This window comes from Platalea leucorodia, assembly GCF_965183815.1.
Source record: "Platalea leucorodia genome assembly, chromosome: 7".
Lineage (NCBI taxonomy): Eukaryota > Metazoa > Chordata > Aves > Pelecaniformes > Threskiornithidae > Platalea > Platalea leucorodia.
In genome coordinates this window covers 65,697,803-65,769,891 of record NC_138829.1, presented here as the reverse complement: position 1 = coordinate 65,769,891, position 72,089 = coordinate 65,697,803, and the positions used below count along the sequence as shown (strand labels likewise).

The 72,089-nt window shown below is 40.3% G+C and overlaps 2 protein-coding genes across 8 annotated transcripts; both read left to right on the top strand.

Annotated features, from left to right (window-relative positions):
* Positions 1-2,433: 2,433 nt before the first annotated feature.
* On the top strand, positions 2,434-3,446 carry FSHB (follicle stimulating hormone subunit beta; the record flags this gene model as incomplete). The annotated part of the gene is made up of 2 exons (XM_082317288.1): positions 2,434-2,592; positions 3,210-3,446. The coding sequence occupies 2 exons, from the start codon at positions 2,434-2,436 to the stop codon at positions 3,444-3,446; spliced, it is 396 nt and encodes a 131-aa protein (XP_082173414.1).
* Positions 3,447-36,880: 33,434 nt separating this feature from the next.
* Positions 36,881-45,651, top strand: ARL14EP (ARF like GTPase 14 effector protein). Of its 7 annotated transcripts, none has more exons than XM_082317713.1 (5): positions 36,881-37,055; positions 40,378-40,801; positions 41,052-41,558; positions 42,579-42,709; positions 44,154-45,651. In XM_082317713.1, exons 3-5 carry the CDS (start codon positions 41,136-41,138, stop codon positions 44,380-44,382), a joined length of 783 nt encoding a protein of 260 aa, XP_082173839.1. In that variant the 5' UTR covers positions 36,881-37,055; positions 40,378-40,801; positions 41,052-41,135; the 3' UTR covers positions 44,383-45,651. The 7 variants fall into 7 exon arrangements, with proteins under 7 accessions (XP_082173839.1, XP_082173838.1, XP_082173837.1 ...); XM_082317712.1 differs by having other exon boundaries at positions 40,378-40,816; XM_082317715.1 differs by lacking the exon at positions 36,881-37,055 and adding an exon at positions 37,114-39,835 and having other exon boundaries at positions 40,378-40,816.
* Positions 45,652-72,089: the final 26,438 nt, after the last annotated feature.

Below are 72,089 nucleotides of genomic sequence, written 5' to 3'. Positions count from 1 at the left end.
GCTGTTCATTTCATTGTGGAACAAATTGATATGGATTAACAACAATGCTGTAAAAGACAGCTGGGTTGGGTTTTTTCCTTTTAATCAGCATGATTTCCCTAATTTGTGTTGCCACAAGTGAGGAGACTGAGTGGGCCAGAAGAAGGAACTAGGGGAGGGAAGAAACAGCATGGTAGGGGCTAAACTTGTACTCTCTGCTTGTGAAATGATGGTTCTAGTGAATGTACATGACTTCCTCAAACCATGAAACAGGTCATTGCAACTGAGAGATTAGATATTTTCTGTATTCTCCTCCTGCAAATGAAGTTTATTTGGTTTTATTTAATTTGACTTAGAAAAGGCAAGATCCTCAGTAGGGGTATAACTAATTGTAATCAGCTTTTGTCTGGCATCTCTGGCATTAGTGATTTACAGCAAGTGAGAATCTTCTCTGAGAAGACAGATCGTGTTGACAGTAAAAGACACAAAAGACCATTATCAAAAAATCACAGAGTTTATATTAGTAAAGAGGAAGATGTCTGCTTTATTGACTTCTTTATACATTTAATTGAGCTGTATTCTCATTCAAACAAAATTATTATTACAGGATATGTCCAGGGAAAAGTTGCAGATCACTTTCTAATTTGGTGTGATAGGAAATTCATTAACAAATTAAGGTATTGCAGACTGGATGGAAACTGGAACAGATGGCCAGTCTGCAGGACCACAGGAAGGTCTGAGACACTTAAAGAGCTCATTTGTAAAAGCCATTTTGGAAAGAATCCTGTCTGCAGGACAGAGAGAATTTCTTTTCATGATAAAATGCTGTATGTCCTTGCCTAGTTTTCTTTTGTGGATGGATTTCTGTAAAAGTCAGACTGACCATAATAGAACAGTCATAACAAAGCAAGACTGGCTGTTCTGGGCAGATGATAGTAAATACAGTGCTACTGTGAGTCATCTTCCCCAGAAGTGATATGTGAAGCTCAACAAAGTTATTTCTCTGTCATTATTCTGGTGAAGAGGCACACCGCTAACTTGTGAACGCAGGAAAAGGGCAGTGAGCGGGGGAACACTATTCATAGAATCTTTTATTATCATGATGAACTAGGGAATGCATTCAAGCTGGGTTTGCATGGTTATCTGTTAAAAATATTAGCATTTTCCCTGTAACATGACAATACCTGATCTGAGATCACTAACAGAAAACACAGATCTGGACCCTCACTGTGACATCTTTATAGTTCCTTTCCACAATACAGACATCCCTTACATAAGTTAAAAAAAAATGTGACCCTGTGACAGAGAGGAACCAGGATTGCACATACTGGGATAGAAATCTGAATTTTGAAAAGCCACAGTGGTATTTTAAATGGTAAAGAAAAGTTGAGTTACGGTTTAACAAAACTCTCAATACTAGCTTTCTTGGACCATAGATCAATAAACAAGTATGTATGCAGCTCACTGGGTAAGACCTAATTCAGAGAAAAGCAATTAAGATTGATACCCTGAAAAACTCAGGAACATGTTCATTAGCCAAGAAGCGCTCTAGCAATATCTCTGCTATGAATTACCAAAGGGCCAGCTTGCACCCCAAGCCTATCAGTTTGAGGGCTGACATAAAACACAGTTAAAAGACTTGAACTTTTCTTTTCCAAAAATAGGCTTCTCAGCCTTCTTTCAAATTGTGGAATGGTTCAGCTATTTCTAAATGCCACTGAATCAAATCCAGGGAAACTTCTAAAAAGACACTGTGACAGTAACCTTCACCATCACTTCCTGAGCGTGTTTTGCTTTTCTTTTTTCGTCTTAACAAGGCTTGATCTCACTGTCTGGCTGAACATTAATCCACTTTCACCAAGTACCAAACGAATGCTTGCTGCATTAATACACTGCAAATCCTCAAGGTATAAATTACACACGATTTAGTATAAAAGGTGAGCACAGGGCTTTCTTTTCACTACAGCTACTACCAGGAAGGCAAGTAGAATACAGGTAAGTTTTCATCAGATCCTGATCTAGAAATCTTTTTTCAAATTGCAAACACTGTCTGTAATTAATTGCTTCTGAAAAATACATTATCCTTTGCTCTTTCTCTCCCTTGCTTCTTTTTCTTTCTCCTTAAAGACAGGACACATTCTCTGTATGGAAACTTAGATAAAAATATTTCATTGAAAGTGGTATGGTACTCTGCTATTATTATTCCGCAAAGATTGCTGACATGCCATTTCAGTCGCTTTGGAAAATCAAACTCCGTTAACAATAAACATACAGATAGATCTGTTTAATGGCTTTATCCTATGTTCTCACTGATGTTTCTGAAAGCTTGCTATTATAGAACCACTTGAGGATAATGTGAAGGCTCAACTTCTCCCTATTTCTATAAATACTTCCTGTTGAAAATAACTATACATGTTTCTCTGGTATAGATACATTTTTTGCTTTATACACAGGATGAAGACAGTTAATTGCTACATGCTGTTATTTTGCTGGAAAGCAATTTGTTGCAATAGCTGTCAGCTTACCAATATTACTATAGCAGTGGAAAGAGAAGAATGTGAATTCTGTATTACAGTGAATGCCACATGGTGCTCAGGATACTGCTTCACGAGGGTGAGAATCTTAAGTTTAATTTCAGGCACCAGAATTAAATATTCCAAGTGATGTATAAATAACTCATTTCTCCAGTCCGTAATGAACACATAGGCAGGATGAGCCTTGTGAAACAAAAGGTTGAGTAACTTCTGTGCTATTTGACAGGAAAGTAGATACTCAGCCAGTCTGAACTACAAAGCGAAGGGTGAAAAGATGCCAGTAAAATTCAGATCTTCTTTAACTGGCTGCACACGTTTATATTGTATAACTAGAGTTGAAAGTAATACAATCTGGATCTCTGCCTTGTGTTCAATTTGTGGTTGCAAATGGATACAATAAAGCAGCCATTACTATGTAGACTCCTCTACTTTTCCAAATAATTTGAAGAATCAAGTAATTGACCTGAAAGATTGTCTGGTGATGGTATGACACAAATCTGCCATATCAGTCCTCCTGAAAGGAGAAATCTAAGGATCTAGGTTAAATTATAAGAGTCTGATGCAAACCCTTTGATCTCAGTGGGATTTTCCCCATCGGGTTAATTAGTTTTCACATCAGGTCCTTTATTTTGAAAAATTTGGAATTCTACCTCATAACAAATTTCAAAACAAGTATTTCCTTCTTGTAATTTTCAGGATCCAGTATATAAATATCCACCAGTATCATCTGTTCAGCAAACGTGTACTTTCAAGGAGGTTGTGTATGAAACAGTGAAGATCCCAGGCTGTGGTGACCATCCTGAGTCTTTTTATTCGTACCCGGTAGCTACAGAGTGCCATTGTGAGACCTGCGACACTGACACCACTGACTGCACCGTGCGAGGGCTGGGGCCATCCTACTGTTCTTTCAGTCAGAATGGAAGCAACCAATGAAGGGTACTTGAGATGGCAGCTTGGCTTTACATGTTCACTTCTAAATAAAGGTACTGATCGGGCTTAAGTGGAAGATAATAGGCAAGGCTATTTAGAAACTGCCAAGATTGAAACAAAGATTTTTAAGGCCAAAATGGAGAGCTACTGACTAAACTTCTCTTCAGGCCTTCCCTACTTATCCCATCAGTTTCCTTAAAATCATTTTCATGTGTCTATAGAACACTGCCTCCGATTCCTTCTGCCCTTGCCTCCTCTTCTTCTCTATGACACCTTCATTCTTTATACTCCTGTATTTCCACTGCCTAGTTCACTTAGATTATTCTACGCTATCCTATGCTTTCAAAACATTCCCATCTTCCAAGTCTTTATTATCACCTGCTTTCCATCTCTCCTCAGAACGCACCTATTTTAAAAAGCCTTGCAGCACTGGTTTTCTTACAACCAACATCTATGCCCTCACTTTCTATTAGCTGGACTGTAAACCTCTCTCAGCTGAGATCCTGACTTTTTTTTTTGGCAAAATATTTCATATAGTCACTATGCTCTGTAAATAATAACAGCATGTTTATTTAAGAGCCAAAATCTATGTTCAAATGTTGAATGTCACCTGAACTCTTGTGCTTTCTCAGTAAGGCTTGTTAGCTCAGGCTCAGTGCCACAATAACGCAAATAACATGAACTCTAGTTCATGTCTGGCTAACTTGAAAAAAGAATCATCAGCTGTCTACTTTTGCCTGAGTAAACATACCCTAAGTTAGCTAAACAATTCTGAAAATTTTGCCGCATCTCAGAAACACTGGATTTCCTCTCATTATGCAACAGAATGTAAGAATGAGAATTTTTTAAACACTATTTAACATAGGAGTCTCACAAATTATTTAGGGATGAATCTAGAGGCACCTGATCCCAGTAGTGCAAACATGGTGTGATAACATGCCTTGAAAGTAGCTCACAGTAGTCCCTCTGAGAAGGGAAGTTTACATAGAGTTCTGCAGCAACCTAACTCTGCAATGGCCAATGTGAAGTTGGGATGGTCTGGAAGCAAGCTGGAGGACCGGCTGAATCAGAACGGAAAATTATCTCACGTTATTGGGAAAATTATCTGAAACCTACAGAATGAAACCCTATCAGGAAAATGAAAAGATACTGCTCTTCATCAGAAACAATCACCTACACAAACACAGAATGGAGAGCAACTGGTTCAGCAGCAGTTCGGCACCAAAGACTTGGCGGTTATATGAGCTAAGTATGAGTCACCAGTATCACACCACTGCAGAAAAGTGGGAATGTAAGGAGTAGAGACTACAAGACACAACCTACTTCCACCGCTCTGCTCAACATGATAAGAGTCTCAGCAGAGTTGTTATTTCCAGCTTTGGACACAGAACTCAAGGCATCGAAAAAACAGAGAAAATCCACAGAAGAGTAATAAAAATGGAGAGAGGCCTAAAAAATATCTTAGGAGAAAAAGATTTAAATAAATGTGGTTGTTTTGCTTACAGGAGGTAACCCTTAGAGGGGGGAAATTAGTGGAACCTTTTACATGCTTGAAGACTGTTACAAAGAGAAAAGGAACAGTCAGTTCTCCATGTTCATAGTGAACAGAACAACTAATGAAAGATTCAGAGTAGCCACTAGGAAATCTTTGGAAAGGTACAGACAGCCAGACGCTGAAATAAATTGTTAGGGGGTTGGGGAAGGAAGGGAGAGAGAGTGGGGTCTGTGGAGTAGTGACCACTACAGGTCTTCAAGAACACACTGAAACTGTTGGGAATGACAGAGATAAAGTTAATTTGCCATGAGGCAAGGGAATGAAGTAGACGACCTCTTGAGGGTGCCTGACATGTCTGCTTTTGAGACCCTTACAGACATATTTATTTAAAGGGAATTTGTCGGTTACTCTGGATGTCTCTTATAATAGATATTTTAACTTATTTCATTTTTAGCTTTTTTACTGAAAGATATTAGTTCTCTTACCTTTATTTATAAGATTTATCTGCATGGACATTTTCTTTGGTCTACTGAAGTATTAAAAGTGGTAAAGTAATAGGTAAATTAAATTGCCGCTCACTTATTTCAGTTTTAAACATGAGTTGACGTTGGTTAAAACTAAGCATATTATTAATTTCAGGAATTATTCCATTCTGGATGAGAGAATTTTAAATTAAAATTGCAAAACAGAGTAGCTTGTAGTAAAAAAGTATGGAAAAAGATACGTCTTCAAAATAGATCTGTAAACACCTGTATTGTCTGCTGTGCATTTTGGAACAATAAAAATAATTTTGTTGCACTTCTGTTATGTGTCTTAATAAGCCAATTAAAAACCTTATAAGTCCACCTGCCTACTTTACTATGCTTTAAATCACACTTCCACCCCCCCACATAATTTTTTTCATATAACTAATATGCTCATCTGAGCCATATTTGCATTATAGACCTGCAGTACTGTGTCCAGCTCTGGGGTCCTCAGCACTATAAAGACATGGACCTGTTGGAGCGGGTCCAGAGGAGGGCCACAAAAATGATCAGAGGGCTGGAACACCTCTGCTACGAGGAAAGGCTGAAAGAGCTGGGGTTGCTCAGCCTGGAGAAGAGAAGGCTGCGGGGAGACCTTATTGCGGCCTTTCAATACTTAAAGAGGGCTTATAAGAAAGATGGGGACAGACTTTTTAGCAGGGCCAATAGCGATAGGACGAGGGGTGATGGTTTTAAACTAAAAGAGGGTAGATTCAGACTGGATATAAGGAAGAAACTTTTTACAATGAGGGCAGTGAAACACTGGAACGGGTTGCCCAGAGAGGTGGTAGATGCCCCATCCTTGGAAACATTCAAGGCCAGGATGGATGGGGCTCTGAGCAACCTGATCTGGTTGTTGATGTCCCTGCCAATTGCAGGGGGGGTGGACTAGATGATCTTTAAAGGTCCCTTCCATCCCAAAGCATTCTATGATTCTATATGGCCAAATCCCATCAATTAAAAGACTGGTATATTTTAGCCTGACCCAGTAATGTGATGATGAAATATTATGTAGTTGTAACACAACAGAACTGTGGATGAGAATAAAGATTATCAGTAATATTGTATTTAAACTATAGGGACTAGAACCTCTCCAGAGCCGCGTCCACATCTCTGTCACAAATTAGCTTGCATGTAAAACCAAAAATTATACAGCTCTCATTTCATCCATCAGACAAATGAAACCACTCATTTTCATTGTGCAAATGAATCTATTCAGAACCTTGGAACTAAAACTGTAACTAATGCAGTCAAAAGAGTATTGAGGTTAATATCAGAATGCTGGCAAAAAAATCCTAATCACGCACCACTGCAAGCTTCCAGACTCTCACTTCGCATCTCTCACAAATCTTAAGTACCAATGCTGAGGTAAATAGCAACTCCTAGAGACTCAAAGATGCAATGAAAAAGGTGCCCTCCTTATAAGCACTAACCCCTGCCAAGCAAATTATAGCCTTCGGGAATACCTCTTTCAAACACTTTCTCACAACCTGTTCAGTACCTAGACACGAGTTCTACCCAAAACTCTTCCATAAAGCTGGCTTTTTGAAAAGATGGGTATGTCATGCATCAAAAGCTTTGTGTTTTTCAAAATATCAATAGGGGAACAGCAAACAAATAATTTACTGAATTTGTCTTCTTTGTCTAATCACAAGCAATCGCACAAAAGGCTCAGGAAACATGCAAGTCCTACATGAGGTCTTGCTGTTAACGTCAGCGAGCTTTGAATGTATGCCTCCATTTATATGAAACTAGCACTGGCATTTACTCTGAAGTGAAATCCATTCCAAACCATGTCAACAATTATTTGTTGTTCTACAGACTGCAAATATTTCACTGCCAGTAGTTTCACTGACAGAAATTCAGAAATTCTTACAAAAGACTGGCTTGACTTGAAGGTATCTTGGACTATCTTTGACAGTTTGTAAGACAGACTTTATCTTCTCAAAGTTCACTTTTCATTCAATGCCCCATAACCACTTCATTAAACGTACTTTTACATCAATATTTTTCCAACATTTTAGTGAAGGTACTTGCAAGTCACAAATATTAGTGTAGTTTGAGTTCCAAATCTGCTTCGAATTATTATTTAAGAAAAATATTTAAGAAGTAATTTGTATGCTGTTTACCTAGCTCTATCATAAAGAATAAATGGCAACTCTGTCAAAAGGTGAAAGTATTAGTATGATGTGCTACTCGAAATACTAAATTGGTGCATAAACTTTTAGAAACATTGCTAACAGATTCAGATGTAGATTTTAAAAAATTCCTACCATGGGCCTAACCCTTTCCATTGAGATCAATAGGTAAAATGCTTTTTAACTTTAACAGAACTATTCTGCCAACAGCAAACTTTTCAAAAGCTGCATATTAATTCTATTTTTAAAGGCAGGCTCTGCAAAAAGACCTTATATGTCAGACTTCAGCCACCAACCTACAGAAACTAACTTCAGAGGTAGCAAAAGCTAAAACGGACTGAACTATCTATTCATTTACTCCCATTTAAGTAAAATTATCCTTTTTTTGCATCACCCTGAAAGCAGGAAACCTGGAAAACTATAATTTATAACCCCCTGGTGAATGCATACAGCATAGAGGCAATACATAGTGTTGAACTGTCCCTTAAAGACCTTCAAGAGGGACACTTAATGCAGGATTCATTGTGTTGTAATTAATTAAGTCTTTCAAATACCCAGATGTATAGATAAACTGCATGAAGATTATTCATCTCTGCCGCCACATCTGTGGGTGAATTAATACTGTCTATCATTTATTATGCAGACAGTTTGACCTTGATCTTATGAGTGTCTGTGCCAGCTGTACTTGAAGCTCTCCAGACATCAAGATGGGAACATGAAGTGCAGCAGCAGTATTCATAGTCCTACTAACTGAAATGACCGTTTAATCCCAACTGCCTTTTTAGGTAGAAAGCACACCCTGATTTTACAGAGAAGCAAAGAAATACATGTTACTCACCTTGAAGCCATTAATAAAGCATCAACATATTAGCATCAACCCACTGTTGTCAATGCTCAGCTATTACTCCCTAAGTTCTGTAAATCATTCCCTCTAGCTTAAAACAGGTTGATACTTGCCTTATAATTTTGGCATTTAACTGAGCTCACAATATTTTTTACCATATTGATATATAGAAAAATAAATGTCCTCTACTTGTATTAATCCAACTGATGAATAAGAATTTATTAGCCATCCACAAATCCTCAGACAAATCTAGCCTGAGACAGAGGTAATTACAAATAATAGGTGGAAAACAGGAACATCAGGACTCTGGCTTGTACATGTCAAGTTGAGGCTGCACTTAACTTGGGCTATTTGAATGGGAAGGGGAAAGACAGCTGAGCATGGTGTTACTATGCTCTACTCTCCTTCACATTCCCACCTCAGCAAGTACATTTTGCTTTGTCAGTATGCAATATTTAGCTGCACACTTCATTCTCATTAAAAAAATACAACTAACACCTTGGTTGAAACTACAAATAAACTACAAAAAAAGAGCTAAGTAGCTAATCTGAAAAATTCATTTGGAGATGGCAGCCTTGAGACTAATGGCTCCCCTCTACTTGAGCAATGGGATCTATAAAATTTTTCTGTGCATCTCATGTTTCTCCTCAATTTATGTTATTAACATTAGCTATCAAAGCCTTGGTCTTTCAACGTGACTTACACTGATAGACATTACAGCAGCTCACAAGGCTGCAGTCTCTGGGAAATACAGAAAACAAGACAGGAGCAGGGTTAGAGAAAGGACATACTCGCAAGAAATCAAATGCCAGTGTTTCATTGTGTGTAGGTGGGGAAGCGAACGAATTAACTAGCTATGCTTTACAGTCATTAACCATTAGTTTTCTTTCACGTAGCAACTCTAAGAGGCAAGAGGTAAAGTCTCACTTCACACTGACGATCTCTTTATTCAATTACTGGGGGGGGGGGGGGGGGGGGTGTCAGATGTATTACTTGTATAGTATGACGTTATCCTGTATGAGGAAGGACGGTAAATTCTAGATCTAATATCTCTGGATTACATTTGGCTACACTTACATACATTGAATAATGCCGTAGACAGAGATATTATTCAGTCAGAATATGAATCTACTTATATGCACTGAATAATGCTATAGACAGAGATATTATTCAGTCAGAATATTAATCTAACCCCTATACAATATGTCATTCTTAAGATACCAACATTCAAGACATAGAAGGTAATGAAACATTACCCAATGGCTTTTAGAAAAACCTTTTAACAAATTAATGAATCCAATTTCCCTCTTACTTCATGTGTTTACATTCAAAGTTTCATTACAAAATTATCTTAGCTTTCATTATCTCCTCTCATTATACAGTATTGGCAAGTTTTGATGCTTTTGTGAATGCTTCCAATGAAATTGGAAATTCCTAGTCAAACTAATATGATAATGAAGAAAAATGTTAAGAAGTTAGAAAGAAATCTTTTGGTTCAGACACTGTCAAAATTTATGTCACAGTGAGGCAAAGGGTTATGGATCAGGTCTATGCCCTGGTAATACTTGCCTTTTCGAACAGGCATTTAGAATCACCAACAGCATGATTTTATGTAATACAAAAGTAGGGTATGCACTTCAGCTAGCCCAGTGACTGAGAAATAATAAAGACAGCTTAAAATTAATTCTGCCCCCACTTCCAAACAGTACCAAGGCCAGCTCTGCCAAGCAATGGATCTGGCCCAATCAGTTAAATTTCTTTCCTATATGACTTCTCCTTTTAGAATAAATATCTGAATCTTCAAGAGAATTCTAAATCACATGTGAGCTAATGCTTTAGATGAGAGACTAATTTACACCATCAGTGTGAACAGATATAAACTTTACCATATCGGCTTTGTTTACACAATCTAGCCTTAAGTCAAGTAGATCTTGATCTATGAGTATCTGGATGTGTTCATCTACTTGGATTATTATGTCTGGAAATTGAAACCACTTTACACCGTGATGTTTAGTTCAGGGACAATGTAAAAGCATAACTAAATCCATTCCTGTCTATGCACAATCTAGTTACTTAGTATTTGTTATTCAGCATGTACAACACATGGAGGGCTGCCATTTTATTAAGCATTTCTCTAAGCAGTGTAGAAACTACCTTGTCAAATTCCAATATCCAGCTAATAAATTCATTAGAGATAATGAAGGTGCAGCAGTTTGACAAAGATTCAGTTCACCCCAACACAAGCCCCAAACATTCCCTCTAAGAACAAGCACTGTAGTTAATGGAAAGTGTGTTGTCTGGAATGGTCTTACAGACTCATGATAACCACTCTAAGAATATTTATTTTCATCTATTCAACACTATAATATTTTAGAATATTTTAAGAATATTAGCATAGCTAGTGGTATTACAGAGTATTCTGATATAGGAATATCTGTTTAGTTTTCCTTCTACTGTTAAGACCAATATTGCTTTACTAATCAAAAATAAAATAGCATGAGAGCAAGCCTGGGAATGAACAACATTACATCAGAATAACTAAGCCTCCGTTATGAATTTCAATGCTGCAGGGGTTAAATACTCAAGGTTTGTGATGCCCTTAAATAATTCAGTCTACGTCCTTTCAGTAGATGTCTGATCCATTAAATATTCACTAACACTTTGAAGACTGGAATAGTGTCAGATCTCAAATTAGAAAATTTCCTTTTAATGTCACTCTTGTGTTAATTTCTGTCATATTATTTCAGGTTATTTGCCACATCTCAAACTGGGTAATATTAATAGCACAAAAAAGGATCTTCTCTTTCTTGATAACTGAGTGTGCCATATGAAGGAAACAAGCAGTTTTGCTTTTGACATACACAGCCCCATTGACTTCAAAATGGGAAAAGTGACGTGCCCAAGCACATGGCAATTGATAAGGGAGATTTCAGGACCTCCCAACTTCTTATTCTAGCAAAGCTGCATTAAAAAAACACAGTTTGAAGCATTATACAGTTGATAATATTACTATACTACACCAGTTTATTAAAAATGTATCCTCGCACTTGATCTGAAAATAAAATAAAAGCTTATTGCCCATGACAAAAGGAAGAACAAGGGATAAGTGTCAAATTGTAACTCTACTACTAGATGAAAAGAGCCTAATGTAGACCTGCCAGGTTTTGAAAACAGACAGCTGAACTGGGAAATCCCTTCAGTCTTGGTATGACATCACTAAATAAATCCTTATTATGTTATACGGCTCCAAAAGCATTATGCAAATAGCTGTTCAGAAAGCACTGAAACAAGATCTTTCACACATCAGGAACTTTGTGTCATAAATGGATTCTGCTGCTTGAAATATGTCGCATTCTCCCAGTGAACATGTCTGTGCCAGGCAAAGGATTTCCTGCTTAAGTCGGCTGATTCCTAGTAAGAAATCCATGCAATTTAGTCCCTCTTTCAATTTGTGAATTATTTACACGTAGATGTTGATAACTGTTTTGTTTGCAATGGATAATGCAACCCAATACCACTACACAGCAAGATGCCTTAGTCACATTTCTTCCTCATATCAATGAGGGGACACAGTAAGGGACCTATTTTCCCAATACATTCCAACTATTGTGTGAGTAATGACATGGCAATAAATATTGCTGGTCTGTTTGTGACCAGGACTTATTACTGTGAACCTGGACATCAGTGAAAACAATGAAACTAAAAGCACTGGAGATCTCACAGTTAAAACAAATCGAGTAGTATCACTGTGTCACAAAACAAAAGACCCTCAATCACTGCAAAACAATGTAGCAAGAAATCAATTACAGAATCAAAAACGTTACCAGAAGGAATTAACTGCATAATACTCTCAGTGTTCCCTCCCTTGCAACCTGGTTTGCCATGTTTCCTTCTACAGGGAAAGCCTAAGATGTCTGAAAGATGGGTATTCAAGGAAGAGATATTTCAAACCCATCTTAAATTTCACGTCAGTAGAGTTATACAGATGGATAGCCATGTACAGCACAAGCTTCTTCCCAAAAGAAAACGAGATAAAGGAAACTGTAAATTTGCTGAATTAAATAGAAATGGACCATGCCCTCACAAAGGGACTTTTCATTATTATCAACTGTTACGCAGTTTAATGACTGGTTCTGATGACAACTACTGCATCTCTGACTCAACAGGTATGGACATTGTTAAGGGAGAAATATATTGTGTTGGATCCAATAGCCCAAGAGAGATGAGGCTTCTGCAGCTCTGTACCCTGAGGTCTAACCAGCAGCGAGGTGAATACATATTCCCAAGTAGGCATATGTGCATAAAGCACATATATACACTACATATATACAATGCTGGCCGCACAGATCAGCCACCACAGTGGCTGACGCTTGATTTCGCTCACTCCAGTCTCTCCAGTCCCTGGCACCCAGGCCCTCTGTGGTGCCAGCCCAGCTGCTGGAACGCAGACCCTCACTCACTACAGGTGCTGGCAGCATGGACACGCAGGCCCCTATGAACCAAGGTCCCACTCCAGTCGTTGGCACTCACGTCCACTCCCTCTGATCTCCCCAGCTGCTGGCACACAGACACGCAGGCCCTCCGACCCGTGGTCCGACTCCAGTTGCTGGTACTCAGACCCACGTACACACATGCATGCAGAACAGAGTGTCCCTCACCCAGGAAAAGAATTAGAAAGGAATTTATAGGAAGATAGGGCAGACTGTGCCGATCAGGTGCAAGGCATGGCCAGACAGGCATACTAACCAGCAAGCTATTTACACCAGACCAGCCCTTTTCATTCCCTTACCTTTTCCCGCACTTGTTGCTCCCCAAATCGCCTAAATCCATCCCTTTCCTTACCTTTGATTCCTCCTCTAAACATTCCATAGTAAGTCCTGTGCAATCCCAAAATGCTCTTCCCCTACATCCCATAATGCATCCCATATCCTCAGGCAGCAACCTCTCCCAGTCTGAAAGGTGCTCCAGTGCCGACTAACCTTGATGGGGTTTCACACCTGGAAACTCAGGCTGAGGAGGCAGCCCTGGGGAGGGCCCAGAGAGGGGGGTTCCTTCCCCCGAGTCCTTAATTTGGGTTCCCACCATGCCTTTGTGCGTCTCTGCTCCCCGGGCCTTACAGAGACGAGCCTTTGATGGGCTGACAGCTCTCCTGCATGGGCCTGCCAGTAGCTGAGCAGAGCACTGCTTTAGCACCCCCACCCACCATTTTCTCTCAATGATCCTTTCTGGGTGCGCAGACAGGCTTTTATCACGTAACCTAACAGACATGAGCCAATAATACAGCTGAATATTTATGAAGCATCAGTTTCTGCTGTTCACACTTACTCAGAAGTCAAATTAAAAATGCTAGACATCATCTGTTTGTTAAACACAGGGATGTGTACAGTCTCTCTCATGAAGTCAACTGTCGATCCCATCTAGGTCTCATTAGGCTTGAACCCCACAATGCTTCATAAATTTCCCCTGCTGTTTAGCAAAACTCCGAGAGAAGAACAGTCTTTCTTTGGCATTCATCTAATGCATCAAGGCTTGCCAGCCAGACAAATCTTACTGCCCATTCACTCTCTTAATTGATGCTCAGGATTTTAGTTTGCGTAACTCTTTTAAAGGCTCTTAGGTAAAAAGGAAAAAACTACTTATTTGGGTATTTTACATTTGTATTTAGAAGTTTTAATAAAACAGCTGCTTTCTTCTTCCTTTCTTTACCACATTTTCTGGCTACTGACAGTAGCAGAGAGACAGAGGCATTCTCGCATATTTTCAATCATGACATTGCTAACAATTCACATCTACTCTATAGAAAGTCTTTTGAAGAGCAGTTCTAGTAACTTTATCATATCAGTAGCTCTGTTCTCATTCTTTTCACATAATAAGCACATAAAATCATGCCTACTTTTCCAAATTATCTGTATAGTGTCATGGTCGCCTCATTCAAGTTTGCAGATTAAATGTTTCAGTATGCAGATATCTAGTTATTCAGTAGTTCTGCTCTAATACTAACTGGACGCATTCTCACTTTTGGGTGTACACAATGCCACACACAAGGTTGAAAGTCAAATTTTCAATAACTGATAAATGGCAGTGACATTAGATACTGAAAACCACCATCAGTCATCTTCTGCTTAAGATGCTAAGTGGATGTTTTCAATACTGCCTTTTACTTAAATGCACAGTGTGTGTCTTTAAAAAGCCCTCAGCTGAAGGACATATGGCAAAAGCTAGTTAGAGCACTGCATAACTATGCAATGCTCATATTCTGTACTGAAGAAGATAGCATAAAAATCTTCTGAAGGACTTATAACTCTGGTTCTCTTTGGAAAAAAAATATGTTATATGGGTAACTCCCTCCAGATCAGACAAAGGTACGATAAAGTCTATAAATAAGCTATCACTGGTATTTTTAAATGTTTATTTAGCTAGCTTTCCACCTCTGCTGCTGAGCACAATGCTGAGTCTATTTTACTGCTGTTTGACAAGAATCACATAAAATAAGAGCATGAAATTGATATTGTGACAAGAAGAAATGCACATATGAGTCATGAAACTCTCAAAGTCTGCTTTCAATGTAGAACAAAAGATAATTTCCCCTTTCACCTCTTCAGCTCAGAGACCCTTTGGCATTTATTGAGCTCAATGTTTTGACTTCAAGTAATGTTTTGCTTTGCCTGAATGAGAATGACCTTTATGTGGCACCTGCACTAAAGTAAAATTCATTGGGAAACCAAGGCCAGACAAATTTTCCTGGTGAACACTTGAGTTTCCAAAACAAATCACATCATTGTAATTCATTGTAAGCAATACTTTCAGGAGCCTAGCTTTAGTTATCTAAATTAAAATCTCCACAAGTCAGGTTTCCTAAATCTAATTTACTCTTTAGTACACTAACGTGTCCTCAGGTAGCTCACCAGAATAAGCTATGAGTCTGTGTAACAGCTGCGTGAAGTTAGGCTCTGAAATTCCACCTAACTTGTAAGATTTCCTGCATTTGAACAGCCCTTCCTAAATGCATAATTCTTTTATGGAAATGAGACAAACTCTAAATCACAAACGGCTTTTCAGCATAAACACCCTTCTCATTTGCCTGTATAGCATTAACAGCAGCAATGAATTCATGCAAATCAAAGGTCTTGTGCTGAGGTTCAAAACTCACTTACGGGTGGCATCCCATTATCTTTATGATATAAGTATTCTGAAGTACGTGCAACTCTGGTGTAATTTAATAACATCCCTGGGCTATGTCCCTCCCAGGAAGTTGAGAAGAGATGAAATGGAGCCAGTTACTTATCATGGGGGAATGCCTTGATACCAAATATCTTCAAATGTTTGAAAACGAAGCACAAGACTTGGGAGCAACCAAGTGAGGATTTATTCCTGCAGCATCATCTGCAGGACTGTATATGTTTTTCCAGGTCATACAAGTGCTGTTGAATTTCTATCACAGACATCTGTTTAGATGTTTTAGTTGCCCTGGGACCTGAAAAGGATATCTAGCTTTCCACATAAGCGGTATCGAATGCCCTTTCCAGAAAACGCAAAACATAGATACACAAAACATACAATTGTTAAGTGTAACCCTTAAGAAAGATAAAGCAGATAAATTTAAGAAGGAGAAAAACTGACAAAGCAGCAGTACAGCAGAAAGGGAATCTCTGAGTTCTAGTGATTAACAAAGAAATTGTGACTCAACCATATATTCTTGCAGACATGTAAAATCGCATCCTAAGATCTATTAATAGGGGGCTGACACAAACTATAGAACAGAGGAAGAGGTTTTTTTCTCATTCCGTCAACACTGGTAAGGTTTCAGTTTGAATAGCATGCACGGTCTGAGGGTTTCACGCTTCAATTACAAGGTTTCTCAGAAACTAAAGCTACATAATTAAAAACTTAATAAAGATTGACTTTGCATTCAGCAGAGCAAAGTAAAGCATATATTCAGCAGCACATGCCTAAACACAATGCATGGACACCAGTTTTGACAATCCACTGCATACTCTTCACTTACTTAAAATCAAGAAAGGGCATACTCAAAAGTGGGGGTAAAGAAAGAACATAGAAGAAAGACCTTTTAAACAGTGCTTTTCTACATAGTTCTTATATTGGATTAAATCCAAATTGTATCTTGAGGCCATTTTTTTTTTAATCAAGTGTATCTCAAGCTTCAAAAATGGAAACATAAGTCCAGGCACAGGCCTAACATGAGGCATCAGATAGCAATCTCATCACATTTTAGTAGTGTTGAAATCTACATTTTGATCTAATTCTAAAGTTTTCATAGCTTGATTATTTATTAGTAATTATTTTAAAGTGAAATATAATATCTGTGAAAGACTCTTTGAAAGCAGAAGCAGTCCATTTTCCTGAATAGTAAGTCAGTAAAACAAGGACTGGAGCAAAGCCTAAAGTTGTTTTTAAAAATTTGGCCATAATCCTTTTTTCACTCCCACCAGAAAAAAAAAGCTTCAATAACTATAACATTCTGAAACAGCTGTAGTACTAGATATTCTGATTTCCAAAAAAACCAAATCCCGCCTATAAGCAAACTACCCTTCAGTTTCCAGGGAAATACTCTCTAAGTGGGGATGGCAAGATTCTCCTTTAATATGATACTACAATAGTATTCTCTGACTTCAAAATGCACCCCAGCACTAGTCATAAGGAGTTAGTTTCCTTTCATTTCAGTTGATAAGGATCTTACCCTAGGAATCTTCCACTGATCTTTCCCATCCTGTCAAAGACTGAGAAAGACTGAAAGTTCACATGAGTCTGGAGCGAAGGGAATTTTCGTTTCAATTCCTATACGTCTTTCTAGGAGTCTTACTACTCTCTGAATCAACCCTTACAGATACAGTATTCAGAAAATAACCCTATAGAAGTGTCTGGAACAGTACGAATAATTCGGCTATTAATAAACTGATATAACCTCTTTCTCAGCTCATAGAATGCTAACGAGCAAACTAGACTGATTTATCTGGTGATTTTACCCCACAAGCTGTTTCAGAATATTTTCAAGAAAAGTGGTAAAAACTCAATATTTGAAATCCTGTTCAGTCTTAGCAGTTGTGATGGGTCACATAAATTAAGTAGCATAATTCTTTTTCAGCTGAAGAAGGTCAACTCTTACAAAGAATTTTTTGGGTACCACTAAGCATGGGTATAAATATAAAGTTTCCCATGTATGATCATTCCCACATAAAAACTAGAAATTCAGACTCCTTAAATCGCCAGAAGTAATATTCAATTACTTAAACTTATTTTAAAAGATGCTAAAACTAGCTGAGCATAGCTGAAGCACACTGGGGGGAGGGAGGGGACACACCAAAAACCAAATCAAATATACACACAGACTTGATTCTTAAAAACTGTCCTCTTAGATAGCATCAAATAATGGCAGAGTAGCATACACAGAACAACAGAGATACCAGGCATACCATACCACCTCGGCTGAGAGGGCATTTCATATTCATAGAAACAATATTTACCTGTTTACCTACTTTCACTCGAGTGATAGTTATTGTGTACTAAGAATGCAACAGAAAGTCAATGGAGAATAAAGCATTGCTGTTTGATCTATAAATATCTTCTGCAAACATCTGTCATATAGGTGTCTCGTGTTTTAGCCGCAGCACTTCCCAAGAATATGCCTTACCCCACGTGTGCCACAGTGACACATTTGACAGAAGGAAAGAGTGAAGATAAAGAATATTTATTTGTCAGTGATTGTGTTAACATAAAATAGTAAAATGCAGGGGAAAGTAATAATCTTTTGGACTTTTTATAGATAATAGATTTATGAAGAATGCTGCTGCACAAATCATCAGACTTGCTTGCTCATCTAACTATATAATTGCTCTTTGCAGCCTTCTACTGACTGCCCCTTCTCTATTGCATTAACCATAAGCTATTTGCCATCACTTTCAAGGCTCTTTATGATTGATCCTTCCTACCCATCATCTCTCATCAAGTATTTAGAGGCCTCCAATCAAGCTATAGTGACAGCTTCCATCATCTAGCTGTTAATTTTTCAGACAAACACCTCTATACTTTCCGTCAAGTTAAGAGTTGGCACATCCAAAAAGGCACTTTCTGGTTCGTCTTCCTATCTTCCCTTAAAATTCTCCTTTGCTATGATGCCAATAAGGAAAATATTGTGGCGTATGAAAGCAGGTACTTAACATGTTGATCAAGAATATTGAATTGTCTCCTTGACAACCTGTCTATAAGTACCTTTGCGATATTTTAAAGCCATGAATTATTTAGTCTTGATAATGCTTTAGAGCTTGGTGGTTTATTCTGTCTCTTATGACAAGACAAGTGCGCAGGTCTCCCTCAGAGGTAAAGGGAAAGCACTCACCAAACCCACAGAATTTGTTACTCATTTTAATCTACAGTAATATAACAACAACTCCACAAGATGGCATTACACTACACCCAGGTGGAGGAATACGAGGCACCGGCATACACTCACTCTCTTGACTGCTTATTTTCAGGGAGGATTCAGTACTCACCAAATCATTTGTAAACAGCCAGCATGCAGAAAACTGACATCCCAATCTCTGCTCTTGAAAGTAACATGAGAAAACATATAAAGGGAACAAAAACGCAGAACAGAAAAAAACTACAATTTTTCCTTTTAGAAAACATGGAGTAGTCACTTCATAGATGATTTTACATAGAAACAAACGGCATGTGAGCAGTCTATGGGATATTATAAGCTCACTGTCACTGCAGAACCAGTTCAGTTACATCCTGAGCACTGATGCTCACTCAGTTCCTACACAACACAATTCTCTAGCTGAAGCAATGTTTTTCACTCAAGCTGACTGGCCCATAAGGGGTGCAGGTTGACATTTAAGTGTAGTGAAAATTAGCATAGCACCGAAATGGGGACTCAGCCTCTCTGTGCAATTAATAAAAGTATCCAGTTAGCTAAAGAAAAAACCTGCAGTGTAATTTGGTGTTCTCCTGAGAGTCAAAGAAATTCCTCTTAAATTACTGCCAGTGCAGATGATGCATACTACCTCTGCAGTAAAAACATGGCACTATGAGATTTCAGGGGCCTATTGCAGACAAGCCAGCATCCCACCAAGATTAAGACAGTGTCTTCTCGGAGGCCTTGGCAGGAAAGCAGTCTTAAAGGATGCATGCAGAGGCTGAGAGAATTCTACAGCAGAAGAAAGATCCTATGAACTGTAACATCTCAGAGGCTGGGCAAGATAATCTAGGCAGCTAGAATTATTCCAAGTCTCTTGCCCATTTAGCTAATTCTACCTGCACTATTTTCAGATAAAACAGCTGTCACTTGTTTAGTCATTGTCCTGTTCAATGGTACATAGAGTCAGGGAATCAGCAGTACAGCGTGCACTAAACTCCCAGTGCCAGGAAAGTCTCATACCTCCCAATAAAAAAAGCACTAAAAACCCTAACTAATGTAATCTACCTCTTTCCCACAGATCAAGTGATGGGAGAATCTATTAAAACAAATAACCATGGCAGCTTCTGCTTTATTGTTAGTTTAATCGGAAACACTGCAGGCCAGATCTAATTCAAAGCCACCTGCTGACTTCAATGGGCTCTGGATCAAGCCTTAGCTGAGGAAGACTTTTCAGTTATCTCTTTAACAAGGCACTCAGTTGATTACCAGCCCTCCCGCCTGCTACTCTAATGGGAGTGCTTTTATTTTTATGCTTCTCAGGGCAGCAGATATGCTTGTACAATCATCAGCAAGAAAACTTTAAAGAAAAGCTGTGTAACTGCAGCATCCCCTAGTGTATTTACACTGCTTAGCCGTTACAGAAGATCCCAGTAACTTCATTAGGGGCAGATCCTCATTTCAGGATCAAGCTATCATCGTAGCAATTGAAATGCTGATTCTAACAGAACAGCTGATCTTTTAGAGTGTGCCTTTCTGAGTATCAAAAAAATACTGATGTTGGACTGAAGTAGAAAACTGCTCAGAATGTTTCTTCTTTGTGACTATAAGGGTCGCTTATCACACTTCATATTGATATGGTGTATTTTCTGTAGGTTCATAACGAATTACTAGATTTTATGCATTAGGTGTCTCACAAGATTTTCATTATTTTGCAAAGGACCAAGCTTAAATTCTGATGGCCATATTCATATCACATTTATGTTGCTACAAATTTAGAATAACTAAGTTTGAAAAATATTTCAAATTACATCTGACTACTGGAATTTTGGCCTGGGCTGCAGTGGCTTAGCCAGTCCTTAATAAAATTGATACATAAACTGAAATTAACATTAAAAATTGATGAATCACAAGATGCTTAAACTACAACGTATCTGTAAAAAGTCCGGATTTTTTTTTTCTGTTTGACAGCACAGAGAGCCATAAAAGTCTCTTTAGATTTAATCTAAGTTTAATTTTATTTGCATTGTAAAGAACCAATGAAAAGTGCCAATGATCAAAAAAATGAACTGTAGGTTAGGATTTAGGGCTAGCATCAACACATTATTAAAGTGCAGTTCATGTGGAAAAAGGTACAAATTATATATTTCTACTTATAAGACCTGGCCCGGGTCTGGTATTTACTGCATATTTTTTTATGTCTGACAAAAACCACACTTTTACTGTCTGTGCCACAGTGCAATATCCAACAGAAGGCTGAGCTTGACTCTTCAGTGTTTTACACACTGTAAATTTCTGCTTGTGACACTATAGCTCGATTCTTAACTTTTAAAATTGGGCAATGGCAATCAGAAAAAAATTGATATTTCAGATGTAGACTACTGACTAGGATTTTTGTTTTGTCTGCATTACATTACTAATACAGATATTACTGCTCAGAATACTGTTATATATAAAAGTATAGAAAGGGTGATTTTAATAATGGCACAACATTGTGATTGACAGTACCTCTAAAGATGAAACATAAATGGACTGATATTACTTATTCCCTTTGAAATTATCCATGTTGCTTGTCACATAGAGAACTTTTCCTTCCCAAACCATGTTTTTTCCTTTCTGCTTCATTGTACAGTTGATATTGCACCAATAGTGAAAGAAACAGATATTGTTCCATAAATTATGCATCGATGAGTCAACAGTCTGTTGCCCCAGGAAAGATGGGACAATAACATCCCTTATTTTAACTAACATCCATAGGAGAACCCTTCTTGCAAAGAAAAACTGTTGTCTGTGCTGTCTTGGCATGGAGCCATGGATCATTCAGTCAGCAGCTCAGAAAGAACTCAGATCTTCCTTCTCCAAAAGGCACAAGTCCCTGCCACCAGAGCTAACAGATTTCACATAACTGACAACACTTGTGGAACGCCACATGAATTTGCACTAAGAACGGGATTGGGAACAAAGAGCAGCAATGGTTGCTCACTCTAGTTTAATACATATGATCAACACATGTATTTGTAAAATGAATAAATCCACTTACTTTACAGAGGCTTTACGGATACAGCTAAAATCTATGCTAAAACTTCATTGGCTCTAAAGAAAGTTGTGAGTAAATCTAATTTTGATTACACTAAAGAAAATGCCATTTCTTCAAAAGTAACAAAGTGACACAAAATAAAACATGTTCTATGTATGAGCAAGCAAGGACTACAGCTAGCAGAAATATAGCCAGATACATTATAATCTCATTCCCTGTTTATAACAGACACATTCCAGCTCAACAAGAAATTTTGTGTTTGACCCAGGAATTATTTTTTTATTTTTTTAACAAATATAGGAAATAGAATTGAATGACCCTAAAGATCCCTTCTGAATTTATAATCTTTGACTCTATGAGCCTGTTTAGATCTGTGAAAGGCAATAAAATAAATCATTATCAAATTCAAACTGTCTGTTCATTAAAAGCACCCTCTTAACACTTGTGGGAGTCCTTTTTTCAGTGGCAACCAAGGTTAACCCTTCAGACAGTAGGCAGCTGCTTATACCCTCCTTGAAACCTTTTTTAAATAATTGCAATAACTGCAACAGAAGAAAGATAAGAGAATTGGGCCTACATTATTACATTCTAGCAAAACAAGATGATGTGCTGATGTTTCTTTCCCTTTAACAACATAAATTAGAGGATATTATCTCTCTCCTGCACTTGACATTCAAATGAGTGACTGGGACCATAATGGAAAGTGTAACTACACGGGTATGGCAACATGCAATTAGTGGGGTAAAACTGGTAAATCTTGTCTAAGTATTGCAGGCCAATCCAAATTGAGTGGATCCTGGTACTTGAAAACCCCACCCACCCAGCTTAGTAATTTGAACTGAATATTTGATTGCAGATTCACTCTAATAACCCTCTTTAGGCTTTTCTTGGTTTCCTCAGAATTAGAAATAAACTAATTTGTCTATTGAATAAATATTCACTCCTAGCTGCTTTGATTCCTTCATATATGTAATGGACTTTTAACTTAAAATTTTAACCTGATCCTTCTTTTTTCCACCCCCATTCAACTCCATGATTTCTGTTTTTCTTTTTTTACTGCAGAACATTGAAATATACTTATTTCATAAAGACTGTAGCAGTCCCAATTAATTTATCTCTCTATCTAAAGTGCAATGATAGTCAGAATTGTCTGATGATGCTGAATACTGTTTCTCAAATTTTCAACATACTCAGTTTAAAATCTAGCATCACGTACTATAAAATTAAACATTCAACTTCAAATCAGAAATCTGCTACGTAAGTAACTGCTCACACTTTGGTTTTGCCATGTGACACTGCATGGAATTTTAGAGCATCACTGACAAGAACTGAATGGCAAAAGATTTGCCAAACACGCACAGCAAAGAGGTAATTGCGGTGATTTAGCAGCTTATAGCCAAGACTAAGCATGTTGCTCTGGAAGACCACAAAGTAACATCTTACACTGATGGATCATCGTGTGACTGCTGACACACCTCTAATTTGTTCTTTAAGGACAAAGTTAGCCTAGAAGCAAAAAGTTGTCAGTGTTTCCGTCACTTTCATCCCTGCGATGAGTCTTGTATAACGCATCTCAAGAGCATCTGAGCTGGCTTCTCCTGTATTTTTGGCCCTCTCCTTTTGTGAACTTCAGTGACATTGCTGAAGACCAGAAGGGAGGGGATAAAGAAAAGCTTGGCATACTGCACCATAATCCAGTGTCAACAAATACAGTTGCTATCAAAGATCCCCGCACATAGACAAAATATTCTTCTATACCAACTGCTGCCAACAATTGCTTTTCACTCCTACAAAGAGCTACTCCGTTCTACTCAAGGGCAAACAGACGTTTGTAGGGAGACCTATCTAAAAGCATGATTTGCACAACATTTTGAAACCATTTGAGGTGTAGGCTGTTAGTACAATGAACAGTCAGAGAACAGCAAGAACATTTTCCCTTCTGTTTGAATTACCATTTTTTAGTAGCACATACCTTCTTCTTGAGTCTTCTCATCCTAATTTGTTCATAGCCAAAATGTTGACTTTTAGGTAAAAACTGAGTGGATCAAGACTCTTGAAATTTAATTTCTTAGCTTATGATTGTGTAACATTTCAATATGAATAAGGTATTGTATAATTTTATTTGCAATTTTCATAACATACTGTGAAAAGCTCAATAAAGGCCACAGCCTCATCCTCTGTTTTCTCTAATACAACAGTAGTGTGATTCCCCACCCCCAGTTCTGGGCATGCATTATTATTACATGCCAATTTAAACTTGTTTGCTTCAGCATGTGAGCCAAACTAGAGTTGGTAAGCTTATTCTTAACCCAGTCTCTATAAGCTAGTTATCTCCAAACTGTTTTCCACTTGCTGCCTTGTGTTTTCTTGAAGCAGTTTTTTGACAAAATAAGTATTTATGGAGTTTGATACAACCACTGGTCTTATCTAATGTTTTAATTCTTACACACCTATATTCTGGGCTCTCAGTGTTCATAAAATTGTGCAAAACCACAGAAAAAAGTGCACAGTTGGTGATCAGGAGAGTATTTTGCACCAGCTACTCCACAAATGACTTCTACTTTGTGAACTGAAGGGAAAGCAATCATTGTACTGGATTTTCTCATACTTGCTTCCTAAAGTTAAAACATATTACTTTCCTGCTATTTCCCCTATTGCGAGAAACCAGCGTACCTTGACTGCAGAAGGATCAAAGCCAAATTTTTCATATATTATAACTTTATCAAGTGAAATTAACTGGAGGGGAAAAAATTGCACTAACTTCAGAGCTCTGGTCTGTCCCATTACCACCATTTATTTTGTTTCTGCTTTTTTTGCTGTTTACATCTTTCTCTTTCCAGTCTTTCTTCCCCAGTCCTTGAGTCTTACTATCTTGCATTCTCAGTTCATATCAAACTTCAGGTCTCAGTCCGTCTTCAATGTTCCTCCATTTATTCTGTCCCAGTCCAGCCTAGTCTCCTCTCATTTTGTGTTTTCCTCCATTACCTTTTCCCCTTCTGTTCACCTTACTAAGTTTTGGCATAAATTCTTTCTGCTCTAACATCTGCTTTAGTTTCTCAGAGCTAAACATTTTGCAAAGCTCAAAAAGTTTTCCCACAGGGTTGCACTGTACAGGCATCAGCCTGCTTATGTTTCTGTTTAAAAAAAGATAGTTCAGACATCACTTGGTGCTTGGGGAGACAAGAGCCTGAAAAGGATTGGATAGTACCCGCAGTGTTTCTATGCAAATGACTATAACATAGCACATTATCTCTTTTTCTTAGTCATGGTGCTATCTGGAAAGTAAAGACAAGTAAAAATAATTAATACCCATCCTTCTTGGTGGCATAAATAATCTATTACCCACGAACACAAAATCTTTCTTCTACTTTTTTTTATGTGCTCACCATTATTTTTTGATGCTTTCCACTATTTAAAAAAAAAAAAAAAAATCAGTGCTAAGACACAAAACCACACTGAAAACAAACTGTTAAATACAAGTCTGACCTAACTCCAGAATACTCACCCTGATCCAAGCACAGTACACAGTGACCATATTTCACTTCACAAAATTAGCTTCCCCCTCCTTCAGCAAAGAGCCACCAAAAGAATGAAACACTGTGTAGAGTACAAGTTACCTCATGGGAACAAACACTGAACAAAGTAGAGGCTTCTGTGTACTTCACTGCGTTATACCACTGCAAAGAGCTTGTGGTTACTAAAAGAAAAAGCACTTACATTCACAGACATCTGATAAATATACAAAACATTAATTTACGAGAAGATATTCTCCTGAGACAGAAAACTATGGTTCCATTGCACGTCTCTTACTTGAGAAGCCACTAATCTGAGATAGGATGAGCCTGCACACTAAGGTCTTTCAAGCCTCTCTGCATTTTGAGAAGATTCAGATTAAAATCCAGATTAAAAGCATCTCTCCAGTCAGATCAATACATAATAATATTATAACAATTCCAGTGGAGAATTTCCAAGATGCTATAAAATATTAACAATACAAAGTAGCCCTTTGAGGGAGAAATTTCCTCAGCCTAACTATGTCACTCATAACCTATTTGCTGAACCATTTTCTGGACAGGCTTCCTAATATCCATTTGCTTGCAACAATAAAAGAACAGCTTTCCCCTTGGGTTTGCTCTTTTTTTTATGCAGCAAATGACACACAGAAATCATAGCCCATAAATGTAGCTCCTGGCTGCCAAAATTAAAAATTGCACTTTTACATATGACTTATATTTTCAGTAGGACACTTAGACAAAGCTAAGCACTTTTGATGTGCTAAGGACTTTTCCAAGGACTTCCTAATATTTCAAAATCCATGGAAAGCATTAGAAAGTAAGTAAATGCATCCTTATAATTTAGAATAAGAGCCATAGAGACCTTAAATATTCTTCCACTCGTTATAGTACCGTAACATAAAGAGGCTGTATAGGACATAATATGCATAAGCTTCAAAATAAAGAAAACAATATAAAACACGATAAACATAGAGATTACAGAAAAGAAAAGGAAATTACACAAACGGAAAATAACATTTTGGTCACAGTCCATTAAAGTGAATAAATAAGGAAATGTTCCAGTGATATGTTTATATACTTAAAATGACATGAATTCAAGATGACAAATGGCCCAAATGTTTATCCTCTATAGCTGGAGGATAATAAAGACAGGAAAACAAAACAAAACAAAGCATGTACAGAAAGGAGAATATTCATTGCAAATGACTGAAATATCAGCCTTTTAACTCCCTCCTCCACAGGCCTGAGAAGTCTTTTCATTAGCATACTTCACCGTTAGTGTCACTACACATTTATGAATACTTTGTAACTAAAATTAATGTACGTAACTTAGTCCTAACCACATTTCTTTAAGCACAACCGTGGGCTCTGCAAGCACTTCCCAGCTTCCAGATCCAGACTGCACAGGTGGCCACCATCCCATTCTTCTCTTTCAGACAAACCCAGACATGGTAAGAAATGTCACACATTCCAGCAGGTCCCTCAGTCTGGACAACCAGAGACCACACCACACACACTGGAGAACGTTCTTGGTCTGCAGTGTAGACAAGACCCTCTATTATCTGTATACAACGTGTGAACTTCTGTATTCAGGTAGTCAGTTTATCACATACATACAAAGGAGGCCATAAGTGTTGGGAATGGGGAGAGTATTCTGATTACTCAACTTTTAAGATTATTTATCAGCTATTGTCCTTTCTTAGCTCTGCTCTTCAGAGGTCTCGGAGAAATTAACACCCTGAACCAACAGCACACAACAAAAATTTCTGAAGTATAATTTGGGAGCAAATGTTCAACAAAGATCTGTTGGGTGGCTCTGTGGAGAGGACAGCATGGCAGCTCTGCCCAAACAGTAAAGATGTGATTTTGCCTTATCAGAACTATTTAAAATGCCATACATGAGAGATGAAAATGAGAGTCAGACATTAACTGCATAAAAGAAAAAGGCACCTGCTCCTTTGAAAACAAAAACTGGGAAAGTACCAGGGGATTTGTTCAAAGCAATTAGCAATTGTGTTATTATGGGAAACCTGCAATGATGTATAGCTGACTAGGTACCAGCTGGACAAGCAGATAAAGGGAATCTTTTTGTTCATGCTAAAGAATGAGAATCGGAGTCTTGATGCAATGGTATCAGAACTGTTCTTTGTACTTCAGGATTGCAGAAAGCAAACTTCAGAAGCAGAATTAACCCCATGACATCATGAAATCGTCATTTCCCTAGGATTTCAGTCACCACTGAGCATGTTTTTATTGACTATGCAAAAGCATGTGATACTTCCTAGGCTGGATAGCTCAGTAACTACAGAACATCTCAGTGAATTTAAAAGAAGTCTCTACCATCAAAAAGAAGAGATTAAATATCTTTCTGCTGACTAGATGAAGAGATAAGAGCATAGTCTATCCTCATTCGCACAGAAACACTGACTATCCTACATAAATAGAGCATTAACACAGTACACTGACTTAATAAAAAATCAGTACTAACAATCAAAGCATGAATAAACAAGAAGGTACAAAGCAATTCAATTGTCTGAGAATGACACGAAACTGTTCCAAAGCAAGAAACAGAAGAAAAAGTCCTAAAGAATTTACTAACTATTAAAGTTCAGGAAAAACTGTAGACTCTCCAAACATAAATTGATTTAAATGGTGAATAATTTATTTTTCCACAGTAAGTATGTTTATAGATCATAGTAAATTCACGTTACTGACACAAGAAACAAAACCTTTGAGATATGTTAGCGACAAAGATTTCTTAGAAGAAGACAAGGAATGCTTATATCAGAAATATTCTTGGGGAAAAGCAGAATTTTGTCACAAATCAAACACCAACCTTACATGCTGCGACTACCTCCAAGACAGACAGGAGAAAACCGTTACAGATAAAATGGTAGCAGATCATTATTGTGAAGCTAGTATGCAACTTACCCCGGGAAAAACTTAAAAAGAGCATTTGAAGTTGGCAATGAAAAGAGAAGAATATTAAGACATGAAAAATTAAACCCATCTCATGGTATGAGCTGCCTTAACAAGCCATTTGAGGATATTCTAGGAGGTGTTCAGATACAGTGGAAAAAACAGACTCTGGAATCCTGGAATCTCAAAGCAGCTCACTACTGAGCCGGCACCGCGGGACTAAAGCAGACTCCAGCTGGTCTGGGGAACTGGGGGTTAGATACACACATAGAGCCTTCCCTCAGCGCTTTGTGGGCATGTAGTGACTCCCTTAAAGGCCCTAATGACCAGGACCTTCCTCTTCCCCTCAGCTACGATGTTGGCATTGGAATGATACTAAAAAACCTAGAGAGACGAGAAGTCTCAATGAAGTATACAATGTCATTCCTTCCTGTGTCCACAATGAAATTTTAACTGCAAGTTGCGTGGTATCACCATCTTTCTTGTTCTCTAGCTATCAATAAAGGCGTAAGATGAAAATTTCTAATTTGAAAAATAGAAGCTTGTAATCACTGTCAAAACTAAGAAACTTTAGATTGTCTTTAGGATAGTTACACCTTTTCAGTTAGGTAATAGCTTTGTTTTGTCAATACAGCTGCTGGTATTAACTCATATTCATTACCTCAGGAAGCTGAGGTGTCCTCTTTTAAGTATGTTACTTGGATTCAGTAAAAGCTATAAAGAAAACTGTTGCTGTAACTTACAAACTACTATACAACACTCTTAATTCACCGTAGATTGACCGACTCATAAATTGGTTTGTTCCAGCATAATAAGTAGCAGTATAGGTTTGACTTTGACACTCTAAAGTACATCAACAAAGTGGTCTTAGGTTGAACACGTTTTACTGTGGGGTCTTTGGGGGATGGGAAACACATGAATTTTCTCCCATCATTTATCAGAAGCTTTCTTGTTTTACCTTTCAAAATGACGGATGGTAAAAAAATCCAAAATCTGATTGCTTGAACATTTTTAAATAACACTGCCTAATACAATACGTAATGGTTTTACATTAGGTTTTGGAAGTTTAAAACCGCTATGTTTAGACTCTATTTGCAGTATTTGCTGGTACCTGCTAACAGACCTATCAGTTGCAGACAGCATTTTCTCTCCAAATACATAATGATGCATGAAATCCAGGGGGCAAACAGCGTGTTTTTAGGTCACCGATTTGTCACAAGGCTATAAAACTGCTGGACAATGTAACTGTCTCCTATGCTTTAAGAAAAAAAAAATCACTCTCATGTAAAAACAGAAAGAATATAAATAAACTTGATTTCAGTAAAGTTTTCATGGGATAACTGTCTCATTTCTATAAGGATTTCAAGGAACCATGACGATTCCCATAGCTACAGTTGATAGAAAAGTTTGATGTAGAGTGAGTCACGTTGCAGAATGCTGTGGAACTGAAGAATACAGTTACAGAATTTTGTGTAGAGCCCAACGCCTGTAACAGAAGAGGACTGAAAAAAAATCTAAGCTTGGTTTATGCATACACCCAGCTGCACTGACTATTTTAACACCAAGACTTTATGTTCGATAAGAAGTTGTGCAACACACTGGATAGTCAAACATAAGAGTCAGTTTCTGACGTTCCTTGTCACAAGCATTTCAGGACTCACTGGTCCATGAGCGTAACTGAGGAATTGTGGTAGAATTGATGTGTTAGGAACAGTAAACCTAGCAAGCAAAGGTACTCTTGCAGCAGAGCCTCACTAAAGCAGCAGGCTATACAAAAACATGTTTCCCGTATGAATTATACCAGTACAACTGCACCAATAACACCTTGCAGAGGTGCCCTCAGGGACCTAAGTCTACACTGAGACTTGCTAGGAGCTATTCTTACTTTGCTACTGAACTGCCTCAGGATTTCAGCAAGTTATTCAACTTCTCTACGTGGTATTGTTTAGGACCTCCTCAACAAGGTAACAAACTGATGAGTGTTAAGGTAAGTGTGATTTGCCCTGGAAAACACCCTTTAAAAATATAGTATGTATCAGCTGCCCATAGTAGCGGGAACGCTTTTATGCCAGTATAGCCATGTCAACAGAGTAAAACTTTTCCTTCAATAAAAATATCGCAGGAAAATTTCTCCATTTACAGACAGTATCATACACAAGAGTTTCCAGGATATGGCTAATAATCACTGCTAGCAATCTGTGCTGGATAGGTTTTCCAAAATGAGGACTTAACTACAGCCCTTGTCAATAGCTGGTGGCAGCTATACAACCAACACTCCTAGACCTGAACGCTGATCTGTCCGTTTCTTCTCCTCAACTTTAGTGTTCAATTAAGACAGCCTTAGAGCTTGCTTTCTGTGGCAGACAGCATAAAAGAAATGCAGAATAACCATGAATCAAGCCCTACTATTGAACAGGGAATCATCATGTGAGGCTTCCTGGAATCACGTATACCCATAAGCCCATACTTATTCAGACACAATGCCCACTCACAGGCACGTATTCATTATCTGTGCTGTTTGCTTCCTTGGGCACAAGAGCACATTAGGAAGAAGTAACAGATAAACAGAAAAATGCTTGAGCATACACCAACGCGAAAACAGTAGTTTCCCCATTTGTATTTGATCTGCCTACTGTCAGATTAACAACCTTCATTTTCCATCAAACCAAGCACAGAGAGGACATTTTTCTTAGCAAAGGTCAAGTCCTAAATTCCTTGAACACCCTAACCTGTTACCAGTGAGTAAGCATTAACTGGTCTTAGGTCTGTGCAAATATTACTTGCTCTCTAGAAGACTAGAAAAAGGCTGAATGAGATTGCTTTTAATAACAGCAAAAACTAACATCCCTGCTTTCTGAATCAGAAATAAATTCAATGCCTTTACAGACGGGTAAAGAAAACTTCTGCTGAAAATCAGCACCATCGGAGACACAAATGATAGAACAAAATGCTATCTACTGGGGCTTTCTAATGAGATACAAACCTGGCAGAGAGACGCTGCACCAATTCCAAAGGACAGCAGACATCCATGTTTCTAAGCACGTTCCCTTCAGCCCCGAAGCAAAGAACACAGAATAGCAACAGGGTGACGCTACATCATCTGTGAAGTTGCTCAAATAAGAGGAACAGATTGACGTAGCAGCCAAAATCCTGCTCAACACAAAATAAAGAAAGATCTCACTGAGCAGACAGCCAGAATGTTCCAGGCAATAAATTTATAAAGACTATCAAGAAGTCAGCCTGGAAAGGGCAAAAGATTCCCAAAGGGGCGTCCCAAAGTCAGATGCCAGTAGAGCAGATGATTCTCATTGTGACACAGTGCAAATCAAAGCGTTAAGGGGATTTTAGGCTTTTGTCAGCCTGACAGAATAAAAATGTATGACTCAAAAAATGCAGCCTGATGTCAATCCAGATATTCAACATTTGTGGGTCAAAATTTAAATGTAAATTTTGAAAATAATCCATAATCTTTATAACATTGTCAAATTAAAATAAAAACAAACCACAACCAGGCCAGAAAGTGATTTAAGCCTGTATATGCATGCTTTTATACCTATATCTTACAAAATAAAAGTTATCATCATGTTACAAAATATCCCAAGGCACTTTTTAAGATTTTTTTTTTTAAACCATTAGCTTTATGGTGATATCCAGACTTTCAGCAACTTTAAGATTTGGCATGAAAGAAACAGTTCTGTTGGTGACAAGTCATTAGTTTATGACTCAGATAAAATGCAGCACTTGACATCACATTTTTTACATGGAAAAACTCATGTGGGCTACTGATTTACAACTCTGTTTATGGTTTAGTGAATGTCTTTATGCTTGTATTTGAGTTTGTGTGGGCAGAAGCATGAAATCTACACTTACCCTGATTTGTAAGAGAACGTATTTATTTAGGTGTCATTCAAATGAAACTGTAGGTCCTTGTAAAAGGTAAAGACAAGACAACTTAACAAATGGCAACACAAAAGAAAAAAAAAAACACAGTTGGGCAACATAAATTTAATGGCAACATACTAAATTCTCTAAGGTCCTTTGCTTTCAGCCTTCCACAAACTAATGGTTTTATTCCACAAGCAATTTTTAAACAGGCTAATACTTAATCCCAGACTGTAATGTTCAGTCACAAAAGAAAGAAGTCCCCCGAGCTGGGGATCCCCATAGCATAAGGGATATGAGCTGTAAGACAAGCTCATAAGGGATATATGAGCTGTAAGACAAGTGGCAGCTTCCAAACACATCTTAGGATTTAACCTACATTTGTCAACTGTTTTCTCCCATCAAATTTTATTTTTTATTATTAAGACCCTAGTAATTCACAATAACCCTTTCAACTGATACAGCCCCCTTTCTGCCTTGAGTCTTCCTACTTCTTACGCAGCTTCAAAGGTTCTGAACTGCACCTCACACAGAATTTTGCCCCTTCACACTGAATTTACCGGGGTGCTCCTTGATAGTAAAGGTTTCCTTTTTTCCATTTATGCCTAAATGCTCCCTACCAAAACTTTCAGCTTTTTTCTTCCTCTTTCCCTGCTACACTCACTCTCTTTATCGCTGACTTTATGTTTCTGAAAGAGCACATGACAATACTTCGTAAGAACATCATAGAAAAACTTAAAGCAGATAACATCTATGCCTACTTAGTGTTCCAGCACATTTGCTAGGAGCTAGACACAGAGAGATGTCTGCCTAAAAACTTTGAAGAAAAGAAATAGGATCTCTGGTTGTAACAAAAACATATAACTTAAATTAGATGCTTTTTTTCTTATCAAATATGCCAAATATAATAATATACAAATTTTATTTTCATGTAACACTTAAGTTTGAGAGAGACACTTCATGTGATACAAAAAGTTCTGTACTAGTGGAATATCTTAATCTGTTTCACTTTAATAAAAAACAATTTAACAGCATCCTCAAACTTGCTGAGATTGAAGAAGAAATTAAATTAAATCTCTGACCCTTACCAGCATTTTGCTGGTTTCTAGGCCAGTCTACCTGGATATTACATAGATAAACTGAATTTCTGGAAGTTTTCTATCAATAAGCTGTAAGATCTTAAAACAATGCTCTTCATGTGATAGGTAAAGTTACGAAAACTTAAAATCCAAGTAGGGCTCCTAGAAGAAAAATTACCAAAATACTTACTTTTTGTGCCTTTTCAGGTAGTCCTCTTGTGTAAAAATTTTTGCTTTATTATCTTTGAAATTGAGCTGAGCTACCTGGAATTTGTACTGTATTGAATACAGTGTTAATATCGCCTTTCTTCTGAATCTATCCCAGTGTTTTGCAGGTCAGTAACAAATCCATCACTGCTTCAAATTCTGGAAAATGTGGGCAATAGAAAGACATAGCAATTTTTAAGTTATGATATATATGTCAATACTACTTTATTCAATTTTACATGTGAGTGAACTGAGGCACACACTAATCACTGAATCTTAGCAAGCAGACCAAAACTGGATTCAAAGAGTATGACTTCTACTACTCTTCAACATGAAATCCATTAAAAATTACCTTGACGTATATATTTCTTTGCATCACAAGCTTTGACAGTTTTCAGATGCACTTATGTATGAAAATGGCATATGGAGTCAACCTGCACTGGTAGAGAAACAAATTTAAATTCCAGCCCAGTATTATCAGAATATATGAGAATATTTTTACCACATCTAGTCTATCTCATGATCCTGTTACCTTTCATCTTCCATATCTAGAATCCTTTTACTCTAAACCCCAAAATTCTCCCTCCTTAAGGCACAATTCCATTTACATAGATAAAGGCTAATATGATCAACCAAAAACCATCTAAATCCATGGATGGCAGACTTGTAACAAGTTAACACCCGGATAAACCTGAAGTCTTTATCTAGCCCTACACAATCAGCCTTATAGATTGACACTAACACTGAAAAAGTGAATACACACGCCTCACTGCTCTTCTTATATTTATTTAATACAAATTGATGTCACAACCTGTATCTCAAATATCTCCTCTCATGAATTATTCCCCTTCATTAATTCCACACCTTTCATCCTAAGCAGTACAAGCCAGCAGAGGAAGCCTTATTGAAGCCTCCTTGAATGATAGCACTTCGCAGTCTCTCTGTCATCATTGAGCCAATGTATGACTTAAGCAATATATATGGAACTTACAATGGCTTTCTTTAATGGTCAGCTGGAGAAACAGAAAATGGCACAGCCTACGTGCTGTTACTGCCACATTAGGATTAAAGCTTTATATTCCTGTGCTTCAGAATCCTGGGTATCTCCTAAAGCAAGCATAAAATTATTTCTTACCTCCACGGGCTTTTAATTATTTTCAGACAACTATTCCACCAATTCTTCAACATTCTTGGAAACAGTTAGATTAAAAAACATCCTGATTTACAGTCTTGTATTTTAAAGGGATACAGACATTTCAAAATCATATTTCTACCTGAAAATATGTTTTGCTGCTCTCTTTACCAGTACTGACAAAGGCGACTGTGAATAACAGACTGCAAGAGAAAACCCCCCACTTTGCTGCTTTGGATCTTTCGTGCTGTTTCTAACATTTGTACCCAGCTGGCTTCAGTACTTCATTATGCTAAGATTTTTTTTCTAATGACAAAATATAGCACAGCCATAAAAAAACTACTGCTAGGCCTCAAGAAAGTTGTGTATTTTTAACTTTTTTAGCTTAAGTTGGCTACTTATTTCAAGCCAGTTGTTTTGCCCTTTAAGGCAAATTTAGTTTCTTTTAGGCTTGGCTACTATTTGCCAAATCCAAGATTCTGACATAGCTTCAGTTTAAGAATGCCTCCAGTGAAACCAGATCCAAAAACTGTTTGAATCACTTTAACCACCTAGATCTACACCCAAATATTTATGGTGAATCTAGACTGTCTTCCATTGCACTAATCACTACCCTAGCTCAGTCCCAAAATTTATTTGTTTAGAAAGAGGTGTCAGCTGTTACCATACTATCCATCAGCTGTGTCAAGCCCCAAGTAACGAGTATGGTGTTGCTCACGATCCTGTTACTAATGTTAGTTTCTATGGCTCATTAAAATAATTGTTTTAGGTTCATGCCATGCCCTTCTGTGTTTTCTCTGACTATAATTCAGCTTTCTCACTATCTCTATTCACTGAAAATCTGCTGGAAAGCCAGTTAGTAATTATTTAGTTATAAATGATTGGGGAAGGAGACTTAAGCCTCTAGCGTGGCTAGCTGGGTGGCCTTAATTTGTTGCTAATGTTGCTGGGCTGTGACATACCGATGTACTCTGGGCAATAGCTCTGAGTGGGCAGAAACATATAGCAGATGATCTCACAGATCTTTTCTGTCTCATTGTGTCATAACTCAGCAATACGCAATTATTGTGCAGGACAGGAGCAACGCAGGCAGGGCAGCTCAGTGCCTAGGAAGTCTGCATGTCACATCTCATTTATGAGAAAGGCAACGTTTTCAAAAGGCTATCATGCCTTTGAAGAGGTTTGGAAAGAACAGTCACATCCTCTAAAAAATTCTGGATTGAATTCAGTCTGGAAAGAGAGCAACTCGACCGAAATAGAAGAAAAATACTCTCATCTAGCACTTTTTTCTTGGAAACTCTAAAATTCTGAACAGAAATAGATAAACCAACAAAAACATTCTATAGGCATAAGTGGTAATTTAAGGCTTTCTTTTAGGTATCACGAACTTCATTACAATTTGAAATCAGCATTATAAACTTAAGACACTTATTAGGCACCTGTGTTCTATTCATTATCATTATCCTTCAAAAAAACTCCAAGAATAAGTAGGGTGTGGTGTCACTATCTAGCTGTAGAACAAACAAATAATAGTAAAAATTTCATACCTCCTCCCTGGCAAGATCCATTGCCCTGAAAACACAACCAAATTTAAAAAAGAAAAAAAGTAACAGACTTTGGAAAGACATTCTAGTGACCAAGAAATTGTGGGGGTTTTTTTCTAAATGAAGTGACAGATTTTCAAGACTTTTATTTAAAATAACAGCTTCAGTAGCACGGATTTCTGGGTGGGGGGAGGCAACATTGTCTCGAGGAACCTGGGAAAAAAAATGTAATTATTGACTCCCCGAGATTGCCCTAGCCTGGTAACACTGAAAGCTGTCCCTGCTTTAATTTGTGTTTCAGCGCCCTTTGTCGGGGGAGGAGAGGGCTTTGCACAGCTTGAAGCCCGACCCGCCTCCAGCGCCTTCGCTAACTCACACACACAGGCGGGCCGCGGGCCGCCCTCACAGCGAGCGCTGCGCTCGGTACGGCGCTGCGCTCGCCGGGCACCGCACCCGGCCCTTCGCGACACGGGGAACAGCCCCGACATCGCTGCAGATGAGCGCCCCGCCCGCCAGGCTGCGCCTAACCCACCCCAGGGCCACCACGAACCGCCCCGCCGGGGCACGCAGGACCGGGGTACCGGTACCCCGAGACCGCCTCAGCCCCCGCTCCCGCCCCTCTCCTCAGGCCGCGGGCGGCGCACGCTCACCGCGCGCCGACCCGGCGGCGCCTCACGTCGCGCGCGCTTGGCCACGTGACCCCCACCTCCCTCCCCGCCGCTTCCGCCGTAGCGACCGGTGTCGCCGTTCCCCATCTCCAACCGGAAGCGCCGCTCCGGGCCGCCCGGCGGTTCCGCTGCTCTATGGTGAGCCGGAGGTGAGGGGCGGTTAATGGCCGCTACAGGCCGCGGCGCCGTCGCTGGGGGAACGCGGCAATCGGGTACCGGCGTCCCGCCGCAACGGCGGAAGAAAGTCCGCGGCAAGGTACCGGGGTAGCCTCGGGCCGCCCGAGGGGTCGCGGCTGCGCGGCCGGCAGCGGGAGGGGCGGTGCGAGGCGACGGGCCGCGCCGAGCGGCCAGGGAGGAGCGGTCCGCGGCCTAGGGCCGCGCCCGGGCTGCAGAGGGCCCTTCCCGGTGGCTCCCAGCCGCTCTCGGTTGCGGCGGGCCCGCTGCTCGCCTCCCGGCCGGCCGGGCAGGCTGGCCCCGGAGGGTTAGTGCCCTCCGCAAGAGCAGGCGGGCTTTCCTCGGGACTCGGGCACGGTTCTCCTCAGGCGGCCCTGGCGGGGGCTGTCACCCTTCGGATGAGGGTCTGCCGCGCAGTGCTGTGCAGCTGCTGAACACCCGCGTAACGTGTTCGGACACGGGCTCGCATCTGCGATTTCAGCACTGTTCTTTCCCTTCCACTTCTTATAAGCCACTGCTGCCAGCCTAAGCTGTAGTTTCCTCCGCCCTTTGTTTCCGCCTGCAGCAAGAAGCTAGAAAACCCTTGCTGAGTTTCTGGTAGTGCAGCAGGCTTATTGCGCACAAGTGCTTTGCTGTGCTGATCCTCATCGCTGTCTTCTGCTTTAGGTTATTGTGTTTGGTGCAGTAAACCCTTAATTCATGATTTCACAGGTGTGAATACAAGCCTCCATTTAAGTACATGGTTTTTGAAGCTCTCTCCTGTTTCTTCCAAAGAGATATTAAAGGCAAAAAGCTGTGTGCTCCTCCCAAGGGGAGGAGGAAAGAAATGCCTCTGAAGCTTCTACCAAGAATTCTTACAAATCAAGTGGATGAGATACGTAACTTATGTCACCAGCACACTATCATTTGAACAAACTGTGGCGATACACTTGATGTGCTTTCCCTCTGTTTAATATATTGGTATTTCAGGTAGCATAGTCATCTGTCAGAACAGATGCCTGCCAAAGATAGGAGTGTAATAACTTATTTCCTATAAAACAGAAAATCCTTATTTTTTAATTAGAACATCTTCCAAGAGTTCTGACTTCTAATGCATCTGCAAATTTTGAAAATTCAGGTCATCAGTCTTATATTGACCTAATGTGCTTCCTCATCTACACACATACCCCACCTCTCTCAGCAGGAATCAAAAGTACACATTTTAGCATTTGAAGCAAGCTTGGTGCATAGCCTACAACAGACTTCTTTGAATCGAGTTATTCAGTATTAGCTAAATTGCTGTTAAAATGTTAACTCAGCTGCAGTGAGCTTTGATCATAACAATTCCAGTTACCTTAGTTTGAAAGACAAACTTTGTGCAGGTAATGAAAAAAAAGATTAATTCTGAGTATAGCTGGTTTACTAAGATGGTAAAGTTCTACAGATGGTCTTTAATAGAGAAAAAAAAAAACTCATCGAGAGTCAGTACCACAGTAAAAGTACATAAACAGGTAAAGACACTGGAACTTTTATGTAGTAAAACTTAACAGAGCACTCTTAGTGCTCAGCAGGAACGGAGAATAAGAATCTTTAAAACTTCATTGATATCTAAACTTTACTCCTTACTTGTATTATTCAGTGCAGATCTGAAGAGCTGTGCAGGGTCAAAACTTCAGGAGAGGTCTTAGTTAACTTAGAATGACAGAAATGTCAATGAAGAAGAGTTCAGATAGCCTAGCAATTTAGGACTGGACTAGTTCTTAAAATACAGGATTTAGGTTTTGACCTGAGAAATCGGTGTTAAGTATTAGAATACTTAAGTCTTTCTATTTTCAGATAACTTGCAAAAAACAGAACCAAGTTTGCTTTAATTTCAGAATGAAATACGCACACTTTTTTTGCAGACTCTGGTGTTTATAACATTGTGCCTCTACATTTGGGACTCTCTTATTCTTGCTTTAATTTAAATGTGAAAGCTGGAGTATTATTAATAATAGGCTGAGAAAACTTGTTTAAAAATAATTGTTCAGTTATACTCGGTTGTGTCTTGAATCAGATATAAAATTATACTTTAAAACAAGTTTACTGGCCTGAGTATAGCCCAGCATATCATTTATATTTGGATCAGTTAAATCACTAGACAATAGCATGTCCTATGCAAGACCTTTAAATTACTGTGCATACAGTTTAATATATGGAAATGTGTTGCATAATTGCTTCAGATATATACATCTGTTTCAGAAAAACTGAAGTATTACAATTGAGGATTTCTGCACTGCTCCAGGCAGTGGCTTTTCAGAGTAATTTTTAAAAGTCTATTAACTTCTCATTGTTCTTTGTTAAACTTCTGCACTGTGGTGTTCATATTTCCATTTATTGGATAAACATACACATTTCACGTCATTAGGTTGTGTGTGATGCTGTTTGCTTCTATTTTATTGAGAGTAGCATCCCAGACTTTTTCCATTATACAGTTGGCTGTTACTTTTATTGATTAAAAAGCCATATTACGCTGTTCAGTGGTTAGCACAAATAACTGTGTTGTGGTTTAACCCCGGCCGGCAGCTAAGCACCACACAGCTGCTCACTCACTCCCCCGCAGTGGGATGGGAGGGAGGATAGGAAGGCTAAAAGTGAGAAAGAAACTTGTGGATTGAGATAAAAACAGTTTAATAATTTTTTTTTTAATCGTAAGGAGAAAAAAAAAAAAAACACAAAGAGAGGAAAATAAAACCCAAGAAAAACAAGCAATGCAAGTGAAAACAATTGCCCACCACCAACCGACTGATGCCCAGCCAGTCCCTAAGCAGCAGCCACCTCTGCCAACCTCCCCCCGGGTTTTATTGCTCAGCATGATGTCATATGGTATGGAATATCCCTTTGGTAAGTTGGGGTCAGCTGTCCCAGCTGTGTCCCCTCCCAACTTTTTGTGCACCTCCAACCTACTCGCTAACGGGGCAGTCTGAGGAGCAGAAAAGGACTTGACACTGTAAGCACTGTTCAGCAGTAACTAAGCCATCAGCATGGTATCAACACTATTTTCAGTACAAATCCAAAACATAGCCCCATACAAGTTACCATGAAGAAATTTAACTCTATTCCAGCCAAAACCAGTACACTATGCTTTTTAATTTGTCTGATTTTTGTCTTTGCAGAGTAGTGGGTAGGTGAACATTAAGATCCCAGTCAGGTTATATTCATTGTAATTAAGGTTCTCAGAGGTTTTGAAAGCAAATTAATTCCTTTCTTCTGGTAGAAATTTGTCCTTTATGTTGCAGTAGAAAATAGTGCAAGATGGGCTCGGACTCTGATATTTTAGGGCCAGCATTGAATTTGCAACAAACAAGACCACTCTGCAGTAGCTAGCTTTGTATTTGGTAATTGTATTTGTGTTTAAATAACTGCCCAATATTTACATCAAACAGACCTGGCACTCAGTCGGAGAGAGCTGCCCACAAAGGCCGCATGACCACAACTGCATACATCTAGAACCACTGATCTGTGTGTTTACCACAGGCTGTTTCTTGAAAAGGCTCAGGGTGATTCTCTGAGTGTTGACTTGCACCTGGCGTACACGGGAAGAACACACAGGAAAGCACTGTTGGATACAAGTTGCTAACAGACATCAGACAGCCTGTGCAGCCTACCTTCAGCAGCATTTTTTCCTAGAAACTACTTGGAAACAGGATGGGTGAATCCTTTAGCCAACAGCAGTCTCTTCCTGTGGGCCGTCTTCACAACTGGTGTTGACTAGCAGGGACTGTGCCAAGAGGGGGTGGCCCCAAGGAAACCGATGACCAGAGCAGGCTGCTGTCTGAACAATTCATCCACCTCGTACCTTGCATCCAGGTTGCTTTTGAGAAAGTAATGCTACTAAACATTTTTAATTGATACTTATTGTAGCTGGGAAAAAAATGCCTCTGAAAGGAACAAGATGCATGGTTTAATTCCAGAATTAAATTCAGTGTGTTTTTAGTCTTATCTAGACTAGAAGGCTATCATTTCTTTACATGTTTTTTAAATTACTTAAACCTAGTCTATCAAGACTACAGCTAAAGGTTTGCAGCACAAATCTGATTGATTTTAATGCTTTCTCTAGGGTGATCTTCGTAGAATCTACTAAAGACTTCAAAGAACTCATTTTAGGCAAAATAGGTGAAATAAGTTCTTCCGGTAAAGTAAAATGGATCCTTGTTCAGTTGGAGTTCAGCTTCAAGCTACCAATGAATGCCATAAGACCTATTATACCCGTCACACTGGCTTCAAGACTAAGCAAGATATATCTTCATCTGACCTACTGTTACTTCAGCTTAGAACGGGAATAACTCTTTCAGAGAACAATACAATCTGCTTCCACCATGCAAAAATTTACATTGAAAGATTTGAAGACTTACAAAAATCATGTTGTGATCCCTTTAATATACACAGAAAACTATCAAAGAAAAACTTACGTGCAATTGACTTAGATGATGCAACTTTTCTAAGTGCCAAGTTTGGAAGACAGTTTGTACCTGGTTGGAAGCTTTGTCCCAAATGTATGCAGATAATAAACGGAAGCGTGGATGTTGAATCTGAAGATCGCCAAAGAAGAAAACTTGATTCGGACGTATGTATATGGATCAGTTTTCCCACCTCCCCTAAGTTCTGCAAGCTATTGGAATTGGGCTTTATACAAGTCCTACATAAAGAAATTAATTTTTTTAATAGAAATATGAAAGGGTGTAGTCTTTTAGATGTGTGGGAGGTTGCTATATTTAAACCTTTATTTGCAGGACCTAAAAAAATCCTCTTCCCTAATTAAATATTATGGCCTTTTAAATTCAAATGATTGTGTGTACTAGGGTGACTTAAAACTCGTAAGTGTATGTAAATACCAGGCTGCTGCTGGTATTTTAAGCTGTTACTAAAGCCTTACAAAAAACAAGCTTGTGTGCTTAAAACTGAACACTGCAAAGGTTGCTTCTAAGGATGTTGAGATAAACTGCTAGTTTAATCTCTTCAGTTTAAAAAAAAAAAATCCACTTTCTCTAGCAGTTCATTACCAAGTGAACAAGCACTGAGATGAATTAAGTGTACTCTTGTGGTGGTGTCTGAGCTGTGCAGGCCATGGCGTTTGTGCAGGGGCAGTAATGAACTGGTGTGGGAGGATAATGCTTTAAGTGCTGAGTTTGGAATACAGCTTATACGTTGCTGGGTGCACTGTTCAAGATGTATGCAGGTAATCAGTAGAAGTGTGGGCAACCAAATCAGCAAGAGCTCATCCATATATGCCCTGTAGCAAAGCAGAACTGCCTTCTAGGAGCTGTTGTCCCTTTCAGCCCATGGGCTGTTGCCCAACAGTATTTTTCAATTACATGTCAGTATGATTAGAAGACTGATAGGGAGTGAAATTTGAAAGCATTGATTAAAACTGCTACTAGAAAGCTTGTATTGTTGAGTTTTGAGACTGGTACAGTTCTCCGTATAAAAATTTTAAGACTTAAGTTGTTTCTCCTGGGAAATCCAGTGCTTGGAGTTCAGCTCAACAATTTACCTAAGTTATTACAATATCCTGGCTTGACTGGACATTTTCTCATGAATTTAGGTTTGTATTTGTAATTAAATGAGATTTTCTGTCTTTGTTCAGGGACGTACAGCTAAGGCTTTAAAGTCTCTACAGTTTGCTAATCCAGGACGACAGACTGAGTTCACTCCTGAGACCAGTAAAAGGGAAAAAAGACGACTGCAAACAAAAATTGTATCATTTAATTCAGACAGGTGAGCTGTTTCCTGTATTTACATTATCTTTAACTTTCAAAAAAAAAAACCCTTTTTTTTTTTTTACTTCAAAATAAAATAGCCTTGATGGTCAGTGTTGCTGTAACACTAACATTTTCTATATGGATATTTGCATGCTTATGGATTGGTTTTTTAGTTTTGAGGATGTTAAAGCTCACTCTCATTACTGAGATAAACAGAAGATAAGGTGTTAGCACACAGTCCATATTTCAAGCAATTAGAATACAAACAAGTATTTGGTAAGGCATGATAGGCTAAATTTGAATACAGTAAGATCAAGTAGACTAGACTTAAAATATTGGAGTTGTCATCTTTCAGTAAACTCAGTAATTACACTTTGTAAACAAAAGTTTGCAAGTTAGGACCTTACCTTTCTTTTAAAAAAGGAAGTTCATGTCCAAGTTGGACAATACTAGATAACAAATTACAACCTTGTAACGTGACTGATTATAAAATCACACTGTCTGCAGAGGAAAGATATATGCAGCTGAATTTTGCCTGTCATTTTCCACTACAAGTTTGGACCAATTCAGTCTTGTCCTGGTAGGAGGGTGATAGAAGTCCCAGCTTTAACTAGTCATACAATATGTATTAAAACATGCAAGAAGGATCACATTAAGACCTTTCCCCTGCTCTCCACCTAAGTTTAACTTTACAAGACAGGAACAGACACTAGATGTGCTGTTCACAAACTACACATCCTTTTCCCCGCCATTTGTTTCTTCTACTCAGTTTGGCACAAGTTGCAAACAGGGAAATTTTGGCGAGATGTTAGGAAAACTTTTTCTATGTATGTAATAAAACACTGGATCACAAGTGATGTGGCATCTCTGACATTAGAGCTATTCAAAACTCAACTAGATGCAGCCCTAAGCAACCTAATTGGAGTTGACCTGGCTTTGAACAGGGGGTCAGACAAGGTGACTTCAAGAGGTCCCTTCCAAACACGGGTTTTCTGTGATTCTGCAGTTTAACAGAACTGTTACAGAGATGGGTAACGATAAAAGCATAAAAAATACTTTTAAATTAGGATGTGCGCACCCTAAATGATTCTACATGACCTCCTTTGAATTACAGCTACACCTTACAAAAGAAAAGTAAATTAAGGGAGCATTTCACATCATCTGAAAGGTAATCTGAAGTTTACTTCATATAATTAAGAATATTCGTAAGTTGTTGAATAAGTGTACTACTGAAGAAATAAAAACTTCCCGTTCTTGAAATTATTTCAAAAGCACTATAGTGGAGATACAATTAGGACTGAGAAGTGTTGTCAAATACGGTAACATATATCTTTAAATTAACATAGTGTTAAAATGAACACCTGAAGAAAGCAAACATCTGTCCACAGCTATTAGCAGCTTGGCATCAGAATAGGTGGATTTTTTAACATGGAAATAACTGTTGTTTTTTTGTTATACAGGCAAGTTATACCAGCCAAGAGTAAAGTCTACGATAGCCAGGGACTTCTGCTTTACAGTGGGATGGACCTCTGTGATTGTCTTGATGAAGATTGCCTGGGATGTTTCTATGCTTGCCCCAAATGTGGCTCCAACAAGTGTGGAGCTGAATGTCGCTGTGACCGCAAGTGGCTATATGAGCAAATTGAGATAGAAGGAGGAGAAATAATTAGAAATAAGCATGTTGGTTAGTGCATATGTGCATTGTTTATCCTGAGTATATACTCCATGCTTTGATTAAACACAGCACAGTCATCATTTAGTGGTTTAATGAAAGCCATTGGAATTTATCACGATCCACATGATTAATGTGCTTTTACATTCATTTTCAGTATGATTATGGCAATATTCTTAATCATACTACTGTTTTTTCACACTTCATTCTACCTGGTACTCAGTCTTGTTAGTCATCCAAGTAAGTTCTCATTGAACAGTTTTTCACTGTATTTAAGTACAAGATGCTAAATTTTCATGTGACATCCTGAACCACTCACCATCGTTTCATATACTGTTTTGTATAGTGTACCATCTCCATGTATCCCTCATTTTTCCTTTTCTGATTCAGGATCTCATGGTTTTGAATCTGTTTTCTGTGAAACACTCTGAAAGTTCTGGGTGAATTTACATGCAGTATTAATAAAGCTCTCTCCAGGATATATAGTGAATGCTCTATCTTCTATAGATTATCCCAGCTACATCTGATAAATTCAATCCTGTTTGCTTAAATAGATTCAAAGGCATTTAGGAGTTCAGATCCCATCCAAGTTACTGAGATTTGAGATCAAGTTATTCTTATGGATTCAGGCCTCACTATTAAAGTGTTATTAAACTGTCAAGGCATTGAAAAATATGTTAAAGTATTTATGATACTGTTTTGTTGGTTTCTGTATAACACAGTTGAAATAATTTTGCTGTATTTGTTATCAGTCTGTAATTGGACTGGTACTTCAGCAACCCTCTCCCCTTTTTTTTATTTATGCTTGTTTTTAATGTAAATGTTTACATGCAGCTGAAATGAATTTGAGTGTCTCTTCCCAAACTAAGAATATCCAGACTGCTACAAGAAAAACCCAGCTGAATTGAAATTATGTTTGGTTGATGCAATATCTATCCTCAGAACATTAAAATTTTACAATATAACAAGATTTATGGAAATAAGATTTCCTAATTGAAATCTTAGTAACATCAAATGTTCTTCCTTGGTATTTTTGTTGTGTTTTGGATAAATTTCCTACTTCTGTGATAGACTTGGAAGATCTGCATGTTTATTGGGTCACATTTATTCAAGAATACTGTTAATTATTGATTTCTGAAGACTTATTTGATAAAGTTGTATAATCTTGCAATTTGTTTAGACTATTTTCTGATAAGTGTCATGAAGGTTGCAGTGCTAAAATCCAAACTTATGCTTTGAGTTGTACTGACATCTGCTGGTCCTAGTAAAGTATAAGCATCAACTTACACTACATTTTTATTAATCTGCTACAAAATTAAACAGACTTTCTGTTTTTAGTCAGAGCATTGGCTGTTCTTCCAGTGGATGTCTCTCATTGGCCTTGGATTCCAGCCACATTTGTCCCAAGAATCATCAAGTGAGTTTATTTAGGGAGAGCACCATGCTCTTTACACACAGTGCCACAAATGAGTGATAGCCATGGCTTTCCCTTACATGCAGGTGGCATTTAATACGTTTTACTTTGACGACAACAGAGCATGCTTATCCTGACACAGCAATTAATCTTGTGTGCTTGATCCACATTTGGAACCATTTCATCTCTTAAGCAACCTTTTGAATTAGATGAAACTATAAATAGATAGCTCCATGAAAGCAAGAGCAGAAAAAGCTGGTCCAATCTTTTAATTTTTATGTATTTATTCTTTTTAAAATTAGACCAGAGTCAGCAGTACCGATTGTTAATAAACTTAACAGGCTTCCAACTGTTTGATAAATATAACTTATCACATAAGTCCACAGTTAGACTTTGGATTCAGTAACTGAAGTGAAATGCAAGTCTACCCGTAGCATAAATTGCCTAGAGCATCCCATTATTAGAACTGTATTTCTCCATCTCCATCAAGTCTCCAAAAAGCATAAATAGTCTCTCATTTTACAGACTCACTAGCAATGAGTACTTTCCCAGAGCACTCAAGTTGTTTCCTAACAAAGTGCATAGGACTGCTGTTTGACTAAAAACCTGTTCTAAGTACTGGCTGCTGTTGATGATTGCTATAGAAACTACAGGACACTGAGGTTTTTTTGCAGTAGAACAGAGCTTTTTGGTGTTGGTTGTTCACATGTCCTGCTTATATATTTAGGGCATTTCCATTTAGCTGCATTTCCCTAACATTCCTAGGTTGTAGCATGTTATGAAGTTCAATAGTATGTTTTTATACACCTCCATGCCCCTCCTCACCTGTTTTTCTGTTAAAGGACATTGTTGCAAGTCAAACTTCACCATCTTGCTGGATTTAAAATGCTTACAGCTATGAATTCCTCCAATTTTTTTCTGTATGTTTTTATAAACTCCGCATGAACTTATCCCATCAGCATAATACACAAACTATTTTATCACCATCTAAAAGTGATTGCATATTGTTCCCAATAGCGTATATAGTTCCCCATCTTTCAGAATTGCACTACAACTAAGCCTGTTAAACAGTACGTTCTTTTAATATAGCCGGAGGAAACAACTACTTTCCATAAAAGCCAAAGTGCATAAACCACGTATAATAACCACTTTAAACTCCGCGTGCATTAAACAGAAAAGCCAACTGCAGATATACCCCAGTTACCACGTTAAAACTTGCCTTTTGATATTAATTGCAAAAATCAATGCCAAGACAAAGTTTACATATTCAAAAGACAGAAATCAATGACAAAGAATCTGGTTTATGAATAATACATATCCCGTGGATCAATTTGAGTTTATTGAACAGAAGCTCCAGATTTGTGATCTCTTAAGTACAGTGTTAAGTACTGTTTTGGTTTCTTTCTCACCAAGAGCAAAATTCACATCAAGTTTAAAACATGGTCGAATTAAACATCTTGTAAAGTCAGTGAGAGTTCTTCTGTAGACCTTGTGAAAGTTACCACAGAACTTTGGGGTCATATCTGAGACAGAATACATCCTTTTTTTCCTCCCCCCCTTAGCAGAATTGAAAGTTTCAAACTGATGAAACGTGCCCTGGGATGCTTTCTGTTAAATACTCAAATAACAATTGTAAGTATTCAAATAACAATATAGTACAGTCGGGCAATTAACTCAGAGAAGGTGTTATATTGACATTTTCAGCATGTATGCTACTAAAAGGCTTTGGGAGATAGATTATAACCTTAGACACAGCATAAATTTGGTTTTCTCTTCATCAGCCAAGTTCATAACTCTTAGAAACTAACATAAGGAGACTAACTTTGGAATCTCTTGGCTGACCATTCAAGAGAATAGAAACAACAAGAAGTGGGCAGACCTATGCAAAAAGCATAAATCCAGAATTCAGAATTAAAGCCTCTAATGTGGAAAAAAAAAAAAAAGAAAACTAAGGTAAGGTGACTAAATTTTTTTTTTTTCCTGATTTTAGACCTGTTTTAATGTTCTTTTTAGTCTTTTTGTGTAGGTGGTTCCTGTATTAGCCAGAATAGACCAATAGACAACTGCACAAGAGCTGACGCCGAAATCCCATAGTGACACAGCTACACAGAGGTTAAGTGTTCAGGGGGACATCTGTCACTTGTTACGTGACAGAAACAGCTACAACTTGCTGGAATCAGCATTAAAGCCTTTGAGTTCTCCTGGTCTCATGAAAAAGCATAAACATACAATTTCCACTTTCAATTACTTTGTTTTCCTCCAAAATTAGAGTCACCTTTTTGGTCATATTTTTGTCTTAATAAATGCAGAGTTTCAGCATTTTTCAACTGATTTCTCCGTGGAATATAGGATGTACAGACATACAGTAACTTGTCCCGCATGATCCGGATAATTTTCCCCAGTAATTCTTCAGCAAACATTCTTAAAGTTTTATTCACCTTTATACTGACTTCTAACCAGTCAATATCATACTAAGGACAACTTTATTTAAACAGGCTAAACAGTTCTCTCCAACTTTAAGTTACACATGCTTTTAAATCCTGCTAATAGTATAGAAACAGCTTATTAAAAGGATTATATTTGTATTTAAAGATATTTAATTAAAAGTTGCATCTCATATTTACCAATGTGAAAGCCATAACCAGAACTATTCTTATATTCATTCAGTGCAATTATTACACTTCAAATTAACAGTTCTCCTCCGAGCACACGTTAAAAAATATTGTAGGGAGGTGTTAACGATTGCAAGTAAACTGCCCAGTTCACTCTTTGGGGTTTTGTTCGAAACTCATTATCCTGCTCTGAAATAGGAAATTTACATTTTAAAAGTTTCTCATACCCAGCAGAGGGCATCAGCTTACTGCAAACCTGACCATGAACTTCTGGTGCACCTCAGAGCAACGCATCCCAGTCATCTGAGCAGAGGGGATTTCATTATGGGACAGATTCAGGAATCAAGCCCAAGACAAGAGATGCATTACTCACATCTGTGAGGGTGAAATACAGTGGACTCGAGTACAAGACTAGCACTTAATTTTAAGAGAAAAGGATTTTCTCTTTATGGTCTTTGTAAAAGCTTCTCACCCACCCCCTTCCCCCAAATACCTTGCCAACTGTTAGTTCTTTAAGTAGAGATCAACACAGTTCTTTATAGACACATTTACAATTTCCAGTGTTCACTCTGAAACCTTGGTTTAAAGCTTCTACCTGAGGATTCCCTTAGAAATTCAGTATTAGGTAGCCAAGAAACCCACTCACAGCAGGGCCCTGCACTCATTAGGAAAGCAGGAGACTTCCTGACATCCCCACTGGTGCTACCGCCAGCGTGCAACACACAGCTGAAGAACCGCACATGTCCTCTTTCCCAGACAAACGGATCAAATACTCTGACAGCATTTTACCAGAGTAGCTACAATAGCAAGCAGAAGAAGCCTGGCGTAAGCTGTGGTAGGCCAGGGTGGGGAAAGACAAGAGGGGCAGTTGGGAGTGGGAAAAGTTTCCCCTGGGTCGCCTACTAAGTAGTGAGAAAATTGCCCTAATTCTTCTCGTCTTCCCCCAGCTTCTTTTGGCAGCCCTTCACATGTACTCACCAGCAAATTAAATCTGTATAGCACGCTAAACGACTTGCCCTTCTAGCCTCTAGTTAGGGCAATATTAACAACTAGAGTGCAATAAACTCAGTTCTCAGTCTCACCCACAGGTGACAGCACTATCTGCTATGACCTCCTAAGAGTAAAGAGTGATTTAGTCCATGCAGAGCCTAAGACGGCAACCAGAAGTAAAAGCAATTCTCTTCTGTCATCTTCTGATTTTCTCCTTGTCATTCTTCCGTTTGTTCTTGCATTTTAATTGATAGTTCTACCTATTTTAAATTGTTCATTTTAGCTCCTGAATTAATACCATGAAGCAGACAACATTAATTTACACACTAAAAAAAACCAAACCAAAATAGTCCCAGCAAGCACCAGCCAAGCATGCCAGGTGAGCCACTTAGCAGAACCATCAGAACTTAAAAACTTCTCAAAGATAAATCACTGTGATCCTACTCAACTCACAGTTCTTAAGGCCACATAAGTCATCTAAGAAACTGGAACTAGGCATCAAAGTATGTTCTCCAGAGCCCAGCCCAGATAGATTACAATGTTTGTTTCTTCTCCAATGTGTATGTAATGACTACAGAGCTATTCCAGTAACACAACTACTTTGCTTAAAGGTAGAAAATCAGATTTTACTAACTTTCAGTAGCAAAGTAACTTTCCTAAATTCAGTATTTCTCATTCTAGTTCATGCTTCCAAGGAGTACCTGATAATCCAGATGTATTCAAGAGAATGAGTTTTCTCTTCACTTCATTTTCTATTGCAAACTTGTAATAGAAAAAAAATCCCCACCATCAAACCTCCAAGCTTCCCTTTTACCTTCTGTTTTATAACACAGTAGTGCTCTGGCAGGTGACTCCCTTGGCCGTTTCCAATCAGATGGGCTGGAGCCTGCCAGCTGACTTCAATGTTGCTGCAATCTTTCTCCTGACAACCAGTTCTTCTCAATAGGTATTAATTAGAGTGGTTATATTTCAGCTTAGTTTTCAGTTATTATCTTTGTGCTGCTTCCTGGGAGTTTCAGCTCAATCTCTAAGAAAAGAAAAAAATCAGAGTTGTTACTCTGCTAAATATACTTGTGTAGCATGCCTAACCTCAAGCCAGATTCCTTAAATTGTACAGGCTCCTCAGATCATTACTGAGGGGGCCCCAAATCTCAGCTACACTGTTCTATCAAGCCAATTTGTCTATGATGTTTTTCATTGGCAATGGCAAGTTGTTCTGTCTCAGTAGTGAGCTCGTATTAACAGTCTTGTTGACTTTCATGAAATTACTTAGGTGGGTAAGCAGGCCAAGCAAATAGATGGGTTCTGCCCAAGTGTAATGTGTCGTGATAAAGTGCTGAAGCTGGCAGGACTGGTCAGACAAAGACACCGTTCGCCCTCACCTGTTATGTGTGCCTTTGTACTGTCACAGGGGTAGAGGCCGTGCCCGAGATCTCATGATCTTAAGAAACCACTGTGGAAGGCAGCTACGGAGCAACCACCAGTGTACACCGAAAATAAAATCTCCTTCTGTCCCCGAATAAAATGTTTGGGTAACGTTTACAGGACTGTTCCCTAAAGACCAGATCCAGAGCAGCCTGAAGTCCCTATGAAATGTTAAAAGTGCCAAATGCCTGCATCTGGACTTACTTAAATTTGGGCTTCCCATTGCAGTTCAGAGTCAGGCTTGGTGATAGGGACAAGACAGCCAAACACGGCAAGGTAGAATAGATGACTTTTCATATGCTTTGTGTTGGATGTGGTCATAATAAACTAGCTGGGTAGAAAACACAGTCATTAACTTACACTAATGAAAGTTGGTTATATCTCTATATATTCGGGCAAACCCCGAATTCTGTTTTTCTCAGGAGAAAGTTTTCTTCCTACTGTTGTGTTTTGGGTTTGGTTTTGCTTTTATCAAAAAACCAGAAAGGCACAATTTATCCAGCCTAGTCTGTGCAAATTGCCTCTGCCGTATGGCTCCCCTGTGTTAATTTCTGGTCTGTGAACTGCCGACTCTTTGAAGTAAAACATCGGGCTGGATCTGGTTTGGAGCAAACGAGGATGCAGGGCCGCTGGCACCGCCGCAGGAATCGCTGCAGAAGCTGTCTGCAGTTTCTCCTCCTCCGGTGTGAGTGAACTGCCACATCCAGCTCTGCATGCACGCACCCCCATCCCCACCGGGTACCTCCGACCCAAACTGGGGTAACGTGCTGAGCCACGGTGTTCCTCATGTACTGTCTGAGCGCATATTGATTCCTTATTTTTAAGTAGTATTTTTTTCTTCCAGAATGGCAGAACCTAACCCACTAACTTTGTACCTGTAATTTATTTATTTTTATTTTTTTTAATAATTAAATTAAATTTTGGGGCATAGTGCCCCAGACGGTCTAAGGCTGATTCAGATCCTGAACCGTATCAGGTAGTTTTTACTTTGTCCAACTCTCGGTAAAGCTGTGTGTGTATGTGTAAGTGCCTCTGGGACTGTATATGCAGTTGATTCAGCCAAACTGGTTGGAGCTCACCTCTCAGAAATACAAGGTGCAAATGGCACGGTGTAAGTCGCCGCTGATCGGAGTGGATTTGTCTGAATCTGCCTGAGAAGGAAGATGTAAAACCACTTTTCTACCGAAGTGGATGTCTGTCCTGTAGGGTACAAGTAAAGGGGACCTGCGTTTCATTGACTTTTATTGGCCTTAACAATTATTCGATAGTTAACTGGAAGTTTGGAAATTATCCTTCTGCATCTTCTGCTTCAATGTAACCTGAAAGGCCCATTCATCACTCAATTACAGCTGGTAGCTGGCTTGGTGTTTTGATATTACCATGTGCACCAGAGAGCGCTCCTGGAGGAAGACAGCTGTAGCTCCTTCCCCCTTTACATCTCTCCTTTCCTCTGACTCTGCTAATTTCACTGGTTTTTTTAAAGTGAATTGAAAACCCTCGCCCACCATCCAGCACTAGCTGATGATGCTTCTCACATGTCAGAAATTGCTACTGACATTTCAATTTTGCTTTATTTTTCCACTTTCTTTGATAGTATTATAGAGAACATTTATATTTGAATAAAAAGCAAATAATGCATGTCAGAGTACGCATCAGGGAATGTCAAATTGTTTTTTTCCAATTACTACTCTATTTCAAATAGGGTAATGCAATTAAAGGATAATTACTAGAAGTGCAAAGCCAAGGTTATGATCAGAAACGGTTACCCTTTCACTTCCAAGTCCTGTCTTACTAAATAAAACATTGCTGTGGGGCAAGTTACTCTGCATATCTGCAGGTATCCAGAAGCAACTAAATGTCTGGCGCTATGAGTAGAGTGGCTCTTTGTGTATAAACGACCATATTAGGAAAAAGGGACAAATATAGGTGGCTTTATCCCAGATTAATAATGGCATAAATTCACTTCAGGACAGGATATTAACAATATATTAGTAGTGTTTTCCAGGCAGCATCATAACGTGCTTTTAAATAGTAGTCATGGTAAACTATTATTTTCTTAATACCGAGCTGCTGTTTGTTTTCTCATTTCTTTGATGAACTATCAGCAACAAAATATAGAAGAAAAAAAAAATAATTACAGAGTTCTCAACGCTTTGCTGGGTGGTTATTGAGCACGTTTAGCACGGCGTCCCAGGGGAGCCACGAGGCCCAGGGGAGGCTGCCTCCCCAGCAGAAGGGGCCCGGTGTGGCCGGCGAGCTGCGCGGCAGAGCCCTCAGCCCCTGGGTGGAAGCTCAGCCCACCGGCGAGGTGCAGCAGCCTCCTGCGGCTACGGCCGGGCCCAGCTCTCCGCTGCAGCCCTGCAGCAATCCAAACAAACCGGTGCCGGTGGTGGGGCTCCAGGTTTTCATTCCCGTGACCCAGACCAAAACTGAGCTAAGCGAGTCCGTTTGTACTGCATCCCAAGGGGGACCCTTCAGCTGCCTGCAAGACCACGTTCGCTGTCCTTTCCGATGGCAACTCTACACGCTCAGCCTGAAGCCCTGCCAGAGGGGACCTCCTGCCTTCCTGCGTCCTCCCCTGCCCAAGCGCGGAGCCCGGCACGGCCGGACGGCCAGGGAGAGGCGGGCTGGGGGCTGCTCCTGCCGTCCTCTCCAAGGGTCACAGAGCCGCCGCCATTGGGCCTAGCCTAGCGAGGGATTTCAGAGCATCCCCTCCTCTGTGGAGGGAGTTTCCCGCCACAGTTTGGCTCTGTCATGCAAGGAGTCTTGTGGTGAGTCAGAAGTTTTCAAAAGTTTAAGATTCCTTTTTCAGAGCTGGTTTCACCTCTATGGGGAGAAATACAGCGTTGCTGTATCCCGGCTCATCTCGGGGTCTCTTTGATGGGAGGCCGGCAACAGAAGAAGTCAAGCTGTCCGAACTACAGGGGGCTAAAAACTATTTTCTCATGACACAAGCATACATCATTAACTAGCAAGAAGCATTAATTAGCATTGCCCTTTGTCAGCCCCCATGTCACTGCCAGAGCCCCAGGGAACGGGGCTTTTTTCAGCTGGGCTCAGAGGAGGCTAAAGGGAGATCTAAAAGCAGCTGATAACTATGGGAGGGGTAGTTATAAAGCTGAGGGTGCTTCAAACTTTATTCAGCTAGAGTCATGGGCTTGCACCCTTTAGAAGGCTGAAGCTGGTGAAAAATCTGCTGTTCCGCAGGGGCCTGTCTGCAGGAGCTGGCTGGTATAACGCTCGGGTGTCACAAACCATTAGTAAGGTTTTACCAAGCTGTTTTATTTAAGTGCATGAAATAAAACAGCAATCCTTTATTATTAGCTGCTTTATTTGACTGGTAATAGTGCCTAAAAGGGGGCCGGAACTCCAATTTGCTCCACTTTGAACCGTTGTTTGCTGTGAGAGGGTATATTCTCATTTTCTATGAGAGTTTCTGTGGGACAGTGAGTAAGGCTTCATCTCATTTTGTCTGTCTTCAACTTTTTCCTGGAGGTGGCTGACAGGGAATGCAAACTACATGTAAACTGCATAATGGGAGCAAGACTTATTTTCGTAAATGTTCAAAATTAGCGACAACACTTCGGTGAAAAATGCGATGTTTGTAACTGAACACGCTAGCTTTCCTCTGCTGCAGCCCACAAACTCATGGTATCTCCTCAACAAGCAGCCACTGAGCCCTGGGGAGCTACACACCTGAGATGATAACCTTGAGGGGTTATTAACAACCAGCAATCTTTTTGTCACAGAGAATTACTTTGGTGGCTACACGGTTTCTGGACAAAAAAGAGAGAAACCTGGCAAGATCGCCAGGCAGGGGCTGCTCCTGTGGGAGCTGGAGCTTTTCAAGGGAAGGGGAAGCGCAAGGGAGGGCTGGCTGGAGGCGAAGGGCTGGGGAGGCAGAGGGTGCTCAGCAGGGCACTGCTGCTAAGCCCCCTGCGCTCCTCTGATGAGAAACCAGAAGGTGAAGCTGAACACACAGAGAATTTGTTCTGTCACATTAACATAAAATTAACATTAGCATTTAAAACAAGCCTATAATAGTACAAAAAATAATATTTATTTATAAATATTTATAATATTCTTTAGATAAAAAATCGGTTTATTTCTAATGTCAGTCTTACTTCCAGAACATTTATTCTGCCTGCGTCCCACTGTACCCGAGGCAGACAAAAAGCTCCTGCGTGCACAAACCAGGCGAATGGGGCAGAATAGCACACTGGGAAATAAGGATCCCTATGGAGCAAACAAACAGCAGCCGAGCAGCCGAGTTAAAGTGTTTCCCTCGTTCCCTGGAGATATGTCCTTATCTCGATAATTGGAGGAATAATAAATAAATAAATATAATGTCTTATTTAGCTGTGGTGGTGTTGTTGAAGTCCTTTGTCTGCAGCATAGTCAAGAAAAACTTTTGGATTGATCTGGAGTGCACAGGCCTATTTTCTATTAAAGTGTATTAATGCCAGGTTCTGTGCAATTAGCGAAAAGTCAATTCCCATTACTAGTTAACACTATTGAGTATCTGCTTTCTTTAATAAAAAGCTATGTCCAGCATAAAGACTATAAATCGATAAGCAGCCACTTTCTAAATCTATTCTGTCTCCTCCAAAAATGCAGAGAGAGCACTGCAGTTCAGAAGGCAGAATAGATTTCGAAGAAGCGATCCCTGCCGTCCGAGAGCTGGCGTGCCCGCTGCAGGCCCGGCCTCCGCACAGCCCTTTCAACAGCAGCGTGGCGCCTGCCGTGACTCAGCTCTGCTTTGGAAAAGCTTTTGCTCTTTTCTAAGAGCTGTATGCATCTAAACTGGTGTTCAAATCTTTACATTCATTTAGTGGCATCACAGACCGGGTTGGCAGAAATCCTCCACGGAATTAAGTCTTCTTGCATGGTTGAATCACATATATGTCTTTGGATCCAGCAGCTGCTGTAAGTGCCCGGCCGAACTTGGGACAGACCTTGGAGGTATCTAACAGCTCTGGCCAGCGGCGGCCAGGGTAGCTGGTGTCCGCTGGGGACAAGCCCTGTTGACAGGGCAGCTAAGTAAGGTTGCAGAGTCCTATCTTGCTCTTATGAAGAGCAACTGTTTATGCTTTGGCAATGGAAGATCTGCAGTTCGCATGCAGCTGTCACCTGGTATTGCACATTCGCTATGCTAATTCCATAAGTAATAATGCCTTTTTGGTAGATCTCCTGTTGTAGGACTTGCAGTGCTTGTGCTGGAACAGCTGCCCGGGTGGCATGCATGTTTAATCCTTACGGTGTCTAACAGAGCAGTCTACAGGTTTCATACGCAATTTGATCACGTTCAGTTATCGCTGTGGCAGACAGCTGAAAGTTATGCTATCATTATAGAGGAGCAGCAGAGAGAAACCTCTCCTAAGCATGCTTTAGTAATGCTGTCTCCTAGAACAGATTTTTTCATCTTTGGATATTTATTTCTAGTCTCATTTGAAGGTACAGATACTCAGGCCAGTGATCAAGAGCCACCTGGGTGGCTCACCTCACAGGAACCACACAGCCCATGGGGCTTGACGAAATAACTTATGCTGTTCACACAAGGGGATGATGTCTGATCGAATTTGGTCTTCTGCTCGGATTTACGGTACGCATAAGGACTTAGGGGTGGTGGGACGCTGTCTTTCCAGTTGTAATGGAAAGAAATTGCATCCTACCACGATGGCAGAGATTTCTGAAAGTGTGAGGAGCACCTGAACGCTTCACTGAAAATCAGGTAGAGAGAAGTAGCAAAGGTCTGTTTGGTGCCTTTTAAGCTTCTATGTGCAGGTTTCATGTCTTGTTAGCCCCCAATAAATGAGGAATATGATTAGAAATTAACAATAAAAGTAACTAAAAAGGGATGAAAAACTTGTCCTGGGTAAGAAAAATTAAAAGAAAACAAGAATTGGGGGAAGAGTGCATGAAGATTCATTGTTCTGCTTCTGATATGCAAGGTTTCTTTAGTTTAGTATTTTGTTTTCCACCTGTGGCCCATGGAGCTGCAGAAACCCAAAGGCTGCTTCTAGGAAGAGAATAAAAGCTAGCTAAAAGACATCTGTTGTCGGTAGCCTTTTATTTGTTAATGGCACCTGCAGAACCAGGGGGAAGGGGAAGAACTGTGGAGCGGAATAGATTAAAGATTGCTAAAGGAAAGGAAAATGTGTTTTCTTTCTTTACAGACAAGCAAGGAGATAAAGCTGCTTTGCCTGTTTTAATGATCATTTGCTAAACATCTGAGCAGTTGAATTGTTAGTCTGAATGAATGTAGATGAAATTCAGACATAGACAAGACTATTTCTAGAAACTTGATTTTTATAGACACATGGGCAGTATTTTTTCCCAGAAGTATTACATTTTGATTTAGTTGAGGACCAGAAATTATATTATGTGATTTAATTACGCGATCGTGACTAACACTTTGTTACAAATATTGAGTAGTGAAAATGGAAGCAAAATGCAAGCTATCTGGTAGCTAAACATTTTCTTTTAAATTGTTGACTGAATTTGAATAATGAATAAATTGGAGGAAGTTGCAATCTGCTTGTGAAAGTTCCAGAAAAAGAAAAAGGAGTTAAGCGCGTAAGATAAATTATTAATGTTGGTATATTCGCTTTGCTCCAGTTATTTGTAACATAGGAAATGTGATTTGCGTGTGTATGTCATTTTAATATTAACTCAGTTGCCAGCTCAGATCTAAAATAATGAGACACATCCAAGTCTCTCATTTCCAGGGAAGAATTTTTAATGCACATGAAATCAATATGGCAAAAGATTCTGCCCGAAGAAAGGCTAAAAACAGAGTGTAGCTGTAATGCCTGAGGACAAGAGGTTTTAGACCCTCCATTTTCTTCACCCGTGGTGTGACAGATGCCCACACACACATCGAAGTTGGTCAATACGGGGATAAAGACGTGTGCTTTCACCTTCGAGTTCAAATGCATGCTGTGATCTTATCTGCAGCCAGTTTGATTAGGAGCAACTACAACAGTATAAACAAGAGTAAAAAACCATCCCATGCTTAAACACAGCTGCGTACAGCTGACAGAGCCTGAGCCAGGGTCAAGAGCTAGCGGGTAAGAGTTAACAGCCTTGATGGGACGTTGTCGGGGAAGCCTGCCTTTCAGCAGGAATGCTGCACAACCTCTCTTCTTTCCATTTACAGCTCTTCCTTATTATTCATAAATACAAATTTCCAGTCCCTTTTTTTACACTACCTATAAATAGCTTCAATTATACAAGTGCAGGAATAAAATTCTGTTAAAGGGAATTGTAAATTACAGCTATATTTTTAGATTTGAGCTTTTTGTTAATTTGGTTTCAGTGTTTCCCAGAAACACTGTGATTTTAGTACGTGCAGCTGGTAACTGTGGGACAACTTTGGACTCCACAGCCTTATATTTATATCCCAGCATACACACAGACCCACTCTCGCTTTTCAGGCTTTGCTTTGCCAATGCGTCTCAGCCTGAGAAGAACCGTCTCTGGGACTGAGAAGGTTGTCTGGAGCTTCCTGGACCCATCCAAATCCAGGCAGAGGCAAAGCTGCTTTGCATGTTGTTGAAGAATCATTGGCACTGAAAAAGGGACAATTTGTCTCATTTACCGTCTCATGGTTTAATATCAGTGTGTGTGTGCAGATGCACTAGCGATACCCATGAAACCAACCATTGCAAAAGAGCAAGTGACCTCCCCCTGCGCCTTTGCCTACTGATTTAAGAGTGCTCAGAGCAAGGTCCTTCATTTCAGCCTCCACTGAGGTCCTACTCACGATGCTAATCATGCAAGGGCTGTGGTTGCAAGCCCACGTGCTGACTCTGGGAGGCCACCACAATAGCATCCTAATACGCTATAACGCTACTTGATGCGCTGAGGCCTCAGTGGGGCTTGAGGCTGTGCTGGGTCCATCGCATGACTCACGTGAAACCCCCATGCTCCTTGGCTAAGGATCCCGATACCCACGTGCAAGCCAAGGTGCATTTAAGTTTCCTAATGCTGAGCTGTGAAATGCCAATGGTCTGGAAAGTCTTAAAGGCCATAGCAGTGGACCTAAATTTTGTTTGGATACCTAAAATGGGCCCTGTTGGTGTTGCCGTGTAAACTATCCTTGAAATTGTCTTGGGGATCAAAGGGAAATGGCAGACTGGGGTTCATCTAGCTTTGAAGCTGCTTAAAACGAGGAGGGAACCCCCTTATTTTAAAGAGAGGGCAGAACTTATTTTGAAGGACATTCACTAGAAAGCTGGGGAGATCCTTCAAGAGAGCAGAGCTCCTCTCGGGGCTCCCCCTGCTTTCTGGTACTGCTGCAGCTCCCTCTCCCCGGTCTTCACTGAGTTGCGCCTGGTGCATTTGTATCAGAAGGGGAAGACTGAACCGGCGAGCAGGCTCGGCCCCGCAGGCTGGCTGAGCCCCCCCATGCCCCTGTCGAACAGCATCCATGTGAACAGGCAGGGTCATCGTTCTTCCCGCTCTTCTGCGTTCAGCCCACTGAAGGAGGACTTGAGCCTCGGCAAGGTCAAGTTCACTTATGGCCTTTTTAGAGACGTTGGCAGCATGGCCTCGCGCTGGGTGTGGATGAGCATCATGCACAAGGGAGGAAAATTTGGTTGTAAGAAAAGCTTGGACCTATCCCTGTTCACTGCAGATATGACCTAGGCTTCTGGCCTTCGAGACATAGGAAAAACAAAGCATCGAGTGGAACCGTGCACCTTGCTGTAGCTGATTATTTTAGATTTTGAACTGGTGGTCTGCAGCTCTTGCTAGCATCATTTAAACATTAATTGCAAATTAACTGTAGTACTATGTGTTTTCTTTCTAACAAAATCTGCAAACCCACATTTTACAGGTCTGCTTCTGCTAATAGGGAAGGCAGAAAACAGTACAGTCTGCAGACTTGAGGTACTGGAAGTAATTTTTCAAAATGTAAAGCTTACTGCATTACGTATTTCTGTCAGCTGCAATGCAGTTGCTCCTCAACATCAGCCCCACGCCCAGCGGTTAGAATTTGCAGGGCTAAGCCACACCATATTAACTGTACGGTCTCGTGATGACTAATAGCAGCATGAGAATGAAATATTTCTCATCTGGTCCAAAATCTGCTCTCCCTGGGACGTGTATGGCAGAAACAATAGCGGGAGTTGGCTTTTTTTTTTTGTGACTTGTTCAAAGCTTGTGCCAAGTCCCCTGGAAGGATCGCTATGGGCTTCAGTCTGTGAAAAGAATAGCGTTGTCAGGCAAAATTCAGGTCCGATTTTCATACCGCAGAAGGATGATGACTCTGGTGGGCTTATGTCCAGGTAAAAATGCCTCTTTATTTAATTCAAAGGGTGCCGGACCAGAGGTGAAACCACTGTGGAGTTTGGTCCAGCATCTTTCTCGTTTATAAGACTGGCAGGGATGTACAGCTTGTATTGTCTTGGGGTGGATCCAGCTTTCAAACTGAGCTGATGTTGCTGAGTTGCCCTGCACAGAGGCCAGGAGTATGCTGGTTTCTTAAAGGCTTAGAAGTTTCCCCTCTTCTTATTTCCCACTGACTGATTCTGTATTCCCCAGAGGCTCCTTGTTAGCAGCACAGACCATCGCCAAAAATTAAAAATAAAAAAGGAGGGGGGATAGGGGGAGAGGAGGGATGGGAATAACAAGACATACCTGCAGCAGTCCTTGCTGTATATTCCCTCTGTGTCCCACCGACGGTGTCACGCGGAAGGGAAATTGTTCTATCAGTGACTATGTTAGATTCATGACCCCACCACAACCTTGAATTGGCCTTTAGTTGTCGCTGATGGGAACTGAAGAACAGCTCCTGTCGACATGATTGCTGCTCTCCAATGAATCAGAACACGCAGGGCACAGAGCAGCACATTAAACTAGCAACAGAAATATATCACTGTACTTTTATATAGATGTATTGCTTTTGCCCAGGCATATAAATGATTGGGCTATCCACTTATTTTTTTTCCAAGGACTATAAATTAAAAATAAGCTAAGGGTTTTGAAATTATGTTCTCTCTCTCTCTTCCCCCCCGCCCCTTCTCTCTCTTTTTTTTTTAAAGCTGGTAGCTATTTTAGGTCTACAGTAAAACATTTTAAAGGTAATCTTACCGCCTATGTCTACTTGACCATCCTTTTTCTAAAAGAAATCTACTACTGCAGTTCTGGCTCAGGTAAGTTAACACTTTGGTGTGATCACACTTACTGTATGTATCCCTGTGCTGCTTTTGCTGCTAATGAACACTTACAAGGCTGTATTTTTTAATTTAGTAAGACAAGTATCTGAAATGGCAAAATCTATGTATGTCGTGGGTTCCCCCCCCCCCCCAAATATTTCATAAAATAAGATTATTTCAATATACTTTAACCAAAGGTCACTTTGACTTGAAAGTTAGTTTGATGTACAGCTGCATAATTTAAAGTAGTGCCTCAAAAATGGAAATGTTTCACCATTAAACTCCATTTAATTTTTGCAACTTTTTCTGCTTACTGATTGAATCATCTTTTTAAATCATCCATTTATTTCAGAGGTGCTATCACCAAACTTGCAGAGATTGGGATATGTTTTGTCCGTTGCACATTTCCAGCTCCTTCCAAACAATTTATCACTTACCAGCTTTGCAGCTAGATGTAGAAGGAATAAGCAAGCTGCTTCCCTTGCATTCTTCCCCCATCGTAGGTTTTTCTGGGATGAAACGCAGAACAGGAAACCATCCAGGGTCCGTAATTTATGGTACGAGGCCAAGGCAGGCGTGTATCACAGTGCTGGTCCCAGGGGAAAGCAAGCAGCCCTGCAGGTGAGCTTGGAAACCCTTGCACGCGCGAGCAGCCCTCGGTCACGTAAGCGGAACAACTGACTTTCACGAGGCAAATTTTTCCTACAAGAATCTGTGGGACTGAGCCTGCCAGATTGCCTTCTGCTAGGTTTTTTTTAATGTGTTATAACGAGACCTTTACTTTTTTAACTTTACTTTTCTTGGACTAGCTGCGAAAGAAGTTTGGTGTTAACCATGTGTCTGTGCATCAGATGAAATGAATTTGCCATCCACCAACATGTGACCTGGTCAAAGAAAATAAATGAGCTGGTTACAGCTATTTCCCCTCAACAGAGTCATAAACACGGTAATAGCAATTCCTATGTATCTTTTCACGAAGCTTTGGATGATTGAATCTTTACTGTATGCCACTTATTATCAAAACTAGTAAGGTATAAATAAAAACCTGGCTGCGTTATTATCTTTTTAAAAGACCAGTAATTTCTAGATCTAATGATAATATGGTCATTTGATATTTTGAAGCTTTTAGCCAAACACTATCCAGGATAGCAATGCTTCACCATGCCATGGTCTTGACAATATTTAAAAATTAAGTCCTTTTTGGTCTTCTGAGCAGCAAGTCTAATATCAAGAAACACAGATTTAAGGCTTCTTAGTGTGTGGAGGGTGGGAAAGTACAAAAATCCCTAACCATCTAACTGCCTAGGAAGTAACGAGACCTCCGTCCTCCCGCTCTGTTGCCACCTAGCCACTCTGCTTTAATTCCTTAGGTGTTTAAGTGCCTCCCAATAAATCTTTCTAAATGCTCTTGGCATAGCCAGAGTTTGCTGAAATCTTCAGAGTGCTGTGCGCTTCAGTACCTAGCTTGTGCTGAAATCCTATCAAGACCCACAATTAACCCAGGGATTACTGGCTGATGGGTGGAGGGGAGCAGCTCCTCTTCATCGTGTTTTCTCAAGGAAGGGAACCGCAGTTGTAGGAGGAAGGATTTATAGCAATTATCTACATGGACACAAACACTTTGCTCGCTTTGAAGGAAAGGGCTGAGATGGGGACTCAAGCATCCTTTGCTGGCCAGCTCAGGCAGTTCTGGGCACCTCTCCATTGAGCACGTTGTCTTCCAAAATGCGGGACCAGTGAAGTCCGGAGCACTGCCCGGAGAGGCCAGCTGTCAGGCTTAGACTCTGCTCTCACAGTGCCACCAGCTAGACAGACCAGTCTCCCCATGGCTTTAGTCCCTTTCAGAGCCCAGCTGAAAGCCCATCCATGTCTGCATTCTCAGGGTAACAGATGCTGATAACCTGTTCTCCAGATTATTAAAAAAAAAAAAAAAAAAAAAATCATTCTATTTCAAGAAAAAAAATACTTCCTATGTGGCTGAAGGACTGCCCCAAAGCAGCTGGTTCTCTCCCCGATGTATCTGCAATTTGCCACGTGGCCTTAGGAAAGCCAAGTAGCTGGTACTTCTTTGCTGAGCTGGGGAATTAGGAACCTTTGGGCTCTTTTTTTTTTTTTCCATTTTACAGAGCTGCTGTAAGTCTTGACGCTTTAATAGCTTTAACATATGCTAATTGTTTACAAATTAACTTTTGAGCATGACCGATGCTAAATTCTAGACCTAATGAAGTTACGTGTCCGAGGGTTTGCTCCTAAGCTGCTTTAGGCTGCGAGAATAGGTCTATTTTCATCGCTCTCCTGTCAGGCTCGGAGAGGGACTGCTGGCTGCAAGGGCATTTCTCCTCTCTGTGCCCATCGGTGGGGTGCGGAGGGGGCAACGCCAAGGCTCAGCCTTTGCTCTTCACCAGAAAGGGACGATCCCTCGCTGAGCTGGGGACCAGCGGAGGTGTTTCCCTCTGGAGGAGGGAGCACTAAGACTAAGGCTGCGAGGCCAGCAAGTCCCTGCCAGCTCCAGGGGAGAGCACGCCCGCATGTTCTTTTCTTTGTTAAAATTGTGAGTAATTCTCTAATCTGGTCTTAAAAGGCACGGCAAAAGCTCGCTCTTTTCCATGGCTGCTCATGAGAAAATGAGAAACTATCAGAAACTGTCTCAAAATGGGGCAGCGGCAGCCAGCGAGCAGCACGGCTCCCCGGCAAGGTGCTCTGTGCCCAGAACTACTTACATCCAACTGTAACTCAAATCTTGCCCCTGAGCTTAAGCGAGGTGAAGTTTAAGTTATCAGCTGTCTTGTAACCGCCAGTCCCCAAACTCAGATAAAGTTAAAATACTTCCACCCAATAACTGGCACTTGAAGGACACATAGAAAGTCATTACTGAAAGGTGCTAACTTTTCTGACAATAAATTAGTTTTCTGACTCCTTGAATGCTTTGTCAGCCCAGACAGGAGATTGTTTTAGAGCGCAGGTCTGGCATGCTGTTTGCTTATTGATGTTATGAATGTCCGTGATTTTATTTAGGGTTTAGGTTATTGCCAGATGTTGAGATTGTAGAGGGAAAAAATATCTTGCAATGTCCTCGCCTGATGTACTCAACTGTTCCTCCAGCGGCTCACGTGAAGGGGAAGGTTGACAAATTTCTGATATCAAACCCAGCTGTCAGAACAACACGGGGTAATAGCTGTCCTTGTCAAACGCGCCAATTAATTCACCAGCGTGTCAATGTGGGTATAACTGATAGACTCCACAATCTGGCTGAGTAATGAAAGTCGAAAGCATTACTAAGACCATTTCCCTTCCTAAGAGATCCTGTAATCGAACCTGAGCCGCCAGCGCTGTGGTGAGGAGCGCTTAAAAAAAATCCAGAACAACAGTTTTCTGCAATAGTAAGTAGAGGTTTCATACGAGTCTTCATTTTAAGGGTAGAAAGGGACGTGAAAAGAAAGAATATGAAACAATGGCATAATATTGTGGAGTGACAGTTTTATCCAAATACTCCCTAAAGTGGAATAGAAAATATAATTAGAGGAATTGTTTCTCTGTGAGAATCCGTGTGATCTGGAGGTCTTTCTTTTAATGAGTGAGTTGTTTTTAGAAGAAAACATGGCCATTGTCTTAAAAGCTGCGGCTGTGGAAAGGCAGTGTCAAGCCAGCAGGCTCGTTAGCATAAGCCGTTGTCTGATTTAGAAATGTTTGTTAAGAACTTCTAAAACAACAACAAAAAAAATTGCTATTAGAGTTCTCTGACTGCTGCGCTTACTTGTCCACTTCCAATGTAGACTTTGTTTTAATAAATGGTTTGAGGTCTTCTGGCTTTAGAGGGTGGTTTTTATATCAGTCACTCTTTTTATTAAAAAGAAAAAAAAGGCTTTCTTTATCACCACAGCACAGGGCTAAGGTGGTTGCCCTACAACCAGACCTACTACCGTGGCATGTGCAAGCCAGAACACCTCTCTTAAGCCAGCTCTGCCAGCAGACGAGTACTCATAGCTGCAGAGTCAACATCATAATAAAATACAGAATAAAATCTTCAGGGATAAATCCGAAGCCATACACACTAGCAAGATAACAGCATGAAGAAGAAGGACTGACATTCACCAAAAACCTGAGCAGAGCGGGTGCTGCCCTGTTCTGTGTTTGAACCAGACCTCTGCCTCTGCTCCTGCCCATGATGGGCAGGAGGGATGGCAGCGTCCCGTCTCGCAGCCTCCCCTAACATACGGGCAGGCTTTCAGTGCAGGCTTGTATAACATACCTGAATTCCCCAGAGGAACGAGGAGGAACATTCCTGTATTGTCCCATGAAATTTGTCTCACCCCCTTTCAGCACACTGCGTTGGCTCAGCTGGGCTATCACGACTGGGGATAGTGCAAATGTCTCTAGACTCACCAGCATCTTTTAAATACGCCTCAGAAATACCTGCTGGCTACAAAGAGCAGGGGGCAAAGCCAAGCCTGCTTCTCTGCGCTCAGGGGTGGCACAAAGCGTGGCCGGGAGCCCTGGGGAGGGAACTCAGCCACCTGGGATTTTAATGCGTGCTCTGAGAGAGCCTGAAATAAGAAAACAGAGCTTCTAAGAGAATTTAGGATGGCATTTTACAGGGAGGGACTGTAGCATTGGTTCTTTATGCAGTTCAGGAGGTGATTGAAATACGTTACAACCACAGGCAATGATGAGAAAAGCAAGTGAAAAGGGACCGTTGATGCTGGGTAGCTCTGCTTTCCTGCTTCCTAGGATTTATGTACTTATGGATGAATTTAATACTTGGTGATCAAAAGAGTTCAAATAGTGGTTGTATTAATGATTTCAGCATAACCTCTAAATCCCAGGATGGCAGTAGAAATCTTCAGCTTGGTCTTAATCTTCTGACACTTTTTATTAAGAGCTAAATTAAGTGCTGTTGCCTTATGATAAAGCAGCTTACAGGAGTCTGAACCGTGGTATTGTCACTGTAGTGTATGTACACTCTGTGCTCTGATCTCAGTTTCTAGTCAGACCAGCTAGATCTTTCCCAAAAGCGAATTACCGAAGGGGAAATCTCCTGTCTGATATTCTTTTGGCTTTTTTGTTGATATTTGGTTAATTCTCACCCGGTCTTTTTATCTACAGCTCTGAGTTTGCAGAGTGATGCATGTTATTGCCTGCGTTTGTTAGCGTGTGTTACTGTTGCAGACCTCCCAGAACAGAAGAGCCCAAGTCCTCCCGTCCATGCAGACTCTTTTGGCTCCCAATTGCCACTCTTTCTTCCTCTTTTCCCAATAAATGTCTGGTACCTGTTAAAGATACCTGAAGGGCTCCCAGCTCATACAAGTATTATGCACCTTGCAACAAAGACCTACCTTATTCTGGAGTTTAGGACACCTGTGATCTGTTTTGTGGCCAAGGAAATATTAATATGCCTCAAAGAAATATGAGAATCATCTCACCGTTACTCTTCTTCTCTTCCTCCCACCTGTTCCCTAAAGTATATTGATCTTCGATGTGCTTGTTTTCTTGAGCCAATATGAAGACAGTGTGTCTGAATCAAGGATGGAAATAAGTGATATTTGAAGCTGTTCTCAAACCTCAAGACAGTTTATTCTGGCTTTGCTATGTCAATCCCAAAGACGGCTCAGTTTCTAAATTAGGGGTAGACTTATCTGCTAATTAAAGGTAATGCCATCCCCAAAGACCAAAACTGTCGGCCCTAGTCTTCATTTTGGAGCTATAAGGTATCATAAGATCTGATACGGAGTGCCTTGAATGAAGGACAGGGACTTTGGGGTTGACATACTGTTGCACTCCCCCCATTGCACTGTCAGGGGGGTGTTAAGGACACTCTATTGCAGGATCAGATGGTAATACAGAAGCCAAATAAAATCGTTCTCATAGTTTCTTCATCTTCCTTACATCGGAGGCCCCAGAACTGGACCCAATATCACAGATGTGGTCTAACCAGTGCAGAGGACAGGGGTCTAATCACTTCATCTACTGGCTGTGCTCTTTCTAATACAGCCCCAATGCTGTTGGCTGCCTTTGGTGCCACGGCACGCTGCTGGCTCATCTTCAGCTCACTGCCTCCCATAACCCACCACTTTTTTGCAGCGTGGCTGCTCCCCAATACTGTATCACGGGGTTAATCCCTCCAAGTGCAGGACTTGGCCTTTGTCCTTGCTGAATTTTGTAAGGTTCCTGTTGGCCTGTTCCTCCAGTCTGCTTCTGTCCCTCTGAAACACTCCAAGATCTTTGGATCTAAAGTGAAATGCTAATGCTGCCTTAATGTTCCCACATAGGCTGTAAGGAAGGCAGGGTGTTACACTGGCAGATCCTATTTCCTGAAATGCATCTAGGATAGATCTAGAGAAGAAAAAAAAAAGGGGGGGGGGGGGGGGGGGAGAACGACACATCTCTCCATGCCCCCCCACCCCAACCTGAGGTTAGCCGGTTCCCTGTTTGGTATAAGATATGTGGCAATAATATCTCCATGTTGTGGCCTTCAGTGAATGCAAGGTTTAAGACTTGAGGGAAAGACATCCATAAATTCTCCGAGTGATGAATGGTTGGCAGTTTCATTTGAGTACTTTCTGCTACAGATGTTTAACCTTTTTTTCCAAGGGCACATGCCAGAGAACAAGATGAGGAGACTTTTTCATCTGAATACTTGCATCTCTAGTACAAAGCATGGTCACCGTGGGCCAGCAGAACCCGAGCAGTTGCACGCGGAGCACCCAAGTCATAAAGAAGAAGAGTGGGAACACAACCGGGTTACGGTCTTGGCAGAAGCCTGACAATAACGCGATGTGCTTTGCTGGGCAAGGTGGAAGATGCGACGTTCCCAGCTGGCAACTGCTGGTAACTTAATACTCCCAGATGGAGGCTGAGGGCGATACGATATTCCCAGCTGGTAGCCAAAGTCTGCCTCAGTGCGTTCCCATTCGTACATGTGGCTTCTCTATACAATGAGAAGGGGTGGGCGAAGTGTAATAAAGCAGCTGGTCTATTAGAAGATAAGCTTTGTGGAGAATAACACAAACATGCAGAATCCCCTTAATCTTAAACTTTATTACCCTAGATAATAGGCTTTGGTAGTGACAACAATCAGCTGAAATGCAGGATTGTCTTGGCTCCCGCGGCACCTGCCGTGTCAGTCAGTCAAAAGCCATCTTCTGCCGCACAAAAAGGTGGCTGCTTGGTATGAGCAAGCTAAAAGTTTTGTTCGTTTATTTTGAAAAGGCAAAGGAAAGCTGGGCATCCTCCCTTTGCAGATTTAAGCGTGCGCTCTGAACCTGCTGTAGGGGAAAGGCTACAGCGATATGAAAGCCTGCTTGCTTTCCTTACCTCCGAGGAGTAGGAGCAAGGCATCTTTTGTCCACTGAAGCCCACTTGAAAGAGTAGGAGTTGTTATTCCTGCTCTGAATTCGGACAAGTTTCCCAATATTCAACCAGTAACGAGAAAGGGAAATATCATGAAATCTTTTTGTAAAATCTTTATCTGCGTCATTTGCGATATCTCTAACACAAAATTAATTTAGTTATCTGAGGCACAATTCAGAAGCATCATCTCTCATTCTCTTTTTGGTGGAAAACTCAGATCCCCAAAGCCCGATGCACACGTGCGATCCCCACTCCTGTAAGTGGGCAGGTAGAGAGAGCTTCAAATGAAAAGGCATTTTACTTTATAAATGGCCTTGGCTTTATTAATTTTTCTGGGTTTTTTTTTAAAGTTAATTTTTTTCCACAGTCCTACGATCAAAATATGAGGCAAAAAAATCTGCTTACCACAAGCTGTTCTTTTGTTTAGAAATATTTCAATATGAACTTTGGTTAAAAGAGTAACTACAAAGTGGACAGAGGGTAATTTTTAAGTCATGAGAGATAAGAGCAATTCTAATAAAAAAAATCTGTGCCCGTTATTTCAACTTTCTAGTGCCCTCTAATAATACTTGCAACAGGTAGTGTAGCAGAAGCTCACAGTGCAAGATAGATACAGGGTAGAAAGAGGGGCTAATTTGGGGAGGGGGTGTTGATACAGATCCAGGCAGTGTAGTTAAATAAGTCTAAATGTTATGAATACTAAAGGTCGACCTAGTGGGTTAGATTTTGATTCTTAGTTTTTCCCACAAATTCAGGATCTTTCCCCTTTAATGTCTAGTATTTCACTATCTCCTCTGAAAAAAGTGATGAGTGGAGGTTTTAAAAAAAACAAATTGAAACCAGCAGCATATTTTGACTTGCAGAACTATAAACAGAGAGGGAACAGAAGGTGCATTGAAACCTGCATGGCGCTCTGCCCCTCTCTGAAGGCAGAAGAAGTTCAAGCGAGGCGAGGCAGCAGCGATCGCCCCCGCAGCCTGCCAGCTGCACGCAGCGAGCGGTGGAAAAGCATTGTCAGGGCAGACCAGATGCCGTCACACAGACTGGCTGGATAAGAACTGGGAAACAAGGAAACCTAAAAGAGGAGCTTAACACCATCTCAGCGGAGCTTTAGAAGGAATGCTGCTTCGAGTCTGATTTACCTCAGCTGAGTTGCCTTCAAACCTCGTCATCTAGTCCAAGTGATTCGAGGGCTTCTGACCAGTTCACAAGCTTTATCTCCCTCGCGTCTCAGCGGGACCGAGACAAACTCCCCTCCTTCAGGTGCTTCCACTTCGTCTGGCGGACATGACCAAGACACCTCGGCTTCCTCTGCGATGCCGTATTGATTTTTTTGCAGTCTCTCTTTCCCTAAGGAATTGACTGCACTAGATCAAATTAAGAACTATCTGAGCAATGGGGCTCCTTCAATACAATGAAGTTTGATTGCTTGAAGTTGAAGTTCATGACAATTATTTATGCTGACAGCACCCTCACAGGCAATAAAGACCGACCCTTTCCTGAAGGCCTCAGCCTCTCCATCAGGCAATTATTTTGATCCTGCAGTGCTTACCTAGTACACACACTTCTAATTATTAAATATGAGAATGATGATCACAGAAGAAAATTTATTTCCACCAAAAGCTGGTATCAGAATTCTGATTTGGTTTCTCTTCTCTGTTACCAAATAAAACTATTGTGCCTGACTAGCATTCGCAGTACCAGAGCTCGCCTGCAGTTTTGAGATCGGTGGCAAAGCCTTTGACTCCACCGGGTGCAGGACCAGGCCTGTACCTGCTCTTCTGCAGTTCCACAGCACCTAATAAAATCTGTTTGTGATGAAAATAGCGGCATTTCTGTATTGTCTAAGAGGTTTGTCCCGAGGATTGCCTATAATCACGACTCTCCGAGTTAATAAACAGGTTTATCTGCAAGCAGTTTTTTTTAATGAATAACACAGAAGTTGAAAATAAATCTCTCTTGCAACTTCTTGAGCCCTGTTATTAAAAACCCTCCTGGTTGGTTATAATGAAAGCAGTCCTCAAAGTCTGTGTGTGTGTGTGCCTGTAACCAGCTGCCTTAACACCTGTGGATGCTTGTCAATGCACAAAGCATCAACACACCTTCATTTTTGGTGTATATATACACACACATAAAAAAGTGAAAACACGATGATGTTGTATGTATACACACATATAAAAATACACACACATGTGAAGTAGCCCTCCACCTGCAGCTGCTACAAATGAAGCAGTTTAGCTCCTCAGCCCTCAGCAAAGTGTGCAAACTCACAGCAGCTGATGGTCTGCTTCAAAGAGTGCATGAGGTAATGAAAGAAGGCAGTTTTCTGATTTTTTTTTCTTTGTGGTTTTTAAAATCTTTCCTTCCCCTCCAAAACAACAACTGCATCCATCCTACTTTTCTCTGGAGCGTAACTGTCAAAATGTAACGCATTTTGGGACAGCTCTGGCCCCACAGGTATTCTGCTCTTCTATAGCAGGGAGAAAAGCAATGAACATGGCCTTCACACAAGGAATACAGACTTACTTAGGTCGTTGAGTCCTCCTCCAGTGGTGGAGAGGATGGCTGTAGTACTCTGACGCAGCTCCATAAGATCCTCGTCTCTGCTTTGAACAGCCAGCCCAGGACCCCTGCTGTTCCCGTCCCGCTCCTTCTCCCTAGCGCAGGCTTCTCTCTCCATGCAAGTTCTTACTAGGAGAGCTTTCAAATGCAGGAACAGCTGCCTTGCATTACTCAGTAATTCCCCAGCCAAGGGACTGAGTAGGAAAATTAGTCTCTCAACTTGTCTAAATGTAAAAATGATGTTACTTAAGAAAAGAGTTTGTGTATCAGTTAAAAAATGTGAAGATTAAAATGAAGCTGCAGGGAGGCAGCGGACCTTCGCTGGGACAGCGCTGGCTTCCACACAGCCCTAGCATGGGGACTGGAGCAGCACAACCCCATACCCACCGCTTTGGCCGGACAGAAAAGGAGAAGTTGGAGGCTGGCAGCTGATCAAGGGAGAAAAGCATGTTCGAGGGGATCCCTTAGATGGCTATGTTTGCTTCTCATTTTGGCTTTCATTTGTCGTAACTTTATCTTCTCTGTATCTTGGTTCATCCATTTTAGACCGTATGTCAAAATAGATCTTGTCTCAGTGGGCTGCTCTGAAACCTAACGATGGCTTGTTCAACACCCCTGAGGGGCCAGGCGAAAGGAGGACGGAGCTGCCACCCTCCTACAGGTCAGGGTTTGCATTTGCAGGGGGAGTTGGCTACTCAGGGCGGGGAGGGGTTTTCCAGCAGTATGGCTTGATGCAATTAAAAGAAAAGGGTTCAAACCTGCTTCTCATTAAAAAAAATAAAAATAAGAGGAGGAAGGCAGGGAGGCCAGAAGGAAGCTGCTCTGTTTCTTTAAGCGACAGCCTGTGCAGGCTGCTCTGCGCAGCCGTTCAGGCCATTCACAGCCCTGCTGTAAGTTTTTCAGTAATACTGAACTCCGGGTGACCCTCACAGGCAATAATTGCTTTAGCATAGGTTTGACAACAACAGCAAGAAACTCTCTAAAAATAAGCACAAGCTTAAAATAAATTTCAACCCCGGAGACCCGCTCATGTAAAGAATCCAGTACATCTCCTGTGTTTTCCTTGATTAGCATCACAGCTCTTGGCAGTTCGAAAAATGACAGTTTTCAAGGGATTTCCAATGCCTCCTGCTCCAGTTTCTAACCTGGCAGGGAGCCAGCCGGCTCTGACAGCCGATGGCCCTTAAAGGGACCTCACGGGGCAGCTCTGGGCC

What these genes read in the sequence shown, in the direction of transcription:
- ARL14EP (XM_082317711.1), top strand. Translation starts at nt 41,136, where the DNA reads ATGGATCCTTGTTCAGTTGGAGTTCAGCTTCAAGCTACCAATGAATGC. An exon ending in GAAGAAAACTTGATTCGGAC is followed by an intron (nt 41,559 to 42,578) that starts GTATGTATATGG and finishes GTCTTTGTTCAG; the next exon opens with GGACGTACAGCTAAGGCTTT. An exon ending in GTATCATTTAATTCAGACAG is followed by an intron (nt 42,710 to 44,153) that starts GTGAGCTGTTTC and finishes TTTGTTATACAG; the next exon opens with GCAAGTTATACCAGCCAAGA.